This window comes from Telmatherina bonti (assembly GCF_933228915.1).
Source record: "Telmatherina bonti genome assembly, chromosome: 14".
Lineage (NCBI taxonomy): Eukaryota > Metazoa > Chordata > Actinopteri > Atheriniformes > Telmatherinidae > Telmatherina > Telmatherina bonti.
In genome coordinates, this window is record NC_136612.1 from 40,539,168 (window position 1) to 40,609,888 (window position 70,721).

Genomic DNA, 70,721 nt, shown 5'->3' on the forward strand with positions numbered 1-70,721 from the left:
GATAATTTAATTGCTATACAGTTATCACTATCATACTGGGAGAGAAAAAAATGGCAAATCATATTCTAATTTTAAACTGAAAGTTTAAATATATCCTAAGTTTTCAGGCATCTTCAGACCAAAACATCAAAAGAGTGAAAGATATGTGCTTAGCCTTATTAATAATAATAATAATAATTATTATTATTATTATTATTATTATTATTATTATTCATCCATCTTCTGCCGCTTATCGGGGTCGGGTCGCGGGGGCAGCAGCCTAAGCAGGGAAGCCCAGACTTCCCTCTCCCCAGCCACATTTGCCAACTCTGCGGGGGGATCCCGAGGCGTTCCCAGGCCAGCCCAGAGATATAATCCCTCCAGTGTGTCCTGGGTCTTCCCCGGGGTCTCCTCCCAGAGGGACGTGCCTGGAACATCCCCACAGCATCCAGAGCCTTAAGGAACTCCGGGCGGATCTCATCCACCCCCGGGGCCTTGCCGCCAAGGAGCTTTTTGACCACCTCAGCGACTTCAGCCCCAGAAATAGGAGAGTCCACCCCTGAGTCCACCAGCTCTGCTTCCTCATTGGAAGACGTGTTGGTAGGATTGAGGAGGTCTTCGAAGTATTCCTTCCACCGACCCACTACGTCCCGAGTTGAGGTCAGCAGCTCCCCACCTCCACTGTACACAGTGTTGATGGAGCACTGCTTCCCCCTCCTGAGCCGCCGGATGGTGGACCAGAATCTCCTCGAAGCCGTCCGGAAGTCTCTCTCCATGGCCTCGCCGAACTCCTCCAACGCCCGAGTTTTTCCCTCGGCAACAGGCGAAGCCGCATGCCGCTTAGCCTGCCGGTACCCATCAGCTGCCTCCAGAGTCCCACAGGCCAAGAAGGCCCGATAGGACTCCTTCTTCAGCTTGACAGCATCCCTCACTGCTGGTGTCCAACGAGTCCTGGGATTACCGCCACGACAGGCACCAACGACCTTGCAGCCACAGCTCCAGCCGGTCGCCTCAGCAATAGAGGCACGGAACACAGCCCATTCGGACTCAATGTCCCCCGCCTCACCCGGGACATGGTTGAAGCTCTGCTGAAGGTGGGAGTTGAAGCTCGCTCTGACAGGGGACTCAGCCAGACGTTCCCAGCCGACCCTCACAACACGTTTGGGCCTGCCAGATCTGACCGGCTTCCTCCCCCACCATCTGAGCCAACTCACCACCAGGTGGTGATCAGTTGAAGCTCCGCCCCCCTCTTCACCCGAGTGTCCAAGGCATGTGGCCGCAGGTCCGACGATACGACTACAAAGTCGATCATTGAACTGCGGCCCAGGGAATCCTGATGCCAGGTGTACATATGGACACTCTTATGTTGGAACATGGTGTTCGTTATAGACAATCCATGACGAGCACAGAAGTCCAATAACAAAACACCATTTGGGTTCAGAGGGGGGGGACCATGCCTCCCAATCACTCCCCTCCAGGTCTCACTGTCATTGCCCACGTGAGCATTGAAGTCCCCCAGCAGAACAATGGAGTCCCCAGAAGGAGCACCCTCCAGCACTCCCTCCAAGGACTCCAGAAAGGGTGGGTACTCTGAACTGCTGTTCGGTGCATAAGCACAGACAACAGTCAGGACCCGTCCCCCCCCCACCCGGAGGCGGAGGGAAACTACCCTTTCATCCACCGGGGTAAACCCCAACGTGCAGGCACCAAGCTGGGGGCTGATGAGAATGTCCACACCTGCTCGGCACATCCCACCATGAGCAACTCCAGAGTGGAAGAAAGTCCAGCCCCTTTCGAATGTTTTCATTTTTAAAGCACTTCTATTTATTTCGATTCTCTCAAAAGAGTTTTATTTTTATTTGTTATCTTGAGTCAATTATCTGGGTTAATAAAATATTTTAAGTGTCCTCAAATAAAAAATGATTCATACATATAAATTGCAAACAACTGTGGCTGTTTTAGACACAAACAAAATTTTAATTAAATAACTAATGATTGTCATATTTATTTATACTTTTACATTTAAAGAAAATTATGTTTTCTATAAATTTGACTATTGACAAAATAACATTGAAATTACTGATAACAGATCAGACCATAGAGCAGGGGTGCCCAAGTCCGGTCCTGGAGATCTACCATCCAGCTGTTTTTAGGTGCAACCCTTCTCCAGCACACCTGAATCTAATAAGTGTCTCGTTAGCATCCTCTGCAGAGCCGGATGACGTGCAGAAGAGGAGTTCAGCTGTTTGACTCAGCTGTGCTGGACAGGGGTTGCATCTAAAGGTTACAGGATGGTCGATCCCGAGGACTGACCTCGGGCACCCCTGCCATACAGTACAAGATCAGATGTTTTAGCAGAGGGAAGTTGCAGCTCTGTACGACATGTCCCATGATGCTTTACGACCATCTGACGTCATATTACCGCGACTCGTTCATTCTTTCCCGTCCTGAGGCGCCTTTTCTCCGCAGTTTGCACTTTGTGGTTTTTCCTGCGGTTCTGGACGATTCTTAAGGCCAGGATGGGTCCAGTGGAGGTAAACTCGATGCTAATTCCTCGTGCGCTGTTTGATCCGACACTTTTTTCTGTTTTTATCGCGGCTTTAAATCGTTTAGTTATGAAAGATCTGAACCAAACTGCGATTCACAATTACATTAAAATATTCCCACTGATGGTCAAAATAAAAGATTTAAAAAAGCTGATTTAAAGCACTTCGATGATAATGTGAAACATCTGAAGCTGATGTCTGTAATTCTGGATTTTCTAGCATTTTGCTGCTGATTTAAAGTGTTCGTTTGAAGGAGACCAGCCAATCACAGCTTGTTGTTTCTGTCGGGTCACGTGACCGAAGTGAACGTTAGAAACATAGACATAATATACATAGCCGCGTTGCATCACGCTGCCTCTACGCGGTGACGTCACATCGCGCCGCCATCTTGGATGGGTCTCCATGCGCCTCCAATCCATTTATCTGAAAGGTGTAGGTCCAACCACAACAATAACTTAATTGATTTTTACCTGATTTTTCTCAGTTTGGTTTGTTACGAAGGGCAGAGATATTATGATACAGATCACTGTAAAACATTAAAAAACTACATGCTTTTATGTTAAAATATTCTGATAAGTCCTGTAGCTAGGGATGGTTAGCTTAGTTATTGTAGGAGCCATCTTGTAATGTTTGAGACTATGCTGATGTGTGCACGCTTGATTGGCACTTGGGTGGAGGGTCTGTCACCATGGGTGTGAATGCAAAAGGTACACATAGTTGCACTCACCTGAGCGCATCACTTGGCTTGAAGGATGCAGAATTGGGGTGAGCTCAGGAGTGAACTTTTTCTTGACCACAATTAGATGGCTTATGTTAGTAGCCTACTCTGCGTGTTGTTAGCTCGTTGTAATTTATTTGATGTAACGATGAAAATAAACAAACGCAAGATGGAGAACATACATCTTGATACGCGTCATCAATATCTCCCATCTTTATGTGCCCCAGCTGAAGAAGATAATGGCGCTGGACAGTTAGCCGGAACAGTTATGCTGCTATCGGTTTAGACTGCTGAGGGACACTTCCTGATACACTGAGCTTCTCTCTCTCTCTCTTCATCTCGCTCTTTTAAACACCTCATAGGAGTAAAATTTATCATTTAGTAGATTATTCACTGTGTTAACATTATTTATAAACCAGTTATGTAGAAAAGTGTTTGTGTGTAATATATATGCGTTGTTCCACAAAAAACAGTTTTGTGGGAAAACTACGTTGAATCTGCGGCAAGACTTGAAAGCAGAAACCCATCCAATATGGCGGCGACGCTGGTTCACTCTCCAGCGCTAAATGAGTCTATGTATGTATGTATGTATGTATGTATGTACGAGAAGCTGGACTCCGATGAAACCCAGGCATGCGCACTTTGACACAGTGATGCAGTGTTAATAGTCTCCTCCCAGATGATGCTAACCAGACGTAGCAATGCTAACTGAATGTTAGCTGTATAGAAACATGACGCCTGCAGGTGTTTTCTGTTTGACACGATGCGAGCTCCATTGAAACAAGATGTAATGTAATTATGATGGACAAAAATAAACAGCCATTGTGAAAATAAACAATATAAATGACAGAACAGACAGAGGCAAACACTAAACAATAACAAAGAACAGTAAACAATAATAAACAACAGTAAACAGTGCTGATGTCTGCCCTGCAGCTCCTCCACATGTCGGTTTTCTCTCAGAGCTTCTCTCCCTGCGGACGCTTCCTGGCAGCTGGAAACAACTACGGAGAGATCGCCCTGTTCAGGTGGATGAAACAAACGCACCCCATCAGACTCACCTGTCATTGGACCAAAGTTCACCTGTGTGACCTTGTGTTTCAGCCTATCAGCAGCTCTGAGTCCAGAGGCCACGTCAGCAAACCACAAACCAGTCCTGACCTTCACAGGTGAGTCCAGAAATACTGTTGGTTAGTGGGTTTGGTTTGGGTCACTGCCGATCTCCGAGTCAATATCTGATCAGTTACGTGATCGTCCTCCAGCTCACGAAGGGCCGGTTTTCAGTCTTCTGTCCTCCAACGGCATCCTGCTGAGCGCAGGAAACGGGGAGATCAGCGCCTGGAGCTGGACCGAGCTCATCAAGAAGGTAACAAGACCAGAAACAGAACCGGCTAAACCAGTGATGGACCAGAGGATGGTCCGTTTGGTCCATTTTCTCATGTGGGAAAACCAACGTATCCTACAAGATCCTCTTCTGTCCCCAAACGTCCCGATACGTCCTCCATACGTCCCGATATGTCCCCCATACGTCCCCGATACGTTCCGATATGTCCCCCATACGTCCCCGATATGTCCCCCATACGTCCCGATACGTTCTGATCTGTCCCCCATACGTCCCCGATACGTTCCGATCTGTCCCCCATACGTTCCGATATGTCCCCCATACGTCCCCGATATGTCCCCCATACGTCCCCGATACGTTCCGATCTGTCCCCCATACGTTCCGATATGTCCCCCATACGTTCCGATATGTCCCCCATACGTCCCCGATATGTCCCCCCATACGTCCCCGATACGTTCCGATATGTCCCGACACAACCCCATACGTCCCGATATGTCCCCCATACGTCCCAGATACGTTCCGATATGTCCCCCATACGTCCCAGATACGTTCCGATATGTCCCCCATACGTCCCCGATACGTCCCGATATGTCCCCCATACGTCCCCGATACGTTCCGATCTGTCCCCCATACGTCCCCGATACGTTCCGATCTGTCCCCCATACGTCCCCGATACGTTCCGATCTGTCCCCCATACGTCCAGATATGTCCCCCATTCGTCCCCGATACGTTCCGATATGTCCCGACACAACCCCATACGTCCCGATATGTCCCCCATACGTCCCCGATACGTTCCCGATATGTCCCCCATACGTCCCCGATACGTTCCGATATGTCCCCCATACGTCCCCGATATGTCCCCCATACGTCCAGATATGTCCCCCATACGTCCCAGATACGTTCCGATATGTCCCGACACAACCCCATACGTCCCGATATGTCCCCCATACGTCCCGATATGTCCCCCATACGTCCCGATATGTCCCCCATACGTCCCCGATATGTCCCCGATACGTCCCCGATATGTCCCCCATACGTCCCCGATATGTCCCCCATACGTCCCCGATATGTCCCCCATACGTCCCCAATATGTCCCCCATACGTCCCCGATACGTCCCGATATGTCCCCCATACGTCCCTGATACTTCCCGATATGTCCCCCATACGTCCCCCATACGTTCCAATATGTCCCCCATACGTCCCCGATACGTTCCGATATGTCCCCCATACGTCCCGATATGTCCCCCATACGTCCCCGATACGTTCCGATATGTCCCGACACAACCCCATACGTCCCGATATGTCCCCCATACGTCCCGATATGTCCCCCATACGTCCCCGATATGTCCCCGATACGTTCAGATCTGTCCCCCATACGTCCCCGATACGTTCCGATATGTCCCCCATACGTCCCCGATATGTCCCCCATACGTCCAGATATGTCCCCCATACGTCCCCGATATGTCCCCCATACGTCCAGATATGTCCCCCATACGTCCCCGATACGTTCCGATATGTCCCGACACAACCCCATACGTCCCGATATGTACCCCATACGTCCCCGATACGTTCCGATATGTCCCGACACAACCCCATACGTCCCGATATGTCCCCCATACGTCCCCGATACGTTCCGATATGTTCCCGATATGTCCCCCATACGTCCCCGATACGTTCCGATATGTCCCGACACAACCCCATACGTCCCGATATGTCCCCATACGTCCAGATATGTCCCCCATACGTCCCCGATATGTCCCCCATACGTTCCGATATGTCCCCCATACGTCCCCGATATGTCCCCCATACGTCCAGATATGTCCCCCATACGTCGCGATATGTCCCCCATACGTCCCCGATACGTTCCGATATGTCCCGACACAACCCCATACGTCCCGATATGTACCCCATACGTCCCCGATACGTTCCGATATGTCCCGACACAACCCCATACGTCCCGATATGTCCCCCATACGTCCCCGATACGTTCCGATATGTTCCCGATATGTCCCCCATACGTCCCCGATACGTTCCGATATGTCCCGACACAACCCCATACGTCCCGATATGTCCCCCATACGTCCAGATATGTCCCCCATACGTCCCCGATATGTCCCCCATACGTCCCCGATATGTCCCCCATACGTCCCCGATATGTCCCCCATACGTCCAGATATGTCCCCCATACGTCCAGATATGTCCCCGATACGTTCCGATATGTCCCGACACAACCCGATACGTCCCGATATGTACCCCATACGTCCCCGATACGTTCCGATATGTCCCGACACAACCCCATACGTCCCGATATGTCCCCCATACGTCCCCGATACGTTCCGATATGTCCCCCATACGTCCCCGATACGTTCCGATCTGTCCCCCATACGTCCCCGATACGTTCCGATCTGTCCCCCATACGTCCCCCATACGTCCCGATCTGTCCCCCATACGTCCCGATATGTCCCCCATACGTCCCCGATACGTCCCCCATACGTCCCCGATACGTTCCAATATGTCCCGACACAACCCCATACGTTCCGATCTGTCCCCCATACGTCCCCGATACGTTCCGATCTGTCCCCCATACGTCCAGATATGTCCCCCATACGTCCCCGATACGTCCCGACACGACCCCATACGTCCCGATATGTCCCCCATACGTCCCGATATGTCCCCCATACGTCCCGACACGTCCCGATATGTCCCCCATACGTCCCCAATACGTCCCGATCTGTCCCCCATACGTCCCCGATACGTTCCGATCTGTCCCCCATACGTCCCCGATACGTCCCGATACGACCCGATATGTCCCCCATACGACCCGATATGTCCCCCATACGTCCCCGATATGTCCCCCATACGTCCCCGATACGTTCTGATCTGTCCCCCATACGTCCCGATATGTCCCCCATACGTCACCGATACGTTCCGACATGTCCCGACACGACCCCATACGTCCCGATATGTCCCCGATACGTTCTGATCTGTCCCCCATACGTCGCGATATGTCCCCCATACGTCCCCGATACGTTCCGATATGTCCCCCATACGTTCCGATATGTCCCCCATACGTCCCGATATGTCCCCCATACGTTCCAATATGTCCCGACACAACCCCATACGTCCAGATATGTCCCCCATACGTCCAGATATGTCCCCCATACGTCCCCGATACGTTCCGATATGTTCCCGATATGTCCCCGATACGTCCCCAATACGTTCCGATATGTCCCCCATACGTCCCCAATACGTTCCGATATGTCCCCCATACGTCCCGATCTGTCCCCCATACGTCCCCGATACGTTCCGATCTGTCCCCCATACGTCCCCGATACGTCCCGATATGTCCCCATATGTCCCCCATACGACCCGATACGTCCCGATATGTCCCCCATACGTCCCGATATGTCCCCCATACGTCCCCGATATGTCCCCCATACGTCCCCGATATGTCCCCCATACGTCCCCGATACGTTCTGATCTGTCCCCCATACGTCCCGATATGTCCCCGATACGTTCTGATCTGTCCCCCATACGTCCCCGATACGTTCCGATCTGTCCCCCATACGTTCCGATATGTCCCCCATACGTCCCCGATATGTCCCCCATACGTCCCCGATACGTTCCGATCTGTCCCCCATACGTTCCGATATGTCCCCCATACGTCCCCGATATGTCCCCCCATACGTCCCCGATACGTTCCGATATGTCCCGACACAACCCCATACGTCCCGACACAACCCCATACGTCCCGATATGTCCCCCATACGTCCCGATATGTCCCCCATACGTCCCAGATATGTCCCCCATACGTCCCCGATACGTTCCGATCTGTCCCCCATACGTTCCGATCTGTCCCCCATACGTTCCGATATGTCCCCCATACGTTCCGATATGTCCCCCATACGTCCCCGATACGTCCCCCATACGTCCCCGATACGTCCCGATATGTCCCCCATACGTCCCCGATATGTCCCCCATACGTCCCCGATACGTTCCAATCTGTCCCCCATACGTCCCCGATACGTTCCGATCTGTCCCCCATACGTCCCCGATACGTTCCGATCTGTCCCCCATACGTCCAGATATGTCCCCCATACGTCCCCGATACGTTCCGATATGTCCCGACACAACCCCATACGTCCCGATATGTCCCCCATACGTCCCCGATACGTTCCCGATATGTCCCCCATACGTCCCCGATACGTTCCCGATATGTCCCCCATACGTCCCAGATACGTTCCGATATGTCCCCCATACGTCCCCGATACGTTCCGATATGTCCCCCATACGTCCCCGATACGTTCCGATATGTCCCCGATACGTTCCGATATGTCCCCGATACGTTCCGATATGTCCCCCATACGTCCCGATACGTCCCCCATACGTCCCCGATACGTTCCGATATGTCCCGACACAACCCCATACGTCCCGATATGTCCCCCATACGTCCCGATGTCCCCCATACGTCCCCGATATGTCCCCGATACGTTCCGATATGTCCCCCATACGTCCCCGATATGTCCCCCATACGTCCAGATATGTCCCCCATACGTCCAGATATGTCCCCCATACGTCCCCGATATGTCCCCCATACGTCCAGATATGTCCCCCATACGTCCCCGATACGTTCCGATATGTCCCGACACAACCCCATACGTCCCGATATGTACCCCATACGTCCCCGATACGTTCCGATATGTCCCGACACAACCCCATACGTCCCGATATGTCCCCCATACGTCCCCGATACGTTCCGATATGTTCCCGATATGTCCCCGATACGTTCCGATATGTCCCGACACAACCCCATACGTCCCCGATATGTCCCCCATACGTCCCCGATATGTCCCCATACGTCCAGATATGTCCCCCATACGTCCCCGATATGTCCCCCATACGTCCAGATATGTCCCCCATACGTCCCCGATATGTCCCCCATACGTCCAGATATGTCCCCCATTCGTCCCCGATACGTTCCGATATGTCCCGACACAACCCCATACGTCCCGATATGTCCCCCATACGTCCCCGATACGTTCCGATATGTTCCCGATATGTCCCCCATACGTCCCCGATACGTTCCGATCTGTCCCCCATACGTCCCCGATACGTTCCGATCTGTCCCCCATACGTCCCCGATACGTTCCGATCTGTCCCCCATACGTCCCGATCTGTCCCCCATACGTCCCGATATGTCCCCCATACGTCCCCGATACGTTCCAATATGTCCAGACACAACCCCATACGTTCCAATCTGTCCCCCATACGTCCCCGATACGTTCCGATATGTCCCCCATACGTCCAGATATGTCCTCCATACGTCCAGATATGTCCCCCATACGTCCCCGATACGTCCCGACACGACCCCATACGTCCCGATATGTCCCCCATACGTCCAGATATGTCCCCCATACGTCCCGACACGTCCCGATATGTCCCCCATACGTCCCCAATACGTTCCGATATGTCCCCCATACGTCCCCAATACGTTCCGATATGTCCCCCATACGTCCCCAATACGTTCCGATATGTCCCCCATACGTCCCCAATACGTTCCGATATGTCCCCCATACGTCCCCAATACGTTCCGATATGTCCCCCATACGTCCCCAATACGTTCCGATATGTCCCCCATACGTCCCGATCTGTCCCCCATACGTCCCGATACGTTCCGATCTGTCCCCCATACGTCCCGATACGTTCCGATCTGTCCCCCATACGTCCCCGATATGTCCCCCATACGTCCCCGATATGTCCCCCATACGTCCCCGATATGTCCCCCATACGTCCCCGATATGTCCCCCATACGTCCCCGATACGTTCCGATATGTCCCGACACAACCCCATACGTCCCGATATGTACCCCATACGTCCCCGATACGTTCCGATATGTCCAGACACAACCCCATACGTCCCGATATGTCCCCCATACGTCCCCGATACGTCCCGATATGTCCCCCATACGTCCCCGATACGTTCCGATATGTCCCCCATACGTCCAGATATGTCCCCCATACGTCCCCGATACGTTCCGATATGTCCCCCATACGTCCAGATATGTCCCCCATACGTCCCCGATACGTTCCGATATGTCCCCCATACGTCCAGATATGTCCCCCATACGTCCCCGATACGTTCCGATATGTCCCGACACGACCCCATACGTCCCCCATACGTCCCCGATACGTCCCCCATACGTCCCCCATACGTTCCGATCTGTCCCCCATACGTTCCGATCTGTCCCCCATACGTCCCGATATGTCCCCCATACGTCCAGATATGTCCCCCATACGTCCCCCATACGTCCAGATATGTCCCCCATACGTCCCCGATACGTTCCGATATGTCCCCCATACGTCCCTGATACGTCCCGATATGTCCCCCATACGTCCCCCATACGTTCCGATATGTCCCCCATACGTCCCCGATACGTTCCGATATGTTCCCGACACGTCCTCGATACGTTCTGATATGTCCCCCATACGTCCCCGATACGTTCCGATATGTCCCGACACGTCCCCGATACGTTCCGATATGTCCCGACACGTCCCCGATACGTTTCGATATGTCCCCGACACGTCCTTGATACATTCCGATATGTCCCCCATACGTCCCGATATGTCCCCCATACGTCCAGATATGTCCCCCATACGTCCCCGATACGTTCCGATATGTCCCCCATACGTTCCGATATGTCCCCCATACGTTCCGATATGTCCCCCATACGTCCCGATACGTCCCCCATACGTCCCGATACGTCCCCCATACGTCCCAATATGTCCCGACACAACCCCATACGTCCCGATATGTCCCCCATACGTCCCCGATACGTTCCGATATGTCCCGACACAACCCCATACGTCCCGATATGTCCCCTATACGTCCCCGATATGTCCCCCATACGTCGCGATATGTCCCCCATACGTCCCCGATACGTTCCGATATGTCCCCCATACGTCCCGATATGTCCCCCATACGTCCAGATATGTCCCCCATACGTCCCCGATACGTTCCGATATGTTCCCGATATGTCCCCCATACGTCCCCAATACGTTCCGATATGTCCCCCATACGTCCCGATCTGTCCCCCATACGTCCCCGATACGTTCCGATCTGTCCCCCATACGTCCCCGATACGTTCCGATCTGTCCCCCATACGTCCCCGATACGTTCCGATACGTCCCGATACGTCCCCATATGTCCCCCATACGACCCGATACGTCCCCGATATGTCCCCCATACGTCCCCGATATGTCCCCCATACGTCCCCGATATGTCCCCCATACGTCCCCGATATGTCCCCCATACGTCCCCGATATGTCCCCCATACGTCACCGATACGTTCCGACATGTCCCGACACGACCCCATACGTCCCGATATGTCCCCGATACGTTCCGATATGTCCCGACACAACCCCATATGTCCCGATATGTCCCCCATACGTCCCGATATGTCCCCCATACGTCCCCAATACGTTCCGATATGTCCCGACACAACCCCATACGTCCCGATATGTCCCCGATACGTTCTGATCTGTCCCCCATACGTCCCGACACGTCCCCGATACGTTCCGATATGTCCCCGACACGTCCTCGATACGTTCTGATATGTCCCCCATACGTCCCCGATACGTTCCGATATGTCCCGACACGTCCCCGATATGTCCCGATATGTCCTGATAATTACTGAGTTTAATTTTAACTTGATAATTACTATAAAACAAAAACAAATTCCGCAAATATAAAAGTTTCATGATCGTGTTTCTGTGCAGCAGTTCCAGCAGGAGGCGCTGTGAGCCGCCATCTTTATGCTGGGTTTTTCAGGTGTGTGTGTGTGACGCTGTGGACGATTTGTCTCCTCAGAATGTGAAGACTCTGTGGACGAAGAGACCCAACTACAGGTGAGGAAGACTCCGCTTGGGATTAGTGATGAAGACACCACCATGACACGCCTGTCTGTCCCCGTCTCTGCAGATCCAGTCTGGAGATCCCGGAGATCAACTCCATGGTCCTGAACCTCGGAGTAAGAACGCACACACATGCGCACACACATCTACACGTGCACACCCTTATGGTGTTGCTGTGTGTGTATTGTCAGGATAACAGTCTGGTGATCGGCGCCGGAGACAACAACATCCACATCCTGGACCTGGAGCACGGCTCCTTCAAGGTGTGTCCTCGTGTTGTTGCCACGGTGACTAAAGTTTCCTCCCAACGCCAGTTCCGTTGTCATAGCAACAGTCCCGCGACTTACCATGTGTGTGTCCTCAGGCAGTTCTTCAGGGTCACTCAGATTATGTGCACTGTGTGTGCGTGAGGGAGCGGGAGGCGGAGCTTCTGTCGGGCGGCGAGGATGGCGCCGTGAGGATGTGGGGTGAGAAGCAGCGGCCATGTTGGTGGTGATGATGTAACACGCTCCCTACTTTGGCGTTTCTGTCCTTCAGTACAAAAACTGAAGGTAATAAACGTCTGGCTCGACTCTTCTGAGGAAACATCATCCAGGGAGTCCGTACACACCAAGACCCCCCCACCCCGATCAGGGCAGGTCATAGCCGCAGGGCGGCGCCGCAGGACCGCCGGGGCAGATGCCCCCAGATGAAGCAGGGTTGGGGTGGTCTACGAGCAGAAACGTGTGTGTGTGTGTGTGTGTGTGTGTGTGTGTGTGTGTGTGTGTGTGTGTGTGTGTGTTCAGGTTTGAGCTTGAAAGATTTGTGATGTAAGAGCCTCATTAAGTCGCAGGTGATGTTTGCAGACAGCAGGACGGGGCGCTGCGTTCATTGTGTGGAGATCTACAAGTACGAGGTGAGACTGATCAATAACCTGATGGATCAATAACCCGATCAGTCTGAGTGATGGAGGTCTGCTGTTTCAGAACTGCGCCCGGCCTCAGTTCGGGAAGTGGATCGGCTGTCTGACCACAGACTGTGATTGGATGGTAAGGAGGCGCGATGCGTTCAGGTGCCGCCGGGTCAAACGGCGCCGCGCGATGCGTTCAGGTGCCGCCGGGTCAAACGGCGCCGCGCGATGCGTTCAGGTGCCGCCGGGTCAAACGGAGGTGAAACAAGACGCCTCCCACAAAGTTTTTACTTCGACTGGGTCACATGATGAGGAGTGCCGGTCTGGTCCGGTCCGGCAGTCGGGGACCAGGACCGAGGAGTGCTGGTCCAGAATACGTCAGCCCGTAGCGCACAGTTCAGTAATGACACGTTTGTCTTCTTAATGAGACAGACGGTGATTTACAGATCCATGTTTCTATCCAGGCATTAGACACATCCCTTTTCCACGTACAGATTCTATTCTATTCTACTGTGCAGCCATGAGCAGACCATTTTATCCGAAGCGACGTATAGATGAGAGAACACAAGCAGGAGACCAACAGGCTGTTTTTCTGCCCTGTTAGAAAACAGAATGAATCCAACCATATTTGTTGTAAAGAACTGGAGCAGGATCTAAAAGTTAAAGAGCAGAACCGAGGAGCTGAGTCTGCAGCTGAAAGCAGATCAGGACTCTGCAGGTCGTTCCACCATTGTGGATCAGCAGAGGAAAAGAGTCTGGCTGGTGATTTAGCCCCACGTAGTCATGGTAACGCTAGGCGTCTTCCACTGGTAGAGCGTAGCTGTGGAGAGGGAGTGTAGGTCTGGATTAGGGAGTGAAGGTAGACCGGATATGTCTGATTGTTTTGTAAACCAGAAGCAGAGCTCTGAATCTGATGCTCTGCAACTGGAAACCAGTGAAGAGCGATTAGCAGCGGAGTGACATGAACCAGTTTGGGTTGGTTGAAGACCAGACGTGCTGCTGGTTCTGGATCATCTGCAGAGGTTTAACCAGCATGCAGGCAGACCTGCCAGTAGGGAACTGCAGTAATCCATGTGTGAAAGACCAGAACCTGAACCAGAAGCTGAGTCGTGTGTTCTGTCAGGTACGACTGATTCTCTTGATGTTGTAGAGAGCATATCGGCAGGTACGGGCAACCGAGGCAACATGGACCTTAAAGGTCAGCTGGTCATCCACCATGACACCTAGATTCCAGGCAGCAGACGTAGGAACAAGTGTGATAGAGTGGAGCTTCACACATATCTGTGGGGGTAAGGAAGGATTGGCTGGACAGACAATGAGCTCTGTCTTGGACAGATGGAGCTGAAGGTGGCGATCCTTCATCCATGCAGAGATATCAGCAAGACAAGCTGATATTCTCAGTGAAACGTTGTGTCGTCTGGTGGAAAGGAGAGGAAAAGCTGAGTGTCATCTGCATAGCAGTGGTAGGAGAAGCCATGAGAGTTTCTAACTGCACCGAGTGAGGAGGTGTATGGTGGAAAGAGAAGAGGGCCGAGCACCGATCCCTGAGGCTCCCCTGTTTTCATGTGATCTGGACATTTCTCCTCACCAGGATACTCTGAAGGATCTTCCTGAGAGGTAGGATGTGGACCACGAGAGGACAGATCCAGAGATGCCGAGCTCAGAGAGTGGAGAGGAGAATCTGATGGTTGGCTGGGTCACAAGCAGCATACAGGTCCAGCAGGACCAGGACTGACCGGTGGATCTGGTCCAGCAGGACCAGGACCGACCGGTGGATCTGGTCCAGCAGGACCGAGGACTGACAGGTGGATCTGCTCCAGCAGGACCAGGACTGACAGGTGGATCTGCTCCAGCAGGACCAGGACCGACCGGTGGATCTGGTCCAGCAGGACCGAGGACTGACCGGTGGATCTGGTCCAGCAGGACCAGGACTGAGGACTGATCTAGAAAGCCGGACCGCTTTAGACCCGGTCCAAGTAGATCCTTCTAGCTGCAGGTTTTAGACTGTTGCTTGTGATGAATCCAGATATTAGACCGATCCTGTTTTGCTGAAATGTTACGGTCTAATACCTGAAATCAGTGTTTCAGTAATTACACCAGACCGACCTGCTGTGTTGTCCGTGGCTGCGGTTCTGACCCGTGTTGTCTCCACAGCTCTGTGGAGGAGGTCCGTCTCTGTCTCTGTGGCACCTCCGGTCCCTGTCCCCGACGTCCATCTTCCCTCTGGGGGGCGTCCAGCGCCAGGCTGCCTTCCACCAGGACATGGTGAGAGATGGTTTCAGTCCAGGAAATATCCAGTACCGACGCCCATCTCCAGCTGTGTGTGTGTGTGTGTGTGTGTAGATCCTGGCGGCGGGGGAGGGGCCCTTCGTGTCCCACTGTCTCCTGGGGGGAGATGTCAAAGCCCAGATCCCGTGCACGCCTCAGAGCGTCAACACGCTGCAGCTCAACGCCAACAGCTCCGAGCACCAGGTAGGTCCCTGAACGCAGCACAGAGACCTGATCCCAGATCAGCAGACTGGCTCTGGCAGGTAAAGGTGTGTGTGTGTGTGTGTGTTTCAGGTGCTGACGGTGGGGGGGGGTAGCAGCCGCATCGACGTCTTCACCAACATGTCCTACAGAGCCTTTTCCCTCTCCTTCTGATCCCCCAATAAACCTTTTCATCTGGAACGGACTGAAGGCTCTGCTTCCTGGACCCCGTCTGGGTTCCTGGACCTGGACCGGGACCCCGTCTGAGGTTCCTGGACCCGGACCGGGACCCCGTCTGGGTTCCTGGACCCCGTCTGAGGTTCCTGGACCCGGACCGGGACCCCGTCTGGGTTCCTGGACCGGGACCCCGTCTGAGGTTCCTGGACCCGGACCGGGACCCCGTCTGGGTTCCTGGACCCGGACCGGGACCCCGTCTGGGTTCCTGGACCCCGTCTGAGGTTCCTGGACCCGGACCGGGACCCCGTCTGGGTTCCTGGACCGGGACCCCGTCTGAGGTTCCTGGACCCGGACCGGGACCCCGTCTGGGTTCCTGGACCCGGACCGGGACCCCGTCTGGGTTCCTGGACCCGGACCGGGACCCCGTCTGAGGTTCCTGGACCCGGACCGGGACCCCGTCTGGGTTCCTGGACCCCGTCTGAGGTTCCTGGACCCGGACCGGGACCCCGTCTGGGTTCCTGGACCCGGACCGGGACCCCGTCTGGGTTCTTGCTTCCTGAAGAAAACTGATTTTGCTTAGAAATAACGGAATTGATCAGATATCGGTGAACATCTGATCAGGTGACCCCCTGGTGGTCCCCGACGGAGGACCTGGGCTACCTGGGCCCGGAAGAACCTCTGGACCCGTTCTGAAGGTTTCGTCCAGTCAAACAGCTGATTATTGATGATGATGAAGGGAGGAGCCAACATGAGGAAGAGGTTTTATTTCTGAAGGAGGATCAGAGCGGAACCCTGGCCACAGCCTCCATCATGTAGAACTGGACCGTGATGCGTTCAAGGACCACAGGAAAGAAGGACGACCTCGGCTGACTAACTGGCTGCTGATTGGTTGATGCGAGCATCAATCAGCAAGTCTTTGACGGCTGGGTGGGCGGGGCTTCAGGCGGCGGACAGGCAGGCCTGCCGGACGCTCTGAGCCCAGGTGTTGAGCAGCTCCGTCACCGAGTGCTTGTCGGGCAGCTGCAGCAGCTTGGACGTCATGTTTCTGTGGACCGTCTGCAGGAAGCCGTTCGCACCTGGAACACGGGAGACGAATGAGAACCATGCGGTTCAGGCCACTCGGGGTCCAGAAGCCGACTGACGGTCTCACCGTACTGCTCGCCATCGTCAGCCCAGTGCGGACTCTGATCTGGGTAGTCGGCGGGAACGCTGAGCTGGAGAGGAGGAACGCTGGGCAGGTTCTTATCATCTGAGACGAAACAAACCGGAAGTAAACAAACCGACACCAGAAAGAAGCTGGAATTTTCCCACATGCGAACAGCCAGAGATCCTCTCCTCTGACAGGACGCTCCACTACAAACCCAGCTTGCAGACGAGGTGGACCGTGCCGTTGTTGCTGCAGAAGGACGGGTCGAGGTTGACCAGGAACTTCACGTCTAGCCGAGCCACCTCCCCCTGCAGGATGTTGGGGATGGTCTGACGCTCATCTTCCTCGTGCTTCCTCTTCCTCCCGGAGACGGTGGGGCCCCTGCGGAGCAGAGCAAGTGGTCAGTCAGGTGATGAGCATCACGGCATCGGTGCGTCTGAGGCCACGCCTACGTGATGGGTGGTCCGTGGATGGCGGCCATGGCGGGAGCGAAAGTCCGGTACAGGGAGTGGTTGAAGACAGGAGAACGGATGTTGGCCATGACGGCGTCCAGCAGCGGCTGACACAGATACTGCTGTTTGGTGGCGACCGGCGGGGGAGGGGGCGTCGGCTGAAATGCACAACACAAACAAATAAATGTGTGAACGCTGGAGGTCTTCATCCATTTCACTATCTCCTGTCAGACTTAAATGCCTCGTGATGCATTTACTGTCTGATTCTCCTCAGGGATTCCAAGTGTCGCTAAGTTGTTCTCTCAGCAAGCTTCTCACCACGGCCATGTCGTTCTTCAGCTTCTCCAAAGCGATCTCACATTTCTGCAGCGTTTTCAGAGGACACCTGCAGGTCACATGACACAGCAGACGGACACATAAGGATGAGGAGCGTGATGAGGAGCGTAATGGGGATGGGGAGCGTGATGGGGATGGGGAGCGTCATGGGGATGGGGAGCATCATGGGGATGGGGAGCATCATGGGGATGAAGATGGGGAGCTTGATGAGGATAAGGAGGGTCATGAGGATGGGGAGCGTAATGAGGATGAAGATGGGGAGTGTGATGAAGATGGAGAGCGTGATTAGGATGGGGAGCGTGATGGGGAGCGTGATGGAGATGGGAGCGTCATGAGGATGAGGAGCGTAGTGGGGATGGGGATGGGAGCGTCATGAGGATGAGGAGCGTGATGGGGATGACAGCGTCATGGGGATAAGGAGGGTCATGAGGATGGGGAGCGTAGTGGGGATGGGGATGGGAGCGTCATGAGGATGAGGAGCGTGATGGGGATGACAGCGTCATGGGGATAAGGAGGGTCATGAGGATGGGGAGCGTAATGGGGATGGGAGCGTCATGAGGATGAGGAGCGTGATGGGGATGACAGCGTCATGGGGATAAGGAGGGTCATGAGGATGGGGAGCGTAATGGGGATGGGAGCGTCATGAGGATGAGGAGCGTGATGGGGATGACAGCGTCATGGGGATAAGGAGGGTCATGAGGATGGGGAGCGTAATGAGGATTAAGATGGGGAGCGTCATGAGGATGGGGAGCGTAATGGGGATGGAGCGTCATGAAGATGGGGAGCGTGATGGGGATGAGGATGGGGGGCGTGAGCAGGATGGGGAGCTTGATGAGGATGGGGAGCGTAATGGGGATGAAGACGGGGAGCGTGATGAGGATGAAGACGGGGAGCATGATGAGGATGAAGATGGGGAGCTTGATGAGGATAAGGAGGGTCATGAGGATGGGGAGTGTGACGGAGATGGGGAGCGTGATGGGGATGACAGCGTCATGAGGATGGGGAGCGTGATGGGGATGAAGATGGGGAGCTTAATGAAGATGGGGAGCGTGATTGGGATGAAGATGGGGAGCTTGATGAAGATGAGGAGAGTCATGAGGATGAGGAGCGTGATGGGGATGGGAGCGTGATGGGGATGGGGAGCGTGATGGGGATGAGGAGCGTGATGGGGATGACAGCGTCATGAGGATAAGGAGGGTCATGAGGATGGAGAGCGTAATGAGGATGAAGATGGGGAGCGTGATCAGGATGGGGAGCGTCATGACGATGAGGAGCGTCATGAGGATGGGGAGCGTGATAAAGATGGAGCGTCATGAAGATGGGTAGCGTGATGGGGATGGGGATGGGGAGTGTGATCAGGATGGGGAGTGTGATCAGGATGGGGAGCGTGATGAAGATGGAGAGGGTGATGAAGATGGAGAGGGTGATGAGGATGGGGAGCGTAATGGGGATGGGGAGCGTAATGGGGATGGAGGGTCATGAGGATGGGGGTGTGATGAGGATGGGGAGCGTCATGAAGATGGGTAGCGTGATGGGGATGAGGACGGGGAGCGTGATGAGGATGGGGAGCGTGATGGGGATGGGGAGCGTAATGGGGATGGGAGCGTCATGAAGATGGGGAGCTTGATGAAGATGAGGAGAGTCATGAGGATGGGGAGCGTGATGAGGATGAGGATGGGGAGCGTGATGAGGATGAAGATGGGGAGCGTGATGAGGATGAAGATGGGGAGCGTGATGAGGAGCGTCAAGAGGATGGGGAGGGTAATGAGGATGAAGAGCGTGATGAGGATGGGGAGTGTGATGGGGATGAGGATGGGGAGCGTGATGAGGAGCGTCAAGAGGATGGGGAGGGTAATGAGGATGAAGAGCGTGATGAGGATGGGGAGCGTGATGGGGATGGGAGCATCATGAGGATGGGAACGTGATGAGGATGGGGAGCGTGATGGGGATGGGGAGCGTCATGAAGATGGGTAGCGTGATGGGGATGAGGACGGGGAGCGTGATGAGGATGGGGAGCGTGATGAGGATGGGGAGCGTGATGGGGATGGGAGCATCATGAGGATGAGGAGCGTGATGAGGATGGGGAGCGTGATGAGGATGAAGATGGGGAGCGTGATGAGGATGAAGATGGGGAGCGTGATGAGGAGCGTCAAGAGGATGGGGAGGGTAATGAGGATGAAGAGCGTGATGAGGATGGGGAGCGTGATGGGGATGGGAGCATCATGAGGATGGGAACGTGATGAGGATGGGGAGCGTGATGGGGATGGGGAGCGTCATGAAGATGGGTAGCGTGATGGGGATGAGGACGGGGAGCGTGATGAGGATGGGGAGCGTGATGAGGATGGGGAGCGTGATGGGGATGGGGAGCGTGATGAGGATGAAGATGGGGAGCGTGATGAGGATGAAGATGGGGAGCGTCATGGGGATGGGGAGCGTGATGGGGAGCGTGATGGGGAGCGTGATGGGGAGCGTGATGGAGATGGGAGCGTCATGAGGATGAGGAGCGTAGTGGGGATGGGGATGGGAGCGTCATGAGGATGAGGAGCGTGATGGGGATGACAGCGTCATGGGGATAAGGAGGGTCATGAGGATGGGGAGCGTAGTGGGGATGGGGATGGGAGCGTCATGAGGATGAGGAGCGTGATGGGGATGACAGCGTCATGGGGATAAGGAGGGTCATGAGGATGGGGAGCGTAATGGGGATGGGAGCGTCATGAGGATGAGGAGCGTGATGGGGATGACAGCGTCATGGGGATAAGGAGGGTCATGAGGATGGGGAGCGTAATGAGGATTAAGATGGGGAGCGTCATGAGGATGGGGAGCGTAATGGGGATGGAGCGTCATGAAGATGGGGAGCGTGATGGGGATGAGGATGGGGGGCGTGAGCAGGATGGGGAGCTTGATGAGGATGGGGAGCGTAATGGGGATGAAGACGGGGAGCGTGATGAGGATGAAGACGGGGAGCATGATGAGGATGAAGATGGGGAGCTTGATGAGGATAAGGAGGGTCATGAGGATGGGGAGTGTGACGGAGATGGGGAGCGTGATGGGGATGACAGCGTCATGAGGATGGGGAGCGTGATGGGGATGAAGATGGGGAGCTTAATGAAGATGGGGAGCGTGATTGGGATGAAGATGGGGAGCTTGATGAAGATGAGGAGAGTCATGAGGATGAGGAGCGTGATGGGGATGGGGAGCGTGATGGGGATGGGGAGCGTGATGGGGATGAGGAGCGTGATGGGGATGACAGCGTCATGAGGATAAGGAGGGTCATGAGGATGGAGAGCGTAATGAGGATGAAGATGGGGAGCGTGATCAGGATGGGGAGCGTCATGACGATGAGGAGCGTCATGAGGATGGGGAGCGTGATAAAGATGGAGCGTCATGAAGATGGGTAGCGTGATGGGGATGGGGATGGGGGCGTGATGAGGATGGGGAGCGTGATGAGGATGGGGAGCGTGATGAGGATGGGGAGCGTGATGAGGATGGGGAGGGTGATCAGGATGGGGAGTGTGATCAGGATGGGGAGTGTGATCAGGATGGGGAGCGTGATGAAGATGGAGAGGGTGATGAAGATGGAGAGGGTGATGAGGATGGGGAGCGTAATGGGGATGGGGAGCGTAATGGGGATGGAGGGTCATGAGGATGGGGGTGTGATGAGGATGGGGAGCGTCATGAAGATGGGTAGCGTGATGGGGATGAGGACGGGGAGCGTGATGAGGATGGGGAGCGTGATGGGGATGGGGAGCGTAATGGGGATGGGAGCGTCATGAAGATGGGGAGCTTGATGAAGATGAGGAGAGTCATGAGGATGGGGAGCGTGATGAGGATGAAGATGGGGAGCGTGATGAGGATGAAGATGGGGAGCGTGATGAGGAGCGTCAAGAGGATGGGGAGGGTAATGAGGATGAAGAGCGTGATGAGGATGGGAACGTGATGAGGATGGGGAGCGTGATGGGGATGGGAGCATCATGAGGATGAGGAGCGTGATGAGGATGGGGAGTGTGATGGGATGAGGATGGGGAGCGTGATGAGGAGCGTCAAGAGGATGGGGAGGGTAATGAGGATGAAGAGCGTGATGAGGATGGGGAGCGTGATGGGGATGGGAGCATCATGAGGATGGGAACGTGATGAGGATGGGGAGCGTGATGGGGATGGGGAGCGTCATGAAGATGGGTAGCGTGATGGGGATGAGGACGGGGAGCGTGATGAGGATGGGGAGCGTGATGAGGATGGGGAGCGTGATGGGGATGGGAGCATCATGAGGATGAGGAGCGTGATGAGGATGAGGATGGGGAGCGTGATGAGGATGAAGATGGGGAGCGTGATGAGGATGAAGATGGGGAGCGTGATGAGGAGCGTCAAGAGGATGGGGAGGGTAATGAGGATGAAGAGCGTGATGAGGATGGGGAGCGTGATGGGGATGGGAGCATCATGAGGATGGGAACGTGATGAGGATGGGGAGCGTGATGGGGATGGGGAGCGTCATGAAGATGGGTAGCGTGATGGGGATGAGGACGGGGAGCGTGATGAGGATGGGGAGCGTGATGGGGATGGGGAGCGTGATGAGGATGAAGATGGGGAGCGTGATGAGGATGAAGATGGGGAGCGTCATGGGGATGGGGAGCGTGATGGGGAGCGTGATGGGGAGCGTGATGGAGATGGGAGCGTCATGAGGATGAGGAGCGTAGTGGGGATGGGGATGGGAGCGTCATGAGGATGAGGAGCGTGATGGGGATGACAGCGTCATGGGGATAAGGAGGGTCATGAGGATGGGGAGCGTAGTGGGGATGGGGATGGGAGCGTCATGAGGATGAGGAGCGTGATGGGGATGACAGCGTCATGGGGATAAGGAGGGTCATGAGGATGGGGAGCGTAATGGGGATGGGAGCGTCATGAGGATGAGGAGCGTGATGGGGATGACAGCGTCATGGGGATAAGGAGGGTCATGAGGATGGGGAGCGTTGTGGGGAGGGGAGCGTCATGAGGATGAGGAGCGTGATGAGGAGCGTCAAGAGGATGGGGAGGGTAATGAGGATGAAGAGCGTGATGAGGATGGGGAGCGTGATGGGGATGAGGATGGGGAGCGTGATGAGGATGGGAGCGTCATGAGGATGGGGAGCGTAATGAGGATGGAGCGTCATGAAGATGGGTAGCGTGATGGGGATGAGGATGGGGGCGTGATGAGGATGGGGAGCGTGATGAAGATGGAGAGGGTGATCAGGATGGGGAGCGTGATGGGGATGAAGATGAGGAGAGTCATGAGGATGGGGAGCGTCATGAAGATGGGGAGCGTGATCGGGATGAAGATGGGGAGCGTGATGAAAATGAGGAGCGTCATGAGGATGAGGAGCGTGATGGGGATGGGGAGCGTGATGGGGATGAGGATGGGGAGCGTCATGAGGATGGGTAGCGTAATGAGGATGGAGCGTCATGAAGATGGGTAGCGTGATGGGGATGAGGATGGGGGGCGTGATGAAGATGGGGAGCGTAATGGGGATGAAGACGGGGAGCGTGATGAGGATGAAGACGGGGAGCGTGATGAGGATGAAGACGGGGAGCGTGATGAGGATGAAGACGGGGAGCGTGATGAGGATGAAGATGGGGAGCTTGATGAAGATGAGAAGCGTCATGAGGATGAGGAGCGTAGTGGGGATGGGAGCATCATGAGGATGGGGAGCGTAATGAAGATTGGGGATGGGGAGTGTCATGAGAATGAGGATGGGAACGTGATGAGGATGGGGAGCGTGATGGGGATGGGAGCATCATGAGGATGGGGAGCGTGATGAGGATGGGGAGCGTGATGAGGATGGGGAGCGTAATGAAGATTGGGGATGGGGAGTGTCATGAGAATGAGGATGGGGAGCGTCATGAGGATGGGGAGCGTGATGAAGATTGGGGATGGGGAGCGTCATGAGGATGGGGATGGGGAGCGTAATGAAGATGAGGATGGGGAGCGTGATGAAGATTGGGGATGGGGAGCGTCATGAGGATGGGGATGGGAAGCGTGATGATGATGGGGGAGCGTAATGGGGATGGGGAGCGTCATGAGGATGGGGATGGGGAGCGTGATGATGATGGGGGAGCGTAATGGGGATGGGGAGCGTGATGAAGATGTGGAGCGTAATGAGGATGGCCCAGAAGATGGTACCTGGTGTTAGGATCAGTGAGGATGTTGAGCAGACTCTTCATCTTACTCAGATCTTTCTTTCTGTCTGAAAACACAAAACATTTCCTGTTATTCAAACCTGGAAATAAAACTGGACAGCTGAAGTTCACACCTCTCAGGACTCCAGCTTGTTTCATCCTCCACGAGGAGTTTCGCCTGCAGCGGGGAGTGGGGGGGTGGGTGTCTTACCAAACACAGAAGACGGTTCCGCCTGTTGTGTCCAGGACTGTCTCCAAACACGGAAAAACACGACGTCATTTTGTTGTCGGGCCTGAGAACAAGTTCTCATTTCTCATGGAGGATGCAGCGGGCTTGACCTGGACCTGGACCTGGGCCCACCTGGACAACAGAGACATGGACCCACCTAGACCTAAACCCACCTAGACCTGGACCCACCTGGACCAACATAGACCTGGACCCACCTGGACCAGGACCAACCTGGACCTGGACCCACCTAGACCTAAACCCACCTAGACTCACCTGGACCAACATAGACCTGGACCCACCTAGACCCACCTGGACCAACATAGACCTGGACCCACCTGGACCTGGACCCACCTAGACCCACCTGGACCCACCTAGACCTGGACCAACCTTGACCCACTTGGACCAACATAAACCTGGACCCACCTAGACCCACCTGGACCCACCTAGACCTGGACCAACCTTGACCCACTTGGACCAACATAAACCTGGACCCACCTAGACCTGGACCAACCTTGACCCACTTGGACCAACATAAACCTGGACCCACCTAGACCCACCTGGACCCACCTAGACCCACCTGGACCAACACAGACTTGGACCCACCTGGACCTGGACCACTTAGACCCACCTGGACCAACATAGACCTGGACCCACCTAGACCTGGACCAACCTTGACCCACTTGGACCAACATAAACCTGGACCCACCTAGACCCACCTGGACCCACCTAGACCCACCCGGACAAACACAGACTTGGACCCACCTGGACCTGGACCCACCTGGACCCACCTAGACCCACCTGGACCAACACAGACTTGGACCCACCTGGACCTGGACCCACCTGGAGGTGGAAACAGACCTGCAGTTGGCAGCTCACCTTCGTTTTTGTCAATCTTGTTGATCATGCGGCGCAGCGGCTCGATGTATTTGGACAGCTGTTTGAGCTTCTCCATGTACTGCTGGTCCTCCAGGGACGTGGCTCCGGCCGGACTCATCACCGAGCTGGGGTTACCTAGCAACAGGACAGGACTCTGACTTAGTTCTTCGCCGGCAGCTCGGCGGGTCAGGAACGGAAAGTCATCTATCAGGATCAAAGGGGAACTTCTGCATGTTTATGTCTGACATGCGGCAGTCTGAGCATGCTCAGTGTGGAGAAACAGGATGTCTGATGGGTGGTGAGGAGAAGGATCAGCAAGTTATTCCATAAAAACCATCGCCGTTCCAGGAATAATCAGCTGTGATGGATAAATATACTAGACTGATGGCAGATCCGATCTCCACCTCCGACTGCCAGGTCCAAGTTCTTCCATTTTCCACACACCAGACACAAACACCCCCTCCTTTAACAACAGGAACAATAAAACCTTTTCCTGGTCCAGCTTACAGTAGGATAGCATATCAATGAAAAAATCATATTGATCAGCACTAATAATTATCAAAACATTGAAAAATCTGTATTTTGAGTGCAGCTCTGGTGGCTTTCTCTACGAGGACAGAGTCTGCGAGCGGCTTCATCGCCTGATGGAGAACATCCTGGATGGATAACGATGTATTTTATCTGCTCAGTTTTATAGTTTTTCGAACTAAACAGATCCAGCCTCAGATCTTTCATGGGAATCTATCTGTCGAGCTGTTGCATCCGACTGCATCACGCAGCACAAATGCAAGCTGTGTCAGAATACATAACGTTATTATAATCCAACATGTCTTGTGTCTGCATCAGTGCAGATGCATCTATCACTGCATGTCAATAAATTTAACACCCCAACTCTTCCCGCTGCGACATCTTTTGCTAAACACGTGCTCTCTGTTGTGGTTTGAAATAGGCGGGGCCTGCTGACAGAGTGTTTGTGATTGGTTGAGAGGAAGTAACAACTGTGGTATTAAGCTACATGATAGGCTGTAATACAAAAGGAGGGGAACTGTGTCATCAAATTATCTTCCAGCGTTCGCCTGGAGGACGCAGAAGAGGTTGTGTTACCTGGAGTGTTGAGTGGACCTGGTGAAGGGAAATTCTGGGGAGTTCTGGAGGTCGCTGGGCTGGGGGAGGGCTGTGGAGACGGGCTGGGCTGGAAACCACCTGGAGATGGAGTGGGACCAGAGCTGGAGAAAGGAGGCAGAGAAAAATTCACATTTCAAATCACATTTCTATCACTAGGAGACCTCTATTTCCACCAGGACATGATGATGAAGACACTTCCTGTCAGACTTTCCACCAATCAGAGAGCTTAAACTGATGGTAACGTCCAATCAGGAGCAGCCAAAGATCAACAAGTGATGAGAAAAGCAGGAAAATAATGATCCTCTATGGCTGGAATAAAGCCAAGAAGACGTTTGGGATGCAGCTGAGGTGGAGGTGCTGCAGTGAGGAGAGCAGGTAGATAGTAGCAGGAAGACGTGTGGAAACATGGAGACGGTGTGTGTGTGTGTGTTTCAGACATGAGAGAATGATGTGCAGATGAGAAAAGGCTTGGTCACTGCTGATCTATGTGTTATTTCTACAAACTTCTGGTTTCTCTTTATGCTGCTTCATCTGTTCATACATTCATTTTACATCATTTTAGCCTCAGAATCTGACAGCTGAGGCTGAAAACATCTCGTCTCCATGGAAACGTGGCGTCTGCGTGGAAACGTGCTAAGTGGGAGTAAAAGCTTCAGATATACAGGCCGGTTAAGATTAAAAGAAAACATGCAGCGCAAAAGTAGTAAAAACATAGCTTGGACTTGTCAGGGTCTGGTGGAGGAATAACTTGAACCTTGCTGAGTTGGGCTGTGAGGTGGGGGGCTGAGGCGACGGCTGGGGAGGAGGCGGCATCTGCGACGTGGGGACTTGCACAGGTGAGGGCGATGACATGTGTTGCGGTACCTGTGGAGGACAGTGGATGGAGACATGAAAACCAGTCTGGATCGGTACATAGAGGCAAGGCAGGTGCGTGTCTGGATCGGTACATAGAGGCAAGGCAGGTGCGTGTCTGGATCGGTACATAGAGGCAAGGCAGGTGCGTGTCTGGATCGGTACATAGAGGCAAGGCAGGTGCGTGTCTGGATCGGTACATAGAGGCAAGGCAGGTGCGTGTCTGGATCGGTACATAGAGGCAAGGCAGGTGCGTGTCTGGATCGGTACATAGAGGCAAGGCAGGTGCGTGTCTGGATCGGTACATAGAGGCAAGGCAGGTGCGTGTCTGGATCGGTACATAGAGGCAAGGCAGGTGTGTGTCTGGATCGGTACATAGAGGCAAGGCAGGTGCGTGTCTGGATCGGTACATAGAGGCAAGGCAGGTGTGTGTCTGGATCGGTACATAGAGGCAAGGCAGGTGTGTGTCTGGATCGGTACATAGAGGCAAGGCAGGTGCGTGTCTGGATCGGTACATAGAGGCAAGGCAGGTGCGTGTCTGGATCGGTACATAGAGGCAAGGCAGGTGCGTGTCTGGATCGGTACATAGAGGCAAGGCAGGTGCGTGTCTGGATCGGTACATAGAGGCAAGGCAGGTGCGTGTCTGGATCGGTACATAGAGGCAAGGCAGGTGCGTGTCTGGATCGGTACATAGAGGCAAGGCAGGTGCGTGTCTGGATCGGTACATAGAGGCAAGGCAGGTGCGTGTCTGGATCGGTACATAGAGGCAAGGCAGGTGCGTGTCTGGATCGGTACATAGAGGCAAGGCAGGTGCGTGTCTGGATCGGTACATAGAGGCAAGGCAGGTGCGTGTCTGGATCGGTACATAGAGGCAAGGCAGGTGCGTGTCTGGATCGGTACCTGCGACGTCATCACCGGTCCTGCAGCCATGGAGGGGGTGGTGTTCGGAGCAGCTCGAGGCATCTGGGCCACATTCTGCTGCATCCCAGGACGAACCAGCTTCAGAAGCAAAGACGTCAGAAATACTGAAAGCTATCCGTTCCTCAGGAATTCCCCTCCATCTGTCTCTCTGTCCATCCCTCCATCTGTCTGTCTGTCCATCCCTCCATCTGTCTGTCTGTCCATCCCTCCATCTGTCTGTCTGTCCATCCCTCCATCTGTCTGTCTGTCCATCCCTCCATCTGTCTGTCTGTCTGTCCATCCCTCCATCTGTCTGTCTGTCTGTCCATCCCTCCATCTGTCTGTCCATCCCTCCATCTGTCTGTCTGTCTGTCCATCCCTCCATCTGTCTGTCTCTCTGTCCATCCCTCCATCTGTCTGTCTCTCTGTCCATCCCTCCATCTGTCTGTCTCTCTGTCCATCCCTCCATCTGTCTCTCTGTCCATCCCTCCATCTGTCTGTCTCTCTGTCCATCCCTCCATCTGTCTGTCTCTCTGTCCATCCCTCCATCTGTCTGTCTGTCCATCCCTCCATCTGTCTCTCTGTCCATCCCTCCATCTGTCTGTCTGTCCATCCCTCCATCTGTCTGTCTGTCCATCCCTCCATCTGTCTCTCTGTCCATCCCTCCATCTGTCTGTCTGTCCATCCCTCCATCTGTCTCTCTGTCCATCCCTCCATCTGTCTGTCTGTCCATCCCTCCATCTGTCTCTCTGTCCATCCCTCCATCTGTCTGTCTGTCCATCCCTCCATCTGTCTGTCTGTCCATCCCTCCATCTGTCTGTCTGTCCATCCCTCCATCTGTCTCTCTGTCCATCCCTCCATCTGTCTCTCTGTCCATCCCTCCATCTGTCTGTCTGTCCATCCCTCCATCTGTCTCTCTGTCCATCCCTCCATCTGTCTGTCTGTCCATCCCTCCATCTGTCTCTCTGTCCATCCCTCCATCTGTCTCTCTGTCTGTCCATCCCTCCATCTGTCTCTCTGTCTGTCCATCCCTCCATCTGTCTGTCTGTCCATCCCTCCATCTGTCTGTCCATCCCTCCATCTGTCTGTCTGTCCATCCCTCCATCTGTCCATCTCTCCATCTATCTCTCCATTTGTCTGTCCATCCCTCCATCTATCTCTCCATCTGTCTCTCCATCCCTCCTTCCCTCCATCTTTCTCCATCCATCCATCCCTCCATCTTTCTCCATCCATCCATCCCTCCATCTTTCTCCATCCATCCATCTCTTTCTCCCTCCATCCATTCATCCATCCCTCCCTCCCTTCATCCCTCCATCTAGCTGTGGAGTTCTGCTGAAACAAATACCGCAGACTGATAAGGACCCAGTGAAGGTTGTGGGCTCAGACTGTGATCAGATTTACTCCCTGAGTTTGCCGAGGTGCTTGTCTTACCTGTCCAGTTGTGGCGGCAGCAGCGTTGAGCTGGGCCTGCTGCGCGGCCTGCTGCTGGAGGTTTGCTCGGGCCTGCTTTCACACAGAGGCAGAAGAAGAGGTGAAGGTCGCTGCTGCTGTTCTCAGTGGCTACTGTAGTTTTCCATCTGTGACCAGACAGGTTTTTGGATCGGAACACTTACCTGGATGGCCTGCAATTTCATCTGCTGCTGCTGGCTCAGAGAGTTGATGGGAACATGCTGCGCTGATGCCATCTGTCCAGTCAGAGACTGGGACACCATGACAGGCGGTTGCTGCTGAGGATGTGGCGGCATCTGTCCAGGCTGAGATTGAACTTGCTGCTGCACAATATGCTGAATGGACTGAGCCTGGGCCTGGGCCTGAGCCTGGGCCTGGGCCTGAGCCTGAGCCTGAGCCTGAGCCTGAGCCTGGGCCTGGGCCTGAGCCTGAGCCTGGGCCTGGGCCTGAGCCTGAGCCTGAGCCTGAGCCTGAGCCTGAGCCTGAGCCTGAGCCTGAGCCTGAGCCTGGGCCTGGGCTTGGGCTTGGGCTTGGGCGTGGGCGTGGGCTGCAGCCTGGGCCTGCTGGATCTGCAGTATCTGCTGCTGCTGTTGCTGCTGGATCATCCTCGTTTGGTGCATCTGCAGAGACAAGCAGAACACATTCCAGGGCCAGCTGAAGGTCCGAAGGTCAGTTTACACCAGCGCGTTAGCTGATGCAGATTGAGGGTTTATACTGGAGTGCAGGGTAAAAGCGTGGTGTTGTGGGCTTTTCTTCTCCATCTGCAGTCGGCTGGTGTCAGGGCCGAGTTTGTTTCAGCTGCAGCTTGTACTTTCTGTTTTACAACTATGGCAGCTGACAAGGTAGTGTCGTGAGGATATTGTCCCTCAGCTCAACATTTCACAGCACAAAAAAATGAGGAGACCTGGGGAAGGTACGTGCAAACAGACCTACCGACAGGAAAAATGCAAATCTCAGAGATGCGGGATACCTGAAACTAACCGTGATGACCTGCCTCGGTGTGGACAATAGTAAAATACACCTCTTACCACACGTAAGACTAGCGCGACGATGAGATTCCTGACCAGTGGTGGAAGTTAGCGGGCGGTAGCGGGAATGAAAGTCCAAAAGCAGTTTCCTGCATTTATTCAATAATTTTCTGAACCGCTTAATCCAATTCAGGGTGGCGGGGAAGCTGGAGCCTATCCCAGCTGGCTTTGGGCGACAGGCAGGGTACACCCTGGACAGCTCGCCAGTCCATCGCAGGGCCAGTTCTAAAATGTGTGTGGCTTTATGGAGAATGTCTCTCCCATCCAGCAGATAGTGGGAAGCCACTGCCTTGAACTTCGAGAGATTATGGAACTTCCCCTGAGTACAGACAGGAAGGACACTGGTTTCACCTTTTAAGCTTGTTGCATCCTCCACGAGAAGCAAGAACGGTTTTCTTGTTCTCAAGGTCCCAAGAAGAAAATGGTGTCATTTTCTTCTCGGGGACGTGATTCAAGATAGTTCTCGAGACATCACAACTTTTTTCTTGAGGGGCTCCGAGAAGTATTCTGTGATTGGTCAGAAACTTGAAGGAGGTGGTATCAGGAAAAGAAGGAGGTTAATATTTCCTTTATTTAAACGGAGGTAGCCTATGTCGTCATTTCCAAACAACCACGCAAGGAAATAAACAATGGATTGCTTGGAACAACAACTGGCTGAGGCGGTGATGAAGGATGAGAATCTGTACAACACTTCCCTAAAAACATACAAAGATTTGCTCATGGCTAGCAACTCATGTAGAGAAAATGGTAAACTTTGGGTGTCGACGAGAGCGTCTGCAGAAGAAAGTGGCGCCACCTCCACAACAAATTTGCGAAAGCTAAATGCTGCATTCAGCAGAGGAAGAGTGGGGACCCTGGTGGAAAACCGATTGTACCGGCACTTCATGTGTCTTTGCAGTGGCTAGACACACACATATAGCACCGTGAAACAACCACCTAATATTTCACAATAAGTAAGCACTGCTATTGTCCTATATGTGTATATTTTCATATGATTCGCACACAATGCCAGCCCATTACTGTTTTTGGTTGAAGGAGCAAACAAATTGTAGAGCTTGTGTGAATAGACGATAAGTAAAATGTGCTAAGAATGATTTTTAACATGCTATATGAACTTGAATGTTATATTGATTGTAAAATTTATAATGCAAATAATTACCACAGAGGGGCCCTCACACCCCTTTTCTTTGCTGAGCTACCCTCTTGACCTATCGGCTTTTGAGTCTGCCTCAGAGCTGTCTGCCCCACCCACGCCACAATCCTCAACAACACCAGGACCATCAACTCCTGTTCCTGCCCCTCCGTCAACCATTCCACCATCTCCTACAGTCCCCAGAACCAAACAGAGACGACGTAACAGCAAGTGCTGCACTAGACACCAGAAGAACCCAGCTTGTAGCAGCATTGGAAGCTGGACGGCAGAGGCAGGGAGCCGTGCTCCAGCTGATGGACCACTACTCACAGACAAGTGTCCTATGTTTCAGACAGTGGGGAGTAGAATCTAAAGTATGAATGCTGATTACGGGCACTCTTAAGATCTTATCCTGGAACATTTGGATAATGAGTCATCTAAATTACAAAAAGACTAGGTGGTTAAATATTCTATAGTGCTTATTCATCAAACCAGAGGGGTGCCTGCATTCATTCGTAAGAACCTGAACATATCTATCCATAAACAAAGAAGGCAGGTGCGTAGCTAAAAGTGCAGACATCTCTTGCAGTCGATTCTCTCTCGTTAAAATGTTTGCACCAAACCTCGACTCTCCAGACTTATTTTGCTGAAAGAACACAAATGTGATTATTGGGGGAGATTTTAACCAGTAATGAAACCCAAGTCTAGATATATCAAAAGTTACAAAGGCGAAATTATCACCCAAATCCCATGCAGCCATTGATATCCTGGAAGAGGATGACAATAAAAGTCCTTAAAATGATGGTTGTCCACAAATGAATTAAATTATGCTGCCCTTGAGTTTACCCCTCCTTAATTCAACACAGCAGTTAGTCTGTTTTTGTGGCTTGGTATAAGACCAAGCTAGAATAAAAATGTGTGCTATAAATGAGGACATAGGCCTCAACTTGCCAAGAATAGACTGTATCATTACACCTTCTCTCTGAAACAGATGTCCAAACTTTACGGAGCAGAGGAAGAAGCTCCGAGTTGTGTCCGGATTGAAAAACAACTAACTAAACCTATTCTTTATATCTCAAAGTGGGAGGGATCCCATACAAGAATTCAGTTTTGATGTTTGCAAGAAAGACCTGGCAGGCATTGCATCGCTTTCTTCACCTTGACCCTTTGTGTACTAAAAAAATCACCTCTCTGGCATAAACTGTGGACAGGAAAAACTCTTTAGTGGAAGTTCTGGGCAGAAGCAGGGATTACTTTCATTGGGGGTGTGTTTGAAGGTGACAACTGACAGTCAGATTCAAAGTCCCTAAACACAACTTTTGGAAATACTTGCAATTAAGAAGCTGTATACTACATGCACATAAAAAAATAGACCTTATACCCCAAGTAGATACACAAAATATAATACAGAGTACTCAGGGGGGTACGAGCAGGGCATCTAAGGACTACAATCTAATGAGACAGGCCCACCCTCCAAAGCTGGAAAGTCTGAAGAGGGTTTCGGAAGGGGACCTGCAGGGGGAGATAGCAACAGAGAAAAGGAAGAAAATCATCGGATCTGGGCACAAGGTATCTAGAGAGGTATAGACCCGGCTAATTACAGACAAAGTTACGTATTGGACTCCATGTAAAATTGCAAGACTTAAATCATGTGAGTCTGACTTGTGTTGGACATGTGAGAGGAGTAGAGGAACATTACTGCACATGCTGTATGAATGTGAACTGACACAGAAATTATGGGAAAGCATAACTTAATTTATTAACAAAGAACTATGGGTGAACCTATCTCAGTCTTGCCTTGTGTGTTCTGGGTTGAATAACAGAAGGGGTCCACCAGGAGATACTGTGGTGCAGGCTGGCATTGACTAACTGGGTGCAGAATAGCTTTTAGACACTGGAAATAAAAAAATTTTTTTTTAAAAAACTGTCCCATGTAGTAAATGCTGTCCATCCATCCATCTTCTGCCGCTTATCCGTCGGGTCGGGTCGAGGGGGCAGCAGCCTAAGCAGGGAAGCCCAGACTTCCCTCTCCCCAGCCACATTTGCCAACTCTGCAGGGGGATCCCGAGGCGTTCCCAGGCCAGCCGAGAGATATAATCCCTCCAGCGTGTCCTGGGTCTTCCCCGGGGTCTCCTCCCAGAGGGACGTGCCTGGAACACCTCACCAGGGAGGTCCAGGAGGCATCCTGACCAGATGCCCGAGCCACCTCAACTGGTTCCTCTCGATGCGGAGGAGCAGCGGCTCTACTCTGATCTACTCCCGGATGACCGAGCTCCTCACCCTATCTCTAAGGGAGAGCCCGGCCACCCTGCGGAGGAAACTCATTTCAGCCGCCTGTATACGAGATCTCCTTCTTTCGGTCACGACCCACAGCTCATGACCATAGGTGAGGGTAGGAACGTAGATCGACTGGTAAATCGAGAGCTTCGCCTTCTGGCTCAGCTCCTTCTTCACCACGGCAGACCGGCGCAAAGTTTAATACTCTGCCGTGAATCGCTCCAGCGAGAGCTGGAGATCACGACCAGATGAAGCCAACAGGACCACGTCATCTGCAAAAAGCAGGGACCCAATCCTGAGGCCACCAAGTCGGATCCCCTCAACACCTCGGCTGCAGCTAGAAATTCTGTCCATATAAGTTATGAACAGAATCGGTGATAAAGGGCAGCCTTGGCGGAGTCCAACCCTCACCGGAAACGAATCCGACTTACTACCGGCAATGCGGACCAAGCTCTGACACCTGTCATACAGGGACCGGACAGCTCGCACAAGGGGGTCCAGTACCCCATACTCCCGGAGTACTCCCCACAGGAGCCCCCAGGGGACACGGTCGAATGCCTTCTCCAGGTTGTCAAAGTACATGTGGACTGGTTGGGCAAACTCCCATGCCCCCTCCAGGACCCCAGAGAGGGTATAGAGCTGGTCCACTGTTCCGCGACCAGGACGAAAACCACACTGCTCCTCCTCAATCCGAGATTCGACTATCCGGCGGACCCTCCTCTCCAGGACCCCTGAATAGACCTTACCAGGGAGGCTGAGGAGTGTGATTCCCCTGTAATTGGAACACACCCTCCGGTCCCCCTTCTTAAAAAGAGGGACCACCACCCCAGTCTGCCAATCCAGCGGCACTGCCCCCGATGTCCACCTTTTTTGACCACCTCAGCGACTTCAGCCCCAGAGATAGGAGAGTCCACCCCTGAGTCCACCAGCTCTGCTTCCTCATCGGAAGACGTGTTGGTAGGATTGAGGAGGTCTTCGAAGTATTCCTTCCACCGACCCACAACGTCCCGAGTTGAGGTCAGCAGCTCCCCATCTCCACTGTACACAGTATTGATGGAGCACTGCTTCCCCCTCCTGAGCCGCCGGATGGTGGACCAGAATCTCCTCGAAGCCGTCCGGAAGTCTTTCTCCATGGCCTCACCGAACTCCTCCCATGCCCGAGTTTTTGCCTCGGCAACAGCCGAAGCCGCATGCCGCTTAGCCCGTCGGTACCCATCAGCTGCCTCCGGAGTCCCACAGGCCAAGAAGGCCCGATAGGACTCCTTCTTCAGCTTGACGGCATCCCTCACTGCTGGTGTCCACCAACGAGTCCTGGGATTACCGCCACGACAGGCACCAACGACCTTACAGCCACAGCTCCGGCTGGCCGTCTCAACAATAGAGGCACGGAACACAGCCCATTCAGACTCAATGTCCCCCGCCTCACTTGGGACATGTTCGAAGCTCTGCTGAAGGTGGGAGTTGAAGCTCGCTCTGACAGGGGACTCAGCCAGACGTTCCCAGCAGACCCTCACAACACGTTTGGGCCTGCCAGATCTGACCGGCTTCCTCCCCCACCATCTGAGCCAACTCACCACCAGGTGAGGTGAGATCAGTTGAAGCTCCGCCCCCCTCTTCACCCGACTGTCCAAGGCATGTGGCCGCAGGTCCGACGATACGACTACAAAATCGATCATTGAACTGCGGCCCAGGGAATCCTGATGCCAGGTGTACATATGGACACTCTTATGTTGGAACATGGTGTTCGTTATGGACAATCCATGACGAGCACAGAAGTACAATAACAAAACACTAGGGCCCAACCGATATGGACTTTTTGATACCGATACCAATATAAGACTTTAGAGCCGATCGCCGATATAATGACCGATAAATCCATCCACCAGAAAAAAATTCAAAAATATCACTCAAAACTAAAACACTACATTCTAAGCTCATTCTTAAACTCATGTCTACCTGTTAGACACCATGAAATATCTGAATTTTGAATGAACTGGGGCGTTTAAGTTCCTCCGCTCGCCATGACCACGCTGCACTTGTGTGGAACGATTATGCACGCAGCTTTCTTTTATTTTTTTCATATCAATCCGCGGATCACGTGTGTGCCGAACCATAGATACTGATCCGAAAGGATCGCAGATCAATGATGATCCGTTGCACCACTAATAATAATAAGTATTCAGAAGTTGTGTAAATGGCACGCAGCCACCAACTTTCACACGCGTTCACCAGGCTAAACACTGAGCATTACATTCCTCGCTGTAAAAAATCAAGTTTTCTGTCCTGTCTGTCTATCCGTCACAAAACACCAATATCTTTCTGATTGTATATAATATTAATCATGCTTGGGCCTGAAAATGTTGCATGGTGTGATGTACTGCACTACTGTTGCAGTAACAGTAGAACCCAGCGTGTGGATGGATGTATTAACACAGCAGGTTGCTACATGTTTTTTACGATGGCAAAGAGCCATTTAATGAAGACTAGACTTATTTTAAGTAAGAGAAAGAAACATAATAACTTTATGTCACTAAAAACACACCAGTTATGACGCTTTTATGCACTTAAGACAGCTATGCTTCACATATGCGCATGCTTAACTTTTAGCAAGGTAAGAATTATCGTAACTTTAAACACAGCGCGGCCACGAGGCACGCAATGACAAGTCTGTAGAGAATGTAAGAAGGAAAACATAACTGTGTTTATTTAACATTTTAACTTACCAGTGAAAAAATATAAAATGCTGGTGAGCAGACGTGACTTTACTCGGCTCAGCTGCGATCTGTTTCACTGTCCGGTGTGCTCTGTCTCGGCTTCCACGGTAGGAAGCCATGAGCAAGGATGACCCCGCCCCCGCTACTTATCAAGCAGATGGCGCCATCTGCAGGATAAGTAGCCCAATTTCCTTTTTAACTGGACAGTCTCATTAATGGAGATGCAGAAACAAATATATGGCAAAAATAAATCAATAAAAGAACTGCAATTTTTTACCAATTGCCGATATCACCCTGGACCAAGCAGCAACCTACGGTGGTTAAAAGTGAAGCCTATGCGGAAGTGCATAAAACTGCAGTTCCCCCTTCATCCACTCGGGGCTGCAAAACAGAGCAAATCCCCATAGACTCCCATGTTAAAAAGACCAACTTCACAGCAGAAATAAACATGTTTACAGCAGGAATAAACATGTTTACAACTTGGTTTAGGTTTATAGGTCAGGTTTACCTTCATGACAACTGTGTGAGGAGTGAATTTTTTTCTAACTCGCCCGTTTAAAAGTAATTTAATCTCGAAGTTCTGCATATTTAGGGGCGTGTCCTTTTGATTGAATCCAATCCAATCCAGTTTATTTATAAAGCACCGTTAAAAACAACAAAGTTGACCAAAGTGCTGTACAGAAGAAACAATAAAACATACATATTTACATCATAATTGGGGCATCAGCACATTGTTAATAGTAAAACAACCCTTTAAATTAGTAAAACGCCAAAGAGAAAAAATGAGTCTTCAGACAAGACTTAAAAACAAGAAGCGATTCAGCCTGTCTAATGTACAGGGGCAGCTTATTCCACAACTTGGGACCAATAACAGAAAAAGCTCGGTCACCTCTCAGTTTACGCTTCGTCTTAGGAACCACAAGCAGAAGTTGATCTGTGGACCTCAGAGAGCGTGTAGGGGAATACCTCACCAGCAGGTCTGACAGGTAGCGAGGGGCCAGACCGTTCAGGCATTTAAAAACAAATAAAAGAATCTTAAAATCAATTCTGTAACGGACAGGGAGCCAGTGAAGGGAAGACAAAATTGGTAAAACATGGTCAGACTTTCGAGATCCAGTTAAAAGACGCGCTGCAGCGTTCTGCACCAGCTGCAGCCGTGCGAGAGAGGACTGACTGATCCCACAGTACAGGGCGTTACAATAATCAAGCCGTGTGGTTACAAAAGCATGGATCAAAATTTCAAAATCATGTCGTGAGAGTGAGGACCTTATTTTTGCAAGCTGTCTCAGGTGGAAAAAACTTGCTTTCACCACAGCACTAATTTGTTTGTCCAATTTAAGTTCCTGATCCATTTTCACACCAAGATTGCAGACAGTAGGCTTAACAAACTGTGACAAGGATCCAAGGTTAACTGAGACAGCATCACCAACACTGCTAGGTCCAAGAAGAAGAACCTCTGTTTTTTTATCATTAAAATGCAAAAAATTTGTTGACATCCAAATTTTAATTTCATCAGTGCACTTTAAGAGTTCAGTGGCACTGAAGCTTTCTTGACGTTTGAGGGGAATGTAAATTTGGGTATCATCAGCATAAAGATGAAAAGACACACCAAGCCTTCGGAGAATAGACCCCAGCGGCAGCAGATACAATGAAAAAAGGAGCGGACCAAGGATTGATCCTTGTGGCACGCCACAATTCAAGGGGGCCGAGGTTGAAGCAAAGTCACCCAATCTCACACAAAAACTCCTATCTGCTAAGTAGGAACGGAACCACTCCAAGGCAGCCCCGTGAATGCCCACTGTGTTCTCGAGTCGGCACAGTAGGATTTCATGATCCACTGTGTCGAACGCAGCGGTCAGATCTAACAAAACCAGTGCAACAGTATGACCAGAGTCAGTATACATCAAAATGTCATTAAAGACTTTAAGTAGAGCAGACTGTGCTGTGCAAATTTTTAAAACCAGACTGAAAAACTTCAGGGATCTCATGTGCATCCAGAAATGCCTTCAATTGACAAAATACAATTTTCTCTAGTATTTTGGACAGGAATGGAAGCTTAGAAATTGGACGAAAGTTTGAAGGATCATTGTTATCAAGGCCAGACTTTTTTATTAATGGCTGAACAACAGCGTGCTTAAAGCATTTTGGCACCACTCCTTTTACCAAGCTTCCATTCACAAGATGTACAACAAAGGGTGCTATGGTTGGAAACACCTCTTTAAAGAGGCGCGGAGGAATGGAATCATCAGGTGAGCCCGCAGGCTTCATTCCACTAACAACCTTCTCCAAAATAGAGAGAGTCACAGGCTCCAACTGAGAGAATAAGGCAGTGCATGTGACAGAGTCAGACAGACAGACAGATTGAGGGGAAATAAGCGCCCTTGTGGTTACAACCTTATTCACAAAAAAGTTCAAAAAGTTCTCACACACTTTATGTGAGGCTTCAAGGCTGTCAGATTGGGGGACATTAAGAGAAGCATTCACCAAATTAAAGAGAGCCCGTGGGTTGTGCCTGTTAGCAGTAACCATATCAGAAAAATATTTTGACTTGGCTAATTTTACACATTTCTGATATCTGTGCAGACTGGCCTTTAACATTTGAAAAGAAATTTGCAACTTATCCTTTTTCCACTTGCGCTCAGCCCTCCTACACTCACGTCTCGCAGCGCGAGTGGACTCATTTAACCAAGGCTCAGATTTAGGCTTTGCCCGCCTAGCTTTTAGCGGAGCCACACTGTCCAAAATAGACACACAGAGCGAATCAAGACGAATTGCGAACTCATCAACGTCACAATCAGGGCTCAAAAAATCACTAGATAAAATGGACTGGTTAAAGGCAGTGGAGAACTGAGCCGCAGTGGACGAGTTAACGACACGACAGAGGCGCGCAGGACCTTGGTTGAAAGGTACCAATCTCCCGCTTCAAGTCAGAAAAACGTAGAACAACCGCGTTTTTTAGCCGGTTAACAACGTGACTTAGCTTTAGCCCGCTTACCTCCGTTAGCTGGTTAGCTCCTGTTATCTCCGGGTTAGCTCAGTTAGCTCTTAGCTACAGAAAGCTCAGAGTTCGCTAGATGTCAATCATCCACCATGACGCTCTCAGCCCCCCTCTCAGCTCCACCTCTTTGCCCATAATTGTATTTTGCCCCTGCTAAGATGGTGATGGCAGGAACCGCCCACCGAGCTTCAATTCAGCTCTTCAGAAACCTACAGGTGACGTCACAGAGGCTCCGCCCATCTCTTTATACAGTCTATGGTCTGTACTCATTCTTTTAGGTCTCAGTTCTGCATTCGACACTATTGATCACAATATTCTACTACAGAGGCTGGAACATGTTATTGGGATTAAAAGGACCGCATTAGACTGGTTCCAGTCATATTTATCTGATAGATTTCAGTTTGTAAATGTAAATGATGAGTCTTCCTCGCACACCAGGGTAAGTCATGGAGTTCCTCAGGGTTCTGTACTTGGACCAATACTTTTCACATCATACATGCTTCCCTTAGGAAATATCACCAGGCAGCATGGTATAAATTTTCATTGCTATGTGGATGACACTCAGATCTACCTCTCCATGAAGTCAGATGAAACCAATCAGTTTCTTAGATTACAAAGATGTCTTACAGACATCAAGACCTGGATGACTCTGAATTTTCTCCTTTTAAACTCAGACAAGACAGAGGTCGTTATCTTCGGGCTGAAAAACTTAGAACAAAATCATCCAGTTATGTAAATAATCTGGACGGCATTAATCTGGCCTCCAGTACCACTGTGAGGAATCTTGGAGTTATTATTGACCAGGACTTGTCTTTTAGCTCACATTTAAAACAGGTTTCTAGAACCGCCTTCTTCCACCTGCGTAATATTGCAAAAATTAGGAGCATCTTGTCTCAGAAAGATGCAGAAAAATGAGTCCATGCCTTTATTACTTCCAGACTGGATTACTGCAATTCCTTATTTATGGTTTGTCCCAAATATGCCCTGAAAAGTCTCCATCTGATCCAAAATGCTGCAGCGAGGGTTCTGATGAGGACTAGCAGGAGAGATCATATTTCACCAGTTTTAGCCTCTCTACACTGGCTCCCTGTTAAATCCAGGATAAAGTTTAAAATTCTTCTCCTCACATATAAAGCTCTCCATGACCAAGCTCCATTGGACATAAAAGATCTTATAGTTCCATATATTCCAAATAGAGCACTTGGCTCTCAGACTGCAGGTTTACTGGTGGTTCCCAGAGTCTCAAAGAGTCCTATGGGAGGAAGGGCCTTTAGCCATCAGGCTCCTCTCTTATGGAACCAGCTCCCACCGTGGGTTCGGGAGGCAGAGTCCTTCCACACCTTTAAGATGGAGCTGAAAACCTTCCTTTTCCATGATTCTTATAGTTAGGATATGAGCATCTCCTGAGTTGGAGTCTGCATGTACGGGACCCAACTGTCCAGGTTCTGCTCATTGCTCTTATAGTTATGGGTAGTCTAGCCATCCATTACTTATGTAGCAATGGGGATGTTACCTGATGCACTGAGAAGCACCTCGCTCTATTTCTCTATTAATGTATAAATATATGCCAATATTGCCGTCTCTAACATATTCCTCCTTTTTTCCGCAGGTCTTCCTGAATAAGTGCAGTTGTACATGTTGATCTGTCTTTCCTGTCCTCTCCACCCCAACCAGTCGAGGCAGATGGCTGCCCTCCCTGAGCCGGGTTCTGCCGGAGGTTTTCTTCCTGTTAAAGGGGAGTTTTTTCCTTCCCACTGTCGCCTCGTGCAGCTCAGGATGGGGGATTGGATCCAAGTCATGACTCGATGTAATCAGTTGGTTTCTATTATAGGATATGTATGAATTATGTGTCTGTAAAGTGTCCTGGGACAAAATTACTTGCGTCCAATAATGTCAAGTTCGAACCCTGATTTTTTTTACATTTTATCGTCCACTTTGTACCATAAAACAAATTTGAAAAATGAAAGGTCAAAAACCTGTGTTCACCTTCGTACAAGCAACATGTCACCTGCATAAAGGTTCCTAGTTAAATAAGTTGTTGCCATAAATGTACAGTGCTGCCATCTCGTGTACAAACAATTTATATACCAATCGGTCTTTTCAGAGCAAGATGAAGACTCAGCTCTTCACGGAAAACTTCAACACTCAGTATCGCTGTATTTGCTGGAAAGTTGGAGAACTTAGCCCAGTTCTTTGCAACAAACTTTATGGTATTAATTCTTTGTATTATAACATAGGGGATATTATGGGATGGGAAGGGTGAAAGCAAAAAAAAAAAAAGCCTGTAGCACTTCATGTAAGGCCCTGCGTCCAACTGGACAGTCCACCAGCACCTTCCTACCATGCCCTCTACTGTTCATTGTTCATTTCCATTTATGCAGTGGAGGTCTCCACTGATCTCCACGTGAACTTTCATGTTTCCAAACACAAACCAAATAAAGCAACGACAGCAGATAACGGCAATAATGAACACGCTGAAGCTTCTGGACTAACACTTGTTTTCTAGACGAGGAAGCTGAAACAGGAACAGTGGTGATACGAGCAGCCACACGCCGAGCTGCTGCAGGACTTTATTCAACGTGGGGCTTTTAATTTGAAAGCCGCCGTTTGTTTTTTTCTGCTTCTTTCTGTTCTAAAGGACGGGACGTTTCAGTTTCCATGACAATTATTTCTTCTGATGATCTGTCTCATTGTTCCTCCATTCTGTTTTAAAATGACAGGAATGTTGACGTTAGAGGGTGTTGCATGGTGACAGCCCCGCCCCCTCCAGTCCCCGCCACACATGGAAGGCGTCGCTATGGAAACAGCAGTAAACGGTCTGGAAGAAAACAGACCGTTTACTGCTTCCACTGTTAACAGGAAGGACGTGGTGTGATGACGTGATGAAAACGGACGCCTGGCGCCGTGTCCAGCATCCTCCATGGAGAGAACGTGGAAGTCATGCAGGCTTCCAGGGTTCCTTCTGCTGGCAGCAAGCCGACGAGGCCGTAGTTCTGTCATTTATTCTCCATGTGAAGCTGGCTGAAAGTACCTGCAACCACAGCTGAGGTTGCCATGGAAACCATATGAAGTTAGAATCCAAACTCTTCAGGTGGGACCCCAGACGGTTACATTCAGGCTTTGGGGATTTAGTTTCCACATTTTATGAGAGTTTGAAGCATCAGAACGTGTAAACAAGATGAAAACAGCACCTGGTTCTGCTGCTGGTTCTGGGCCTGCTGCTGGTTCTGGTGCTGCTGCTGCAGCTGCTGGTTCTGGTGGTGCTGCAGCTGCTGCGCCCTCAGCTGCTGGAACTGCTGCTGTTGCTGCTGCTGCTGCTGCTGCTGCTGCTGCTGGGCGTGCTGGAACTGCTGGAACCCGTGCACCTGCACCATCTGCTGCATCTGAGCCGGACCTCCGACTGCGGGGGGACGGACAAGTAGGTGAAGGACCGGTTCTGGCTGCGGCTCGGGCTGCAGCAGGAGGCTCAAACATGAAACGTGCCAAAGCAGAGAGCGAAAAGGAGCGCGGCTCTGACAGCGCCGACACGGAGCCGGCGGGCGCATTCACGGCAAACGTCACACGGAGGAAACACTCACTGGCTTGTGGGTTTCCAGCCACCCCTGCCATGGCATGCTGGCCTATCTGCATCGGCCCCATGGCCCCCATGCCCCCCACTGGAGCGCCGGCAGGGCGAGGCCCCATGCCGATGGCGCCCGGGCCCCCTCCAACCCCTGTCAGGTTAGTCAGGGCATTCATGGGATCTAGCAAAAGGGCAGACAACAGACAACATTACGCCGCTCCGACATGCAGCAGAATCCATGAGCGCCGTGGGTCCGGTACAAACCGGGCCAGAGAGCAGCAGAGAAGCCCAGACAGGAAGGAGCGCTCCACCTACCTGGACCTCCCAGAGCCTTCTTATCTGTAGGAGACACAGGCATCAATACGTCTGATTACTTCTCACAGAAAACATCCAGACTGATGACCGGCGGATGGAGGCGGAGCGACAGAACCAGGAAGACGTGGTGCCGCCCCGCCCCGCCCCGCCGCGGTGACTGGAGGAAGGCAACACTTACGGATGTCTCTGAAGTGTATGATGAGCCGGGCCACCAGAGAAAGGTACTCCTCCTGAAACACACAGCACAAGGTTTCACCACATCCTGGAAAAGCATGACCAGAGGAACACATTGGAGCTGCACACGGCAAGGAGCAGCTGGACCAGTCAGACCACGCATCTACCAACACCTGGAGGTGACTGGACCTGGTCCAGGTCCAGTCAGCCGGTCCAGGTCCAGTCAGCGGGTCCAGTCAGCGGGTCCAGGTCCAGTCAGCGGGTCCAGTCAGCGGGTCCAGGTCCAGTCAGCCGGTCCAGGTCCAGTCAGCCGGTCCAGGTCCAGTCAGCGGGTCCAGTCAGCGGGTCCAGGTCCAGTCAGCGGGTCCAGTCAGCGGGTCCAGGTCCAGTCAGCAGGTCCAGGTCCAGTCAGCCGGTCCAGGTCCAGTCAGCGGGTCCAGGTCCAGTCAGCCGGTCCAGGTCCAGTCAGCCGGTCCAGGTCCAGTCAGCGGGTCCAGTCAGCGGGTCCAGGTCCAGTCAGCGGGTCCAGGTCCAGTCAGCGGGTCCAGGTCCAGTCAGCCGGTCCAGGTCCAGTCAGCCGGTCCAGGTCCAGTCAGCGGGTCCAGGTCCAGTCAGCGGGTCCAGTCAGCGGGTCCAGGTCCAGTCAGCGGGTCCAGTCAGCCGGTCCAGGTCCAGTCAGCGGGTCCAGTCAGCCGGTCCAGGTCCAGTCAGCGGGTCCAGGTCCAGTCAGCGGGTCCAGGTCCAGTCAGCGGGTCCAGTCAGCCGGTCCAGGTCCAGTCAGCGGGTCCAGGTCCAGTCAGCGGGTCCAGGTCCAGTCAGCGGGTCCAGTCAGCCGGTCCAGGTCCAGTCAGCGGGTCCAGTCAGCCGGTCCAGGTCCAGTCAGCGGGTCCAGTCAGCCGGTCCAGGTCCAGTCAGCGGGTCCAGGTCCAGTCAGCCGGTCCAGGTCCAGTCAGCCGGTCCAGTCAGCGGGTCCAGGTCCAGTCAGCGGGTCCAGTCAGCCGGTCCAGGTCCAGTCAGCCGGTCCAGGTCCAGTCAGCCGGTCCAGGTCCAGTCAGCGGGTCCAGGTCCAGTCAGCGGGTCCAGTCAGCGGGTCCAGGTCCAGTCAGCGGGTCCAGTCAGCGGGTCCAGGTCCAGTCAGCCGGTCCAGTCAGCGGGTCCAGGTCCAGTCAGCCGGTCCAGGTCCAGTCAGCCGGTCCAGGTCCAGTCAGCGGGTCCAGTCAGCCGGTCCAGGTCCAGTCAGCCGGTCCAGGTCCAGTCAGCGGGTCCAGTCAGCCGGTCCAGGTCCAGTCAGCGGGTCCAGTCAGCGGGTCCAGGTCCAGTCAGCGGGTCCAGGTCCAGTCAGCCGGTCCAGGTCCAGTCAGCGGGTCCAGTCAGCGGGTCCAGGTCCAGTCAGCGGGTCCAGTCAGCCGGTCCAGGTCCAGTCAGCGGGTCCAGTCAGCCGGTCCAGGTCCAGTCAGCCGGTCCAGTCAGCCGGTCCAGGTCCAGTCAGCGGGTCCAGGTCCAGTCAGCGGGTCCAGTCAGCCAGTCCAGGTCCAGTCAGCGGGTCCAGGTCCAGTCAGCGGGTCCAGGTCCAGTCAGCGGGTCCAGGTCCAGTCAGCGGGTCCAGTCAGCGGGTCCAGGTCCAGTCAGCGGGTCCAGTCAGCCGGTCCAGGTCCAGTCAGCGGGTCCAGGTCCAGTCAGCGGGTCCAGTCAGCGGGTCCAGGTCCAGTCAGCGGGTCCAGTCAGCCGGTCCAGGTCCAGTCAGCGGGTCCAGGTCCAGTCAGCCGGTCCAGTCAGCGGGTCCAGGTCCAGTCAGCGGGTCCAGTCAGCCGGTCCAGGTCCAGTCAGCGGGTCCAGGTCCAGTCAGCCGGTCCAGGTCCAGTCAGCGGGTCCAGGTCCAGTCAGCGGGTCCAGTCAGCGGGTCCAGGTCCAGTCAGCGGGTCCAGGTCCAGTCAGCCGGTCCAGGTCCAGTCAGCGGGTCCAGTCAGCGGGTCCAGGTCCAGTCAGCGGGTCCAGTCAGCGGGTCCAGGTCCAGTCAGCCGGTCCAGGTCCAGTCAGCCGGTCCAGGTCCAGTCAGCGGGTCCAGTCAGCGGGTCCAGGTCCAGTCAGCGGGTCCAGTCAGCGGGTCCAGGTCCAGTCAGCAGGTCCAGGTCCAGTCAGCCGGTCCAGGTCCAGTCAGCGGGTCCAGGTCCAGTCAGCCGGTCCAGGTCCAGTCAGCCGGTCCAGGTCCAGTCAGCGGGTCCAGTCAGCGGGTCCAGGTCCAGTCAGCGGGTCCAGGTCCAGTCAGCGGGTCCAGGTCCAGTCAGCGGGTCCAGGTCCAGTCAGCCGGTCCAGGTCCAGTCAGCCGGTCCAGGTCCAGTCAGCGGGTCCAGGTCCAGTCAGCGGGTCCAGTCAGCGGGTCCAGGTCCAGTCAGCGGGTCCAGTCAGCCGGTCCAGGTCCAGTCAGCGGGTCCAGTCAGCCGGTCCAGGTCCAGTCAGCGGGTCCAGGTCCAGTCAGCGGGTCCAGGTCCAGTCAGCGGGTCCAGTCAGCCGGTCCAGGTCCAGTCAGCGGGTCCAGGTCCAGTCAGCGGGTCCAGGTCCAGTCAGCGGGTCCAGTCAGCCGGTCCAGGTCCAGTCAGCGGGTCCAGTCAGCCGGTCCAGGTCCAGTCAGCGGGTCCAGTCAGCCGGTCCAGGTCCAGTCAGCGGGTCCAGGTCCAGTCAGCCGGTCCAGGTCCAGTCAGCCGGTCCAGTCAGCGGGTCCAGGTCCAGTCAGCGGGTCCAGTCAGCCGGTCCAGGTCCAGTCAGCCGGTCCAGGTCCAGTCAGCCGGTCCAGGTCCAGTCAGCGGGTCCAGGTCCAGTCAGCGGGTCCAGTCAGCGGGTCCAGGTCCAGTCAGCGGGTCCAGTCAGCGGGTCCAGGTCCAGTCAGCCGGTCCAGTCAGCGGGTCCAGGTCCAGTCAGCCGGTCCAGGTCCAGTCAGCCGGTCCAGGTCCAGTCAGCGGGTCCAGTCAGCCGGTCCAGGTCCAGTCAGCCGGTCCAGGTCCAGTCAGCGGGTCCAGTCAGCCGGTCCAGGTCCAGTCAGCGGGTCCAGTCAGCGGGTCCAGGTCCAGTCAGCGGGTCCAGGTCCAGTCAGCCGGTCCAGGTCCAGTCAGCGGGTCCAGTCAGCGGGTCCAGGTCCAGTCAGCGGGTCCAGTCAGCCGGTCCAGGTCCAGTCAGCGGGTCCAGTCAGCCGGTCCAGGTCCAGTCAGCCGGTCCAGTCAGCCGGTCCAGGTCCAGTCAGCGGGTCCAGGTCCAGTCAGCGGGTCCAGTCAGCCAGTCCAGGTCCAGTCAGCGGGTCCAGGTCCAGTCAGCGGGTCCAGGTCCAGTCAGCGGGTCCAGGTCCAGTCAGCGGGTCCAGTCAGCGGGTCCAGGTCCAGTCAGCGGGTCCAGTCAGCCGGTCCAGGTCCAGTCAGCGGGTCCAGGTCCAGTCAGCGGGTCCAGTCAGCGGGTCCAGGTCCAGTCAGCGGGTCCAGTCAGCCGGTCCAGGTCCAGTCAGCGGGTCCAGGTCCAGTCAGCGGGTCCAGTCAGCCGGTCCAGGTCCAGTCAGCGGGTCCAGTCAGCCGGTCCAGGTCCAGTCAGCGGGTCCAGGTCCAGTCAGCGGGTCCAGGTCCAGTCAGCGGGTCCAGTCAGCCGGTCCAGGTCCAGTCAGCGGGTCCAGGTCCAGTCAGCGGGTCCAGGTCCAGTCAGCGGGTCCAGTCAGCCGGTCCAGGTCCAGTCAGCGGGTCCAGTCAGCCGGTCCAGGTCCAGTCAGCGGGTCCAGTCAGCCGGTCCAGGTCCAGTCAGCGGGTCCAGGTCCAGTCAGCCGGTCCAGGTCCAGTCAGCCGGTCCAGTCAGCGGGTCCAGGTCCAGTCAGCGGGTCCAGTCAGCCGGTCCAGGTCCAGTCAGCCGGTCCAGGTCCAGTCAGCCGGTCCAGGTCCAGTCAGCGGGTCCAGGTCCAGTCAGCGGGTCCAGTCAGCGGGTCCAGGTCCAGTCAGCGGGTCCAGTCAGCGGGTCCAGGTCCAGTCAGCCGGTCCAGTCAGCGGGTCCAGGTCCAGTCAGCCGGTCCAGGTCCAGTCAGCCGGTCCAGGTCCAGTCAGCGGGTCCAGTCAGCCGGTCCAGGTCCAGTCAGCCGGTCCAGGTCCAGTCAGCGGGTCCAGTCAGCCGGTCCAGGTCCAGTCAGCGGGTCCAGTCAGCGGGTCCAGGTCCAGTCAGCGGGTCCAGGTCCAGTCAGCCGGTCCAGGTCCAGTCAGCGGGTCCAGTCAGCGGGTCCAGGTCCAGTCAGCGGGTCCAGTCAGCCGGTCCAGGTCCAGTCAGCGGGTCCAGTCAGCCGGTCCAGGTCCAGTCAGCCGGTCCAGTCAGCCGGTCCAGGTCCAGTCAGCGGGTCCAGGTCCAGTCAGCGGGTCCAGTCAGCCAGTCCAGGTCCAGTCAGCGGGTCCAGGTCCAGTCAGCGGGTCCAGGTCCAGTCAGCGGGTCCAGGTCCAGTCAGCGGGTCCAGTCAGCGGGTCCAGGTCCAGTCAGCGGGTCCAGTCAGCCGGTCCAGGTCCAGTCAGCGGGTCCAGGTCCAGTCAGCGGGTCCAGTCAGCGGGTCCAGGTCCAGTCAGCGGGTCCAGTCAGCCGGTCCAGGTCCAGTCAGCGGGTCCAGGTCCAGTCAGCCGGTCCAGTCAGCGGGTCCAGGTCCAGTCAGCGGGTCCAGTCAGCCGGTCCAGGTCCAGTCAGCGGGTCCAGGTCCAGTCAGCCGGTCCAGGTCCAGTCAGCGGGTCCAGGTCCAGTCAGCGGGTCCAGTCAGCGGGTCCAGGTCCAGTCAGCGGGTCCAGGTCCAGTCAGCCGGTCCAGGTCCAGTCAGCGGGTCCAGTCAGCGGGTCCAGGTCCAGTCAGCGGGTCCAGTCAGCGGGTCCAGGTCCAGTCAGCCGGTCCAGGTCCAGTCAGCCGGTCCAGGTCCAGTCAGCGGGTCCAGTCAGCGGGTCCAGGTCCAGTCAGCGGGTCCAGTCAGCGGGTCCAGGTCCAGTCAGCAGGTCCAGGTCCAGTCAGCCGGTCCAGGTCCAGTCAGCGGGTCCAGGTCCAGTCAGCCGGTCCAGGTCCAGTCAGCCGGTCCAGGTCCAGTCAGCGGGTCCAGTCAGCGGGTCCAGGTCCAGTCAGCGGGTCCAGGTCCAGTCAGCGGGTCCAGGTCCAGTCAGCGGGTCCAGGTCCAGTCAGCCGGTCCAGGTCCAGTCAGCCGGTCCAGGTCCAGTCAGCGGGTCCAGGTCCAGTCAGCGGGTCCAGTCAGCGGGTCCAGGTCCAGTCAGCGGGTCCAGTCAGCCGGTCCAGGTCCAGTCAGCGGGTCCAGTCAGCCGGTCCAGGTCCAGTCAGCGGGTCCAGGTCCAGTCAGCGGGTCCAGGTCCAGTCAGCGGGTCCAGTCAGCCGGTCCAGGTCCAGTCAGCGGGTCCAGGTCCAGTCAGCGGGTCCAGGTCCAGTCAGCGGGTCCAGTCAGCCGGTCCAGGTCCAGTCAGCGGGTCCAGTCAGCCGGTCCAGGTCCAGTCAGCGGGTCCAGTCAGCCGGTCCAGGTCCAGTCAGCGGGTCCAGGTCCAGTCAGCCGGTCCAGGTCCAGTCAGCCGGTCCAGTCAGCGGGTCCAGGTCCAGTCAGCGGGTCCAGTCAGCCGGTCCAGGTCCAGTCAGCCGGTCCAGGTCCAGTCAGCCGGTCCAGGTCCAGTCAGCGGGTCCAGGTCCAGTCAGCGGGTCCAGTCAGCGGGTCCAGGTCCAGTCAGCGGGTCCAGTCAGCGGGTCCAGGTCCAGTCAGCCGGTCCAGTCAGCGGGTCCAGGTCCAGTCAGCCGGTCCAGGTCCAGTCAGCCGGTCCAGGTCCAGTCAGCGGGTCCAGTCAGCCGGTCCAGGTCCAGTCAGCCGGTCCAGGTCCAGTCAGCGGGTCCAGTCAGCCGGTCCAGGTCCAGTCAGCGGGTCCAGTCAGCGGGTCCAGGTCCAGTCAGCGGGTCCAGGTCCAGTCAGCCGGTCCAGGTCCAGTCAGCGGGTCCAGTCAGCGGGTCCAGGTCCAGTCAGCGGGTCCAGTCAGCCGGTCCAGGTCCAGTCAGCGGGTCCAGTCAGCCGGTCCAGGTCCAGTCAGCCGGTCCAGTCAGCCGGTCCAGGTCCAGTCAGCGGGTCCAGGTCCAGTCAGCGGGTCCAGTCAGCCAGTCCAGGTCCAGTCAGCGGGTCCAGGTCCAGTCAGCGGGTCCAGGTCCAGTCAGCGGGTCCAGTCAGCGGGTCCAGGTCCAGTCAGCGGGTCCAGTCAGCCGGTCCAGGTCCAGTCAGCGGGTCCAGGTCCAGTCAGCGGGTCCAGTCAGCGGGTCCAGGTCCAGTCAGCGGGTCCAGTCAGCCGGTCCAGGTCCAGTCAGCGGGTCCAGGTCCAGTCAGCCGGTCCAGTCAGCGGGTCCAGGTCCAGTCAGCGGGTCCAGTCAGCCGGTCCAGGTCCAGTCAGCGGGTCCAGGTCCAGTCAGCCGGTCCAGGTCCAGTCAGCGGGTCCAGGTCCAGTCAGCGGGTCCAGTCAGCGGGTCCAGGTCCAGTCAGCGGGTCCAGGTCCAGTCAGCCGGTCCAGGTCCAGTCAGCGGGTCCAGTCAGCGGGTCCAGGTCCAGTCAGCGGGTCCAGGTCCAGTCAGCCGGTCCAGGTCCAGTCAGCCGGTCCAGGTCCAGTCAGCGGGTCCAGTCAGCGGGTCCAGGTCCAGTCAGCGGGTCCAGTCAGCGGGTCCAGGTCCAGTCAGCAGGTCCAGGTCCAGTCAGCCGGTCCAGGTCCAGTCAGCGGGTCCAGGTCCAGTCAGCCGGTCCAGGTCCAGTCAGCCGGTCCAGGTCCAGTCAGCGGGTCCAGTCAGCGGGTCCAGGTCCAGTCAGCGGGTCCAGGTCCAGTCAGCGGGTCCAGGTCCAGTCAGCGGGTCCAGGTCCAGTCAGCCGGTCCAGGTCCAGTCAGCCGGTCCAGGTCCAGTCAGCGGGTCCAGGTCCAGTCAGCGGGTCCAGTCAGCGGGTCCAGGTCCAGTCAGCGGGTCCAGTCAGCCGGTCCAGGTCCAGTCAGCGGGTCCAGTCAGCCGGTCCAGGTCCAGTCAGCGGGTCCAGGTCCAGTCAGCGGGTCCAGGTCCAGTCAGCGGGTCCAGTCAGCCGGTCCAGGTCCAGTCAGCGGGTCCAGGTCCAGTCAGCGGGTCCAGGTCCAGTCAGCGGGTCCAGTCAGCCGGTCCAGGTCCAGTCAGCGGGTCCAGTCAGCCGGTCCAGGTCCAGTCAGCGGGTCCAGTCAGCCGGTCCAGGTCCAGTCAGCGGGTCCAGGTCCAGTCAGCCGGTCCAGGTCCAGTCAGCCGGTCCAGTCAGCGGGTCCAGGTCCAGTCAGCGGGTCCAGTCAGCCGGTCCAGGTCCAGTCAGCCGGTCCAGGTCCAGTCAGCGGGTCCAGGTCCAGTCAGCGGGTCCAGTCAGCGGGTCCAGGTCCAGTCAGCGGGTCCAGTCAGCGGGTCCAGGTCCAGTCAGCCGGTCCAGTCAGCGGGTCCAGGTCCAGTCAGCCGGTCCAGGTCCAGTCAGCGGGTCCAGGTCCAGTCAGCGGGTCCAGGTCCAGTCAGCGGGTCCAGGTCCAGTCAGCAGGTCCAGGTCCAGTCAGCCGGTCCAGTCAGCCGGTCCAGGTCCAGTCAGCCGGTCCAGGTCCAGTCAGCAGGTCCAGGTCCAGTCAGCAGGTCCAGTCAGCAGGTCCAGTCAGCGGGTCCAACCAACAGGTCCAGTCAGCAGGTCCAACCAATAGGTCCAGTTAGCAGGTCCAGTTAGCAGGTCCAACCAACAGGTCCAGTCAGCAGGTCCAACCAATAGGTCCAGTCAGCAGGTCCAGTTAGCAGGTCCAGTCAGCAGGTCCAACCAATAGGTCCAGTTAGCAGGTCCAACCAATAGGTCCAGTTAGCAGGTCCAACCAATAGGTCCAGTCAGCAGGTCCAGTTAGCAGGTCCAACCAACAGGTCCAGTCAGCAGGTCCAACCAACAGGTCCAGTCAGCAGGTCCAACCAATAGGTCCAGTTAGCAGGTCCAACCAATAGGTCCAGTTAGCAGGTCCAACCAATAGGTCCAGTCAGCAGGTCCAACCAACAGGTCCAGTCAGCAGGTCCAACCAACAGGTCCAGTCAGCAGGTCCAACCAGCGGGTCAAGTCAGCAGGTCCAACCAACAGGTCCAGTCAGCAGGTCCAACCAACAGGTCCAGTCAGCAGGTCCAACCAATAGGTCCAGTCAGCAGGTCCAACCAACAGGTCCAGTCAGCAGGTCCAACCAACAGGTCCAGTCAGCAGGTCCAACCAACAGGTCCAGTCAGCAGGTCCAACCAGCGGGTCAAGTCAGCAGGTCCAACCAACAGGTCCAGTCAGCAGGTCCAACCAACAGGTCCAGTCAGCAGGTCCAACCAATAGGTCCAGTCAGCAGGTCCAACCAATAGGTCCAGTCAGCAGGTCCAGTTAGCAGGTCCAACCAATAGGTCCAGTCAGCAGGTCCAGTTAGCAGGTCCAACCAACAGGTCCAGTCAGTAGGTCCAACCAACAGGTCCAGTCAGCAGGTCCAACCAACAGGTCCAGTCAGCAGGTCCAACCAATAGGTCCAGTCAGCAGGTCCAACCAATAGGTCCAGTCAGCAGGTCCAACCAATAGGTCCAGTCAGCAGGTCCAACCAATAGGTCCAGTCAGCAGGTCCAACCAATAGGTCCAGTCAGCAGGTCCAGTTAGCAGGTCCAACCAATAGGTCCAGTCAGCAGGTCCAGTTAGCAGGTCCAACCAACAGGTCCAGTCAGCAGGTCCAACCAACAGGTCCAGTCAGCAGGTCCAACCAACAGGTCCAGTCAGCAGGTCCAACCAATAGGTCCAGTCAGCAGGTCCAACCAATAGGTCCAGTCAGCAGGTCCAGTTAGCAGGTCCAACCAATAGGTCCAGTCAGCAGGTCCAGTTAGCAGGTCCAACCAACAGGTCCAGTCAGCAGGTCCAACCAGCGGGTCAAGTCAGCAGGTTTTCCTGCCTGGATTCTTCAGCATGTTCATATGAACCCTGATCCTACCTGCATGGTGGAATAGTGGTTGGCCTCACAGCAACAAGGTCGCTGGTTCAAGCCTGGTCCAGACCAGAGACCGGACCAGGCTCCAGACCAAAAACCGGATCAGAGACCTGACCAGAGACCAGCACAAGGCACCGAACCAGAGACCAGACCAGGCTCCAAACCAGGCACCGGACCAGAGACCAGACCAGGAAGTTTACCGTGTGGTACTTACTCTGGTTTTGGCTTTGACAAAGACGTGGTTCTCCATTTCAGTGCTGGACTTGTTCACAGTTCCTGCTTTCCTCATGGCGTCGTCACTGCACGCACACACACATTTCTTGTCAGAGAAACTGGAATAAATACTGAAATATGAGCCAGTATTGGTTCAGAGAGAGAACCTCAACTCGTCAGCCGCGTGACGGAGAACCTCATCAGGAACGTCCAGTTAAATGTTCTTCTTTCCACTGGGTTTTATTTAAGTTCATTTTCATCTGTTTCTGTAAAGCTGGAATTGATCCTGACTTTTATTGTGTTTATTTACAGTTAGTTCTTTTTCTTGTTTTAATTTTAAATGATGCTTTTATTCATCCTGTTGCTGATTTTTTTTTTTTTTTGTAAATAAACTTGTTTTACGAACCATTAAAATGCTGGGTAGAATTCTAGTTTCCATTTATTGAGCAATAGTTTTTTTTAAATACAGAATGAAAGATCAATGCAGAGAAAACTCTTGAAATGTAAACTGTAGCTACAGAATTACACAATGTCCTTGTTATTATCTGCAGCTTTTTAACTCTATAATTCCTTTTAGAGTGTGAAGAACTTCAGTAAAATTGTTTTATAGTGATGCTAACAGGGTTAGCTCCAGGTGACACTGATTAACTTTAGCTGCTAACATGTAAACAAACTGGACAGAAACTCTCAGCAGTTGGAAATCTGTAGATTTTATGTGAGGCGAACAGAGGACCGGACCTGAAAGCTTCCCACCAGGTCTGTGAACATGCGTTACGTTCATACTTTGCAGTTTTCTTTCTTTATTCACGTTTTTAGCTTCAGTCTGAAGCAGCGCTCTGCTAGCCGAGCTAATGCTAGGTTAGCTCATGTGGCTAAGCTAGCGGAAACTCAAACCGAGTGAAAACCGCGACAAAAAGTTTCTCACATCTGAGCCACGACTTTCTGACGGATCTGCGAACTTCTCCATTCGCTTTCTGTTCCTGGGACTTCCATGAAGAAAAGGATTTATTTTTAGTTGCGGGTTTTAATTGAACAGTAGCTAGCTTTAACGTTCCTTCTTCTTATACGGATATAATGAAGGCTGCAGCGCGCCAAGGTTGCCAGATCGTGCTAGAAAAACAAGCGAACTGCCCGTCAAAGAATTATTAAAGAAAACATTAAAAGTAAATCCAGACATATAAATCAACGACAGATATCAAATCATAGTACACAATATATAAAACAAAAATGTTACACGTCCTATAAGAAACCCTCAAATCTAAATTCTAAATAATACGATTAATTGATTTCAATAATTACAGATCAAATCTAAAGATTTACTTTTCGGATTATTAAATATTAAAACACTCAAGCGTGAGTTTGAATAATAGTTTCCATATATTGAGTGACATTCTTATGGTTTAATTATTTTTATATTTAAACAGAACTTTAAAAAAAAAAAAAAAAGTACAGAAAATTTATCAAGTTTAAATGAAAATTAAATGTAATACAGATGTTTTAAATAAATGTAAACTGTAGCTAAAGAATTACACAATGTCCTTGTTATTATCCGCAGCTATTTATCTCTGTAATTCCTTTAGAGTGTGAAGAACTTCAGTAAACGTGTTTTATAGTGATGCTAACAGGGTTAGCTCCAGGTGACACTGATTAGCTTTACCTGCTAACATGTAAACAAACTGGACAGAAACTCTCAGCAGTTGAAAATCTGTAGATTTTATGTGAGGCGAACAGAAGACCGGACCTGAAAGCTTCCCACCAGGTCTGTGAACCCGCGTTACGTTCATACTTTGCAGTTTTTTTTTTTCTTTATTCACGTTTTTAGCTTCAGTCTGAAGCAGCGCTCTGCTAGCCGAGCTAATGCTAGGTTAGCTCATGTGGCTAGGCTAGCGGAAACTCAAACCGACTGAAAACCGAGACAAAACAGTTTCTCACATCTGAGCCACGACTTTCTGCCGGAACTGCGGACTTCTCCAGTTGCTTTCCGCTCCAGGGACTTCCATGAAGAAAATGATTTATCTTTAGCTGCAGATTTTAATGAAACAGTAGCTGGAACGTTTCCCTCTGCGCCTCCTCCTTCTTCTACGTTTGTAAGAATGGCTGCAGTTTTCCCGGAAAGAGGCGCTGAGCCGCCAGGTGGACAGATGCGGAACTGCAGAAAACGGTTTCCATCGAGGGGCGTTGGAAAGCATCCCTTCACTAGGAAACAAACAAATACATGACTGAATACATCAATAATTCTGATCTAGTAAAAAAACAACAACAACAACAACAAAAAAAACTAATGAAATAAAAACATTGTCAGAATTTTTGGTAAATTCAGTGTTGGAACCTGCACTGGTCCTTTTCTCACAACTTGACATCACAACTTGAGATCGATAGCACTCTAGATACTTGATAGATAGCCGTCAGATAGCACTCTTGGCCACAGTGCAGGTCATCACTTTCTGGCCTTGTGCACCAGAAGTTAAGTCAGTGTCAGAAAGTGTCCCACGTTGCTTGTTGGGTGACAAAGGGGGCAAGGTGGTTCCTGGAGGGTTTAGATGGAGGGGAGCTTCCAGGTTCAATTCAATTCAATTCATCTTTATTTATATAGCGTCAAATCACGGCAATGCCATCTCAAGACGCTTTACAGACAGAGAGGAAAACATAATGAAAGCCAATTCATAACAGCCTATATAAGGAAACCAACAGATTGGAGGTCCGACTCAATCTCCCATCCTGAGCAAGCACACTGGCGACAGTGGGAAGGAAAAACTCCCTTTTAACAGGAAGGAAACCTCCGGCAGAACCCGGCTCAAGGACAGGCAGCCATCTGCCTCTGCTGTGTGGGGGGAAGAGGACAGAAAGACAACAGACAACAGGAACTGCTACTCCCGGCCAGGGAGACCTGCTGAGACAGGAGACATACATGTTAATGATGCAACACTGTTATATACTTTTTAAGTAAAGACTTGATGACAGCAGTTTTAAATGGTCTGTTCTCCTCGGGGCCCCCAAATTCCCTGAGATGGTGCTGCACCTGACAGCTTGTTTATCTTCTGGATTACCTGCTTAGTGGTCACGGGAAGTTGCCCCGACATGTTTGGGGCCGCTGTCCGGTCTGAGGAAGCTTCGGGAGGGCCCATACTTTGGTGTTAATGTTCAAACTTCTTTAATTTTATTTTACTTTTTTCTATTTCTATGGACCTGGATTCTGTGTCCCTAATAAACCAAGCAGTTTATTAGGGAGCAGTAGATGGACTAGTAGACAGAGCAGTAGATGGACTAGTAGACAAAGCAGTAGATGGACTAGTAGACGGAGCAGTAGACGGACCAGTGGACGGAGAAGTAGACGGAGCAGTGGACGAATCAGTAGATGGACCAGTAGACGGAAAAGTAGACGGACCAATGGATGGAGCAGTAGATGGACCAGTGGACGGAGCAGGAGATTGACCAGTGGACGGAGCAGTAGATTGACCAGTGGACCGAGCAGTAGACAGATCAGTAGATGGAGAAGTAGATGGACCAGTAGATGGACCAGTAGTTGGAGCAGTGGATGGACCAGTGGACGAAGCAGTAGAAGGACCAGTAGACGGACCAGTAGATGGAGCAGTGGACGAATCAGTAGATGGACCAGTGGACGGAGCAGTAGACGAATCAGTTTATGGACCAGTAGACGGAACAGTAGACGGATCAGTAGAGGGACAAAAAGACGGACCAGTAGACGGACCAGTGTTCGAATCAGTAGGTGGACCAGGAGACGGAGCAGTGGACGAATCAGTAGATGGACCAGTGGACGGAGCAGTAGACGGATCAGTTTATGGACCAGTAGATGGACCAGTAGACGGAACAGTAGACGGATCAGTAGACGGACAAAAAGACGGACCAGTAGACGGACCAGTGTTCGAATCAGTAGGTGGACCAGGAGACGGAGCAGTGGACGAATCAGTAGATGGACCAGTAGACGGAGCAGTAGAAGGACTAGTAGACGGAGCAGTAGATGGACCAGTGGACGGAGCAGTAGATGGACCAGTAGACGGACCAGTACACGGACTAGTAGACGGAGCAGTAGACGGAGCAGTGGACGGACCAGTGGACGGATGAGTAGATGGACCAGTAGATGGAGCAGTAGATGGACCAGTAGATGGAGCAGTAGATGGACCAGTAGATTGAGCAGTAGACGGAGCAGTAGACGGAGCAGTAGACGGACCAGTGGACGGAGCAGTAGACGGAGAAGTAGACGGACCAGTAGACGGAGCAGTAGATGGACCAGTAGACGGAGCAGTAGACGGAGCAGTAGATGGACTAGTAGACGGACCAGTAGACGGATCAGTAGACGGACCAGTGGACGGAGCAGTAGACGGATAAGTGGACGAAGCAGTAGATGGACCAGTAGACGGAGCAGTAGATAGAATAGTAGACGGACCAGTAGACGGAGCAGTAGACGGATAAGTGGACGGAGCAGAAGATGGACCAGTCGACGGAGCAGAGGACGAATCAGTAGATGGACCAGTGGACGGAGCAGTAGACGGATCAGTAGACGGACCAGTAGAGGGAGCAGTAGACGGAGCAGTGGACGAATCAGTAGACGGACCAGTGGACGGAGCAGGAGACGGACCAGTGGACGGAGCAGTAGAAGGACTAGTAGACGGAGCAGTAGATGGACTACTAGACGGAGCAGTAGATGGACTACTAGACGGAGCAGTAGATGGACTACTAGATGGAGCAGTAGATGGACTACTAGATGGAGCAGTAGATGGACCAGTGGACGGAGCAGTAGACGGAGCAGTAGATGGAATACTAGACGGAGCAGTAGATGGACTACTAGACGGAGCAGTAGATGGACCAGTGGACGAATCAGTAGATGGACCAGTGGACGGACCAGTAGATGGAGCAGTAGATGGAATACTAGACGGAGCAGTAGATGGAGCAGTGGACGAATCAGTAGATGGACCAGTGGACGGAGCAGTAGATGGACCAGTAGAGGGAGCAGTAGAACGACAAGTAGACGGAGCAGTAGATGGACCAGTAGACGGAGGAGTAGATGGAAAAGTGGACGGAGCAGTAGATGGAGCAGTAGATGGAATACTAGACGGAGCAGTAGATGGACCAGTGGACGGAGAAGTAGATGGAATACTAGACGGAGCAGTAGATGGAGCAGTGGACGAATCAGTAGATGGACCAGTGGACGGAGCAGTAGATGGACCAGTAGAGGGAGCAGTAGAACGACAAGTAGACGGAGCAGTAGATGGACCAGTAGACGGAGGAGTAGATGGAAAAGTGGACGGAGCAGTAGATGGAGCAGTAGATGGAATACTAGACGGACCAGTAGATGGAGCAGTGGACGAATCAGTAGATGGACCAGTGGACGGAGCAGTAGACGGATCAGTTTATGGACCAGTAGATGGACCAGTAGACGGAACAGTAGACGGATCAGTAGAGGGACAAAAAGACGGACCAGTAGACGGACCAGTGTTCGAATCAGTAGGTGGACCAGGAGACGGAGCAGTAGACGAATCAGTAGATGGACCAGTGGACGGAGCAGTAGACGGATCAGTTTATGGACCAGTAGATGGACCAGTAGACGGAACAGTAGACGGATCAGTAGACGGACAAAAAGACGGACCAGTAGACGGACCAGTGTTCGAATCAGTAGGTGGACCAGGAGACGGAGCAGTGGACGAATCAGTAGATGGACCAGTAGACGGAGCAGTAGAAGGACTAGTAGACGGAGCAGTAGATGGACCAGTGGACGGAGCAGTAGATGGACCAGTAGACGGACCAGTACACGGACTAGTAGACGGAGCAGTAGACGGAGCAGTAGACGGAGCAGTGGACGGAGCAGTAGACGGAGCAGTAGACGGAGAAGTAGACGGACCAGAAGACGGAGCAGTAGATGGACCAGTAGACGGAGCAGTAGACGGAGCAGTAGATGGACTAGTAGACGGACCAGTAGACGGATCAGTAGACGGAGCAGTAGACGGAGCAGTGGACGGAGCAGTAGACGGAGCAGTAGACGGAGAAGTAGACGGACCAGTAGACGGAGCAGTAGACGGAGCAGTAGATGGACTAGTAGACGGACCAGTAGACGGATCAGTAGACGGACCAGTGGACGGACCAGTGGACGGAGCAGTAGACGGAGAAGTAGACGGACCAGTAGACGGAGCAGTAGATGGACCAGTAGACGGAGCAGTAGACGGAGCAGTAGATGGACTAGTAGACGGACCAGTAGACGGATCAGTAGACGGACCAGTGGACGGAGCAGTAGACGGATAAGTGGACGGAGCAGTAGATGGACCAGTAGACGGAGCAGTAGATAGAATAGTAGACGGACCAGTAGACGGAGCAGTAGACGGATAAGTGGACGGAGCAGAAGATGGACCAGTCGACGGAGCAGAGGACGAATCAGTAGATGGACCAGTGGACGGAGCAGTAGACGGATCAGTAGACGGACCAGTAGAGGGAGCAGTAGACGGAGCAGTGGACGAATCAGTAGACGGACCAGTGGACGGAGCAGGAGACGGACCAGTAGACGGAGCAGTAGAAGGACTAGTAGACGGAGCAGTAGATGGACTACTAGACGGAGCAGTAGATGGACTACTAGACGGAGCAGTAGATGGACTACTAGATGGAGCAGTAGATGGACCAGTGGACGGAGCAGTAGACGGAGCAGTAGATGGAATACTAGACGGAGCAGTAGATGGACTACTAGACGGAGCAGTAGATGGACCAGTGGACGAATCAGTAGATGGACCAGTGGACGGAGCAGTAGATGGAATACTAGACGGAGCAGTAGATGGAGCAGTGGACGAATCAGTAGATGGACCAGTGGACGGAGCAGTAGATGGACCAGTAGAGGGAGCAGTAGAACGACAAGTAGACGGAGCAGTAGATGGACCAGTAGACGGAGGAGTAGATGGAAAAGTGGACGGAGCAGTAGATGGAGCAGTAGATGGAATAGTAGACGGAGCAGTAGATGGACCAGTGGACGGAGCAGTAGATGGAATACTAGACGGAGCAGTAGATGGAGCAGTGGACGAATCAGTAGATGGACCAGTGGACGGAGCAGTAGATGGACCAGTAGAGGGAGGAGTAGATGGAAAAGTGGACGGAGCAGTAGATGGAGCAGTAGATGGAATACTAAACGGACCAGTAGATGGAGCAGTGGACGAATCAGTAGATGGACCAGTGGACGGAGCAGTAGACGGATCAGTTTATGGACCAGTAGATGGACCAGTAGACGGAACAGTAGACGGATCAGTAGAGGGACAAAAAGAAGGACCAGTAGACAGACCAGTGTTCGAATCAGTAGGTGGACCAGGAGACGGAGCAGTAGACGAATCAGTAGATGGACCAGTGGACGGAGCAGTAGACGGATCAGTTTATGGACCAGTAGATGGACCAGTAGACGGAACAGTAGACGCATCAGTAGACGGACAAAAAGACGGACCAGTAGACGGACCAGTGTTCGAATCAGTAGGTGGACCAGGAGGCGGAGCAGTGGACGAATCAGTAGATGGACCAGTAGACGGAGCAGTAGAAGGACTAGTAGACGGAGCAGTAGATGGACCAGTGTTCGAATCAGTAGGTGGACCAGGAGACGGAGCAGTGGACGAATCAGTAGATGGACCAGTAGACGGAGCAGTAGAAGGACTAGTAGACGGAGCAGTAGATGGACCAGTGGACGGAGCAGTAGATGGACCAGTAGACGGAGCAGTGGACAGAGCAGTAGACGGAGCAGTAGACGGAGAAGTAGACGGACCAGTAGACGGAGCAGTAGACGGACCAGTAGACGGAGCAGTAGACGGAGCAGTAGATGGACTAGTAGACGGACCAGTACACGGATCAGTAGACGGAGCAGTGGACGGAGCAGTAGACGGATAAGTAGACGGAGCAGTAGATGGACCAGTAGACAGAGCAGTAGATAGAATAGGAGACGGACCAGTAGACGGAGCAGTAGACGGATAAGTGGACGGAGCAGAAGATGGACCAGTCGACGGAGCAGAGGACGAATCAGTAGATGGACCAGTGGACGGAGCAGTAGACGGATCAGTAGACGGACCAGTAGAGGGAGCAGTAGACGGAGCAGTGGACGAATCAGTAGACGGACCAGTGGACGGAGCAGGAGACGGATAAGAGGACGGAGCAGTAGATGGACCAGTAGACGGAGCAGTAGATAGAATAGTAGACGGACCAGTAGACGGAGCAGTAGACGGATAAGTGGACGGAGCAGAAGATGGACCAGTCGACGGAGCAGAGGACGAATCAGTAGATGGACCAGTGGACGGAGCAGTAGACGGATCAGTAGACGGAGCAGTAGATGGACTACTAGACGGAGCAGTAGATGGACTACTAGACGGAGCAGTAGATGGACTACTAGATGGAGCAGTAGATGGACCAGTGGACGGAGCAGTAGACGGAGCAGTAGATGGAATACTAGACGGAGCAGTAGATGGACTACTAGACGGAGCAGTAGATGGACCAGTGGACGAATCAGTAGATGGACCAGTGGACAGGAGCAGTAGATGGAGCAGTAGATGGAATACTAGGCGGAGCAGTAGATGGTGCAGTGGACGAATCAGTAGATGGACCAGTGGACGGAGCAGTAGATGGACCAGTAGAGGGAGCAGTAGAACGACAAGTAGACGGAGCAGTAGATGGACCAGTAGACGGAGGAGTATATGGAAAAGTGGACGGAGCAGTAGATGGAGCAGTAGATGGAATACTAGACGGAGCAGTAGATGGACCAGTGGACGGAGCAGTAGATGGAATACTAGACGGAGCAGTAGATGGAGCAGTGGACGAATCAGTAGATGGACCAGTGGACGGAGCAGTAGATGGACCAGTAGAGGGAGCAGTAGAACGACAAGTAGACGGAGCAGTAGATGTACCAGTAGACGGAGGAGTAGATGGAAAAATGGACGAATCAGTAGACGGACCAGTGGACGAATCAGTAGATGGACCAGTAGACGGAGCAGAAGACGGAGCAGTACACGGACCAGTGGACGGAGCAGAAGACGGAGCAGTAGATGGACCAGTAGACGGAGAAGAAGACGGAGCAGTAGACGGAGCAGTACACGGACCAGTGGACGAAGCAGAAGACGGAGCAGTAGATGGACCAGTAGACGGAGCAGTAGATGGACCAGTAGACGGAGCAGTAGAAGGACTAGTAGAAGGAGCAGTATACAGACCAGTAGAGTGTCCAGTGGAAAGAGCAGTAGATGTACCAGTAGACGGACAAGTAGATGGACTACTAGACAGAGCAGTAAACGGACCAGTGGACTGAGCAGTAGACGGAGCAGTAGATGGACCAGTAGACGGAGCAGTGGACGGACCAGTAGACGGATGAGTAGATGGACCAGTAGACGGACCAGTAGACGGAGCAGTAGACGGACCAGTAGACGGAGCAGTAGATGGACCAGTAGACGGAGCAGTAGACGGAGCAGTAGACGGACCAGTAGACGGACCAGTAGACGGAGCAGTAGACGGAGCAGTAGACGGAGCAGTAGATGGACCAGTAGACGGACCAGTGGACGGAGCAGTAGACGGAGCAGTAGACGGAGCAGTAGATGGACTAGTAGACGGAGCAGTAGACGGAGCAGTAGATGGACTAGTAGACGGACCAGTAGACGGATCAGTAGACGGACCAGTGGACGGAGCAGTAAACGGATAAGTGGACGGAGCAGTAGATGGACCAGTAGACGGAGCAGTAGATAGAATAGTAGACGGACCAGTAGACGGATCAGTAGATGGACCAGTAGATGGAGCAGTAGACGGAGCAGTAGACGGACCAGTGGACGGAGCAGTAGACGGACCAGTAGACGGACCAGTAGACGGACCAGTAGACGGACCAGTAGACGGAGCAGTAGATGGACCAGTAGACGGAGCAGTAGACGGACCAGTGGACGGAGCAGTAGACGGAGCAGTAGACGGACCAGTGGACGGAGCAGTAGACGGAGCAGTAGACGGACCAGTAGACGGAGCAGTAGACGGACCAGTAGACGGAGCAGTAGACGGACCAGTGGACGGAGCAGTGGACGGACCAGTAGACGGAGCAGTAGACGGAGCAGTAGACGGAGCAGTAGATGGACCAGTAGACGGAGCAGTAGACGGACCAGTGGACGGATCAGTAGACGGAGCAGTAGACGGAGCAGTAGATGGACCAGTAGACGGAGCAGTAGACGGAGCAGTAGACGGATCAGTAGACGGACCAGTGGACGGAGCAGTAGACGGATAAGTGGACGGAGCAGTAAATGGACCAGTAGACGGAGCAGTAGATAGAATAGTAGACGGACCAGTCGACGGATCAGTAGACGGACCAGTGGACGGAGCAGGAGACGGACCAGTAGACGGAGCAGTAGAAGGACTAGTAGACGGAGCAGTAGATGGACTACTAGATGGAGCAGTAGATGGACCAGTGGACGGAGCAGTAGATAGACCAGGGGACGGAGCAGTAGATGGACCAGTAGAGGGAGCAGTAGAACGAGAAGTAGACAGAGCAGTAGACGGAGCAGTGGACCGACCAGTGGACGGATGAGTAGATGGACCAGTAGATGGACCAGTAGACGGAGCAGTAGACGGAGCAGTAGACGGACCAGTAGACGGAGCAGTAGACGGACCAGTAGACGGACCAGTAGACGGACCAGTAGACGGACCAGTAGACGGAGCAGTAGATGGACTAGTAGACGGACCAGTGGACGGAGCAGTAGACGGATAAGTGGACGGAGCAGTAGATGGACCAGTAGACGGAGCAGTAGATAGAATAGTAGACGGACCAGTAGACGGACCAGTGGACGGAGCAGTAGACGGATAAGTGGACGGAGCAGAAGATGGACCAGTCGACGGAGCAGAGGACGAATCAGTAGACGGACCAGTGGACGGAGCAGTAGACGGATCAGTAGACGGACCAGTAGAGGGAGCAGTAGACGGAGCAGTGGACGAATCAGTAGACGGTCCAGTGGACGGAGCAGGAGACGGACCAGTAGACGGAGCAGTAGAATGACTAGTAGACGGAGCAGTAGATGGACTACTAGACGGAGAAGTAGATGGACTACTAGATGGAGCAGTAGATGGACCAGTGGACGGAGCAGTAGACGGAGCAGTAGATGGAATACTAGACGGAGCAGTAGATGGACTACTAGAAGGAGCAGTAGATGGACCAGTAGACGGAGGAGTAGATGGAAAAGTGGACGGAGCAGTAAATGGAGCAGTAGATGGAATACTAGACGGAGCAGTAGATGGACCAGTGGACGGAGCAGTAGATGGACCAGTAGAGGGAGCAGTAGAACAACAAGTAGACGGAGCAGTAGATGTACCAGTAGACGGAGGAGTAGATGGAAAAATGGACGAATCAGTAGACGGACCAGTGGACGAATCAGTAGATGGACCAGTAGACGGAGCAGTAGAAGGACCACTAGATGGACTAGTAGACGGACCAGTGGACGAATCAGTAGATGGACCAGTAGACGGAGCAGTAGAAGGACCACTAGATGGATTAGTAGACGGAGCAGTAGACGGAGCAGTAGACGGAGCAGTAGACGGACAAGTAGACGGAGCAGTAGATTGACCAGTAGATGGACCAGTAGATGGACCAGTAGACGGAGCAGTAGACGGACCAGTAGACGGAGCAGTACACGGACCAGTGGACGGAGCAGAAGACGGAGCAGTAGATGGACCAGTAGACGGAGCAGTAGATGGACCAGTAGACGGAGCAGTGGACGAATCAGTAGATGGACCAGTAGACGGAGCAGTAGAAGGACTAGTAGAAGGAGCAGTATACAGACCAGTAGAGTGTCCAGTGGACAGAGCAGTAGACGGACCAGAAGACGGACAAGTAGATGGACTACTAGACGGAGCAGTAAACGGACCAGTGGACTGAGCAGTAGACGGAGCAGTCGATGGACCAGTAGACGGATCAGTAGACGGACCAGTGGACGGAGCAGTAGACGGATAAGTGGACGGAGCAGTAGATGGACCAGTAGACGGAGCAGTAGATAGAATAGTAGACGGACCAGTAGACGGATCAGTAGACGGACCAGTGGACGGAGCAGTAGACGGATAAGTGGACGGAGCAGAAGATGGACCAGTCGACGGAGCAGAGGACGAATCAGTAGATGGACCAGTGGACGGAGCAGTAGACGGATAAGTGGACGGAGCAGAAGATGGACCAGTCGACGGACCAGAGGACGAATCAGTAGATGGACCAGTGGACGGACCAGTGGACGGAGCAGTAGACGGATCAGTAGACGGACCAGTGGAGGGAGCAGTAGACGGATAAGTGGACGGAGCAGAAGATGGACCAGTCGACGGAGCAGTGGACGAATCAGTAGACGGACCAGTGGACGGAACAGGAGACGGACCAGTAGACGGAGCAGTAGAAGGACTAGTAGACGGAGCAGTAGATGGACTATTAGACGGAGAAGTAGGTGGACTACTAGATGGAGAAGTAGATGGACCAGTGGACGGAGTATTAGACGGAGCAGTAGATGGAATACTAGACGGAGCAGTAGATGGACCAGTGGACGAATCAGTAGATGGACAAGTAGACGGAGCAGTAGATGGACCAGTAGACGGAGCAGTAGATGGAAAAGTGGACGGAGCAGTAAATGGAGCAGTAGATGGAATACTAGACGGAGCAGTAGATGGACCAGTGGACGGAGCAGTAGATGGACCAGTGCACGGAGCAGTAGACGGAGCAGTAGATGGAATACTAGACGGAGCAGTAGATGGAGCAGTGGACGAATCAGTAGATGGACCAGTGGACGGAGGAGTAGATGGAAAAATGGACGAATCAGTAGACGGACCAGCGGACGAATCAGTAGACGGACCAGTAGACGGAGCAGTAGAAGGACCACTAGATGGACTAGTAGACGGACCAGTGGACGAATCAGTAGATGCACCAGTAGACGGAGCAGTAGAAGGACCACTAGATGGACTAGTAGACGGAGCAGTAGACGGACAAGTAGACGGAGCAGTAGAAGGACCAGTAGATGGACCAGTAGACGGAGCAGTAGACGGACCAGTAGACGGAGCAGTACACGGACCAGTGGACGGAGCAGAAGACGGAGCAGTAGATGGACCAGTAGATGGACCAGTAGACGGAGCAGTGGACGAATCAGTAGATGGACCAGTAGACGGAGCAGTAGAAGGACTAGTAGAAGGAGCAGTATACAGACCAGTAGAGTGTCCAGTGGACAGAGCAGTAGACGGACCAGTAGACGGACAAGTAGATGGACTACTAGACGGAGCAGTAAACGGACCAGTGGACTGAGCAGTAGACGGAGCAGTAGATGGACCAGTAGACGGAGCAGTAGATGGACCAGTAGACGGAGCAGTAGATGGACAAGTGGACGGAGCAGTACATGGACAAGTTGACGGACCAGTAGATGGACCAGTAGACGGAGCAGTAGATGGACCTGTAGATGGACCAGTAGACGGACCAGTAGATGGACCAGTGGACGGAGCAGTAGACGGATCAGTGGACGGAGCAGTAGACGGAGCAGTACATGGAATACTAGACGGAGCAGTAGATGGACTACTAGACGGAGCAGTAGATGGACCAGTGGACGAATCAGTAGATGGACCAGTGGACGGAGCAGTAGATGGACCAGTAGAGGGAGCAGTAGAACGACAAGTAGACGGAGCAGTAGATGGACCAGTAGACGGAGGAGTAGATGGAAAAGTGGACGGAGCAGTAGATGGAGCAGTAGATGGAATACTAGACGGAGCAGTAGATGGACCAGTGGACGGAGCAGTAGACGGAGCAGTAGACGGACCAGTAGACGGAGCAGTAGACGGACCAGTAGACGGAGCAGTAGACGGACCAGTGGACGGAGCAGTAGACGGACCAGTAGACGGAGCAGTAAATGGACCAGTAGACGGAGCAGTAGACGGACCAGTGGACGGAGCAGTAGACGGAGCAGTAGACGGAGCAGTGGACGGAGCAGTGGACGGAGCAGTAGACGGAGCAGTAGACGGACCAGTAGACGGAGCAGTAGACGGAGCAGTAGACGGACCAGTGGACGGAGCAGTAGACGGAGCAGTAGACGGAGCAGTAGACGGAGCAGTGGACGGAGCAGTAGATGGACCAGTAGACGGAGCAGTAGACGGAGCAGTACACGGATCAGTAGACGGACCAGTAGACGGAGCAGTAGACGGATAAGTGGACGGAGATGTAGATGGACCAGTAGACGGAGCAGTAGATAGAATAGTAGACGGACCAGTCGACGGATCAGTAGACGGACCAGTGGACGGAGCAGTAGACGGATAAGTGGACGGAGCAGAAGATGGAGCAGTAGACGGAGCAGTAGACGGAGCAGTGGACGGAGCAGTAGATGGACCAGTAGACGGAGCAGTAGACGGAGCAGTACACGGATCAGTAGACGGACCAGTAGACGGAGCAGTAGACGGATAAGTGGACGGAGATGTAGATGGACCAGTAGACGGAGCAGTAGATAGAATAGTAGACGGACCAGTCGACGGATCAGTAGACGGACCAGTCGACGGAGCAGAGGACGAATCAGTAGATGGACCAGTGGACGGAGCAGTAGACGGATCAGTAGACGGACCAGTAGAGGGAGCAGTAGATGGAGCAGTGGACGAATCAGTAGACGGACCAGTGGACGGAGCAGTAGAAGGACTAGTAGACGGAGCAGTAGATGGACTACTAGATGGAGCAGTAGATGGACCAGTGGACGGAGCAGTAGATAGACCAGTGGACGGAGCAGTAGATGGACCAGTAGAGGGAGCAGTAGAACGAGAAGTAGACAGAGCAGTAGACGGAGCAGTGGACGGACCAGTGGACGGATGAGTAGATGGACCAGTAGATGGACCAGTAGACGGAGCAGTAGACGGACCAGTAGACGGAGCAGTAGACGGACCAGTAGACGGAGCAGTAGATGGACCAGTAGACGGACCAGTAGACGGACCAGTAGACGGACCAGTAGACGGACCAGTAGATGGACCAGTAGACGGAGCAGTAGACGGACCAGTGGACGGAGCAGTAGACGGAGCAGTAGACGGACCAGTAGACGGAGCAGTAGACGGACCAGTAGACGGAGCAGTAGACGGACCAGTGGACGGAGCAGTAGACGGACCAGTGGACGGAGCAGTAGACGGAGCAGTAGACGGACCAGTAGACGGAGCAGTAGATGGACCAGTAGACGGAGCAGTAGACGGACCAGTGGACGGAGCAGTAGACGGAGCAGTAGATGGACCAGTAGACGGAGCAGTAGATGGACCTGTAGATGGACCAGTAGACGGACCAGTAGATGGACCAGTGGACGGAGCAGTAGACGGATCAGTGGACGGAGCAGTAGACGGAGCAGTACATGGAATACTAGACGGAGCAGTAGATGGACTACTAGACGGAGCAGTAGATGGACCAGTGGACGAATCAGTAGATGGACCAGTGGACGGAGCAGTAGATGGACCAGTAGAGGGAGCAGTAGAACGACAAGTAGACGGAGCAGTAGATGGACCAGTAGACGGAGGAGTAGATGGAAAAGTGGACGGAGCAATAGATGGAGCAGTAGATGGAATACTAGACGGAGCAGTAGATGGACCAGTGGACGGAGCAGTAGATGGACCAGTGCACGGAGCAGTAGACGGAGCAGTAGATGGAATACTAGACGGAGCAGTAGATGGAGCAGTGGACGAATCAGTAGATGGACCAGTGGACGGAGCAGTAGATGGACCAGTAGAGGGAGCAGTAGAACGACAAGTAGACGGAGCAGTAGATGTACCAGTAGACGGAGGAGTAGACGGACCAGTGGACGGATCAGTAGACGGAGCAGTAGACGGAGCAGTGGACGGAGCAGTGGACGGAGCAGTAGACGGAGCAGTAGACGGAGCAGTAGACGGACCAGTGGACGGAGCAGTAGACGGAGCAGTAGACGGAGCAGTGGACGGAGCAGTAGATGGACCAGTAGACGGAGCAGTAGACGGAGCAGTAGACGGATCAGTAGACGGACCAGTGGACGGAGCAGTAGACGGATAAGTGGACGGAGCAGTAAATGGACCAGTAGACGGAGCAGTAGATAGAATAGTAGACGGACCAGTCGACGGATCAGTAGACGGACCAGTGGACGGAGCAGGAGACGGACCAGTAGACGGAGCAGTAGAAGGACTAGTAGACGGAGCAGTAGATGGACTACTAGATGGAGCAGTAGATGGACCAGTGGACGGAGCAGTAGATAGACCAGGGGACGGAGCAGTAGATGGACCAGTAGAGGGAGCAGTAGAACGAGAAGTAGACAGAGCAGTAGACGGAGCAGTGGACCGACCAGTGGACGGATGAGTAGATGGACCAGTAGATGGACCAGTAGACGGAGCAGTAGACGGAGCAGTAGACGGACCAGTAGACGGAGCAGTAGACGGACCAGTAGACGGACCAGTAGACGGACCAGTAGACGGACCAGTAGACGGAGCAGTAGATGGACTAGTAGACGGACCAGTGGACGGAGCAGTAGACGGATAAGTGGACGGAGCAGTAGATGGACCAGTAGACGGAGCAGTAGATAGAATAGTAGACGGACCAGTAGACGGACCAGTGGACGGAGCAGTAGACGGATAAGTGGACGGAGCAGAAGATGGACCAGTCGACGGAGCAGAGGACGAATCAGTAGACGGACCAGTGGACGGAGCAGTAGACGGATCAGTAGACGGACCAGTAGAGGGAGCAGTAGACGGAGCAGTGGACGAATCAGTAGACGGACCAGTGGACGGAGCAGGAGACGGACCAGTAGACGGAGCAGTAGAATGACTAGTAGACGGAGCAGTAGAATGACTAGTAGACGGAGCAGTAGATGGACTACTAGACGGAGAAGTAGATGGACTACTAGATGGAGCAGTAGATGGACCAGTGGACGGAGCAGTAGACGGAGCAGTAGATGGAATACTAGACGGAGCAGTAGATGGACTACTAGAAGGAGCAGTAGATGGACCAGTAGACGGAGGAGTAGATGGAAAAGTGGACGGAGCAGTAAATGGAGCAGTAGATGGAATACTAGACGGAGCAGTAGATGGACCAGTGGACGGAGCAGTAGATGGACCAGTAGAGGGAGCAGTAGAACAACAAGTAGACGGAGGAGTAGATGGAAAAATGGACGAATCAGTAGACGGACCAGTGGACGAATCAGTAGATGGACCAGTAGACGGAGCAGTAGAAGGACCACTAGATGGACTAGTAGACGGACCAGTGGACGAATCAGTAGATGGACCAGTAGACGGAGCAGTAGAAGGACCACTAGATGGATTAGTAGACGGAGCAGTAGACGGAGCAGTAGACGGAGCAGTAGACGGACAAGTAGACGGAGCAGTAGATGGACCAGTAGATGGACCAGTAGATGGACCAGTAGACGGAGCAGTAGACGGACCAGTAGACGGAGCAGTACACGGACCAGTGGACGGAGCAGAAGACGGAGCAGTAGATGGACCAGTAGACGGAGCAGTAGATGGACCAGTAGACGGAGCAGTGGACGAATCAGTAGATGGACCAGTAGACGGAGCAGTAGAAGGACTAGTAGAAGGAGAAGTATACAGACCAGTAGAGTGTCCAGTGGACAGAGCAGTAGACGGACCAGAAGACGGACAAGTAGATGGACTACCAGACGGAGCAGTAAACGGACCAGTGGACTGAGCAGTAGACGGAGCAGTAGATGGACCAGTAGACGGATCAGTAGACGGACCAGTGGACGGAGCAGTAGACGGATAAGTGGACGGAGCAGTAGATGGACCAGTAGACGGAGCAGTAGATAGAATAGTAGACGGACCAGTAGACGGATCAGTAGACGGACCAGT

At 53.6% G+C, this 70,721-nt stretch overlaps 2 protein-coding genes across 7 annotated transcripts; one reads left to right on the forward strand and one right to left on the reverse strand.

Annotated features, from left to right (window-relative positions):
- Positions 1-2,415: 2,415 nt before the first annotated feature.
- Positions 2,416-16,052, forward strand: thoc6 (THO complex 6). 3 transcript variants are annotated; one of them, XM_079252788.1, is made up of 13 exons: positions 2,416-2,513; positions 4,180-4,271; positions 4,348-4,412; positions 4,506-4,609; positions 12,452-12,489; positions 12,563-12,611; positions 12,687-12,782; positions 12,860-12,962; positions 13,341-13,390; positions 13,461-13,523; positions 15,539-15,649; positions 15,728-15,856; positions 15,947-16,052. In XM_079252788.1, exons 1-13 carry the CDS (start codon positions 2,499-2,501, stop codon positions 16,025-16,027), a joined length of 996 nt encoding a protein of 331 aa, XP_079108914.1. In that variant the 5' UTR covers positions 2,416-2,498; the 3' UTR covers positions 16,028-16,052. The 3 variants fall into 3 exon arrangements, with proteins under 3 accessions (XP_079108914.1, XP_079108915.1, XP_079108916.1); XM_079252789.1 differs by having other exon boundaries at positions 12,687-12,758; XM_079252790.1 differs by lacking the exons at positions 13,341-13,390; positions 13,461-13,523.
- Positions 16,053-16,831: 779 nt separating this feature from the next.
- med15 (mediator complex subunit 15) lies at positions 16,832-55,015 on the reverse strand. 4 transcript variants are annotated; one of them, XM_079252785.1, is made up of 18 exons: positions 54,876-55,015; positions 52,945-53,029; positions 43,748-43,799; positions 43,570-43,593; positions 43,271-43,435; positions 42,884-43,092; positions 29,708-30,163; positions 29,526-29,597; positions 28,095-28,193; positions 27,097-27,206; positions 26,322-26,443; positions 25,218-25,352; positions 24,117-24,180; positions 17,948-18,014; positions 17,630-17,787; positions 17,392-17,558; positions 17,181-17,279; positions 16,832-17,106 (listed from the first exon to the last, which is right to left on the reverse strand). In XM_079252785.1, the coding sequence occupies exons 1-18, from the start codon at positions 54,941-54,943 to the stop codon at positions 16,970-16,972; spliced, it is 2,289 nt and encodes a 762-aa protein (XP_079108911.1). In that variant the 5' UTR covers positions 54,944-55,015; the 3' UTR covers positions 16,832-16,969. The 4 variants fall into 4 exon arrangements, with proteins under 4 accessions (XP_079108911.1, XP_079108909.1, XP_079108910.1 ...); XM_079252783.1 differs by having other exon boundaries at positions 29,526-29,600; XM_079252784.1 differs by lacking the exon at positions 54,876-55,015 and adding an exon at positions 53,869-54,004 and having other exon boundaries at positions 29,526-29,600.
- Positions 55,016-70,721: the final 15,706 nt, after the last annotated feature.

What these genes read in the sequence shown, in the direction of transcription:
- med15 (XM_079252783.1), bottom strand. Translation starts at nt 54,943, where the DNA reads ATGGAAGTCCCTGGAGCGGAAAGCAACTGGAGAAGTCCGCAGTTCCGG. An exon ending in CTCACTGATCCTAACACCAG is followed by an intron (nt 18,015 to 24,116) that starts GTACCATCTTCT and finishes TGTGACCTGCAG; the next exon opens with GTGTCCTCTGAAAACGCTGC. An exon ending in ATCCACGGACCACCCATCAC is followed by an intron (nt 17,559 to 17,629) that starts GTAGGCGTGGCC and finishes TCTGCTCCGCAG; the next exon opens with GGGCCCCACCGTCTCCGGGA.
- thoc6 (XM_079252788.1), top strand. An exon ending in CCATGGTCCTGAACCTCGGA is followed by an intron (nt 12,612 to 12,686) that starts GTAAGAACGCAC and finishes GTGTATTGTCAG; the next exon opens with GATAACAGTCTGGTGATCGG. An exon ending in CCAACAGCTCCGAGCACCAG is followed by an intron (nt 15,857 to 15,946) that starts GTAGGTCCCTGA and finishes TGTGTGTTTCAG; the next exon opens with GTGCTGACGGTGGGGGGGGG.